A 71,221-nucleotide genomic window follows, 5' to 3' on the forward strand; every position below is an offset into this window, starting at 1 on the left:
TAAAATTACCCCAAAAATCGACTCTAAAGATTATCTCGCTATAACCTATCTAATAAATAATACGACTGTTTAGTAAGATATTCGGAGAGGTAAAATAAAAGGTATCGATTTACCAGTTATAATTAAATAGGTTATTCGTCGTATAAATCTGTACTAACATTGATAATCTAAAACGTTTTACAATCATTCTTTAAGTTGCTTCGATTATCGATGGATCAAAGTATTCTAAAAAAAGAACATCCTAAATAAGATAAGGTTTTCTTAACATTTATATAATTAATCTGTAATTTTTCCTTCGTTACTTAACAATTAAATTCTATTATAGCAATAGAAGTTAAGTTCAAGCGTTTAACATGTTTCTCCAACTAGTCTTTACGATTGTACCACTGATTATAATAAAAAAAGTTACGTTTAAACATATTTATGCTCAATGATTATTACGAGCTGTTACGTTTTATCTTATACCTTATCAGTCCACTTTAACGAACGTACCTGTAGATACACTCGATGAAACGCCGAATGGAGCAATTTCTGAAATTTCTTTTCTTTGGTGTCCATTTCTCGAGTATCGTTTCAAATCAATTTCGTGTAGAATCGCTCGCTATATGCATTATGTACATTGATATACACGTCCATCTGGTGGCAATGCACTGTACTACCGGCTGCTGGCTCGGAGCACCAGCGTAGAAAGAGAAAAAGAGAGAAAGAGAGACACAGGTACGAGACGAGCTTGTGGTGCGAGGTAGCCACCAGTCAACAGCGGAGACGGAGACGGAGAGTCCGAGGTAGCCCGTGACTGTAGCTGCCCGTGGCTCGTTGTAACGTGACGCGAAGGTGTGCCAAGCTCTTTCGCTTGCCTGTTACTTCGTCCGAAGACGCCCGATCGTACGTCTACCATAGTGTCGCGTATCGAAAGTGTCGGTAGTAGTGTTGTGATCTATTGGCCTGTCTGTCCTCGTGTGCTAGCCGAAAAAACTATACCAGCCGAGCCGTACATCATCGCGGAAAACTGTCAAGAGTGTTGTGTGATCTCAGACGCTGGCTTCAAACGCGAACGCTTACGGGCAATCTTCATCGCGATCGTAGGGTTGCACGAAACATAAGGTAAGTGTAGGATACGCGGAAGTGTATCGGAAGTGAAGGTAAAGTCGAAAATTACTTCGGTCGGTTACTCGAACGTTGCGCGTACAGAGATTATGTTTCCCGATGACCCCTCGACTCCCGCCTCCTTCTCCTCGTTATCCCCTTTCCCTTCGTCGGTCTCTTCTTCTCTCCTCTTTTACTCTACCCTTCTTCCACGTCTCGCCCTTCATTTCGCATTTCGCCTTATTTTTTCCCTGACAAACGTGTTCTTTCGCTTTAAGGGCATCACCGCAATTTTGGTAGGACGATATCCTAGCGACGCAGTGAATTTCGATCGCAGATCGATCGATTACCGATTTCGCGCATTCTCTCTCTCTCTCTTTCTCTCTCCCTATCTATCTATCTATCTATCTATCTATCTATCTATCTATCTATCTATCTATCTATCTATCTATCTATCATCCATCCATCCATCCATCCATCCATCTATCTATCTATGTATCTACCTACCTATCTATCTGTCTGCCTATCTCTAACTATCTATCTCTCTCCGTCTCTCCCTTTTGTCTCTTCACGTCCTTTTCCTCTTTCTCTTTCTCGACCGCGAATGCACTCGCGAATGCACTCGACACGCACGTTCTCACACACCGACGTGTTCCGTTTCTTTCCTGCGAGACTGTGTCGTAGCCTTTCTCGTGGTAACGAGTTTCGTAACTTCCCTCGATACAAAAGTCACGAACTATCAGCTGTCAGCCTCCGTGTTTGTACCACCTGTCCTAGAGTCGATTATCCGCCTCTCCTTCCCTTTTATACTTTATACATCACAATTCTATCCCTTTTTACTCCGCTCTGTATATTAATCCATGGGACGGAATTGTTGACACAAAATTTTCATGATTCCGCGACTTTCGTCCGCGACAGAAGAACGAGAACGTGATATAGCCGCGTGTCTACGAACGGGGCGAAGTAATCGGAGCAGCAAGAGAGGCTAACCGAGTTGAACAGTCATGATATTTCGGCGCGCAGGCTTTCTGGCATGACGGCGTGACCGGTCTTGAGCCCCTCTGCGCTCCCCTCTTGCACTCTGCACCTCTATCCCCACCTCCCCGGGGTAATACACGATGCACAGTGCGGATCAGTGCTCCTTAACGCGAGATTCTTGTGGCTGAAGGTTTTCTTCTATCGCGCGCGCGCGCGCACGCTGACTTCTTTCTCTCGCAATGCGCTGTATATGGACGTTTCGTGTTCTAAGTGAATCCGTCAAGCCAAGAAGACGAGTTATCGAGCTCCAGTTCGACCTCTAACTCGTCTACGAAACCACTATGTTGACTCGTCGACGCTCGACACCTTTATGTGTTTAAAGATCGACATGGAAATTGGAATTCACCATCTCATGATGCAATTTGGTGACTTCTGTATGTGAAACGGAGCTATCGAATTCCAGCCCATGCTTGTCTACGCATCCACTTTGTTATTATGTCGTTATAGATGTTTAACGTCTTTATGCGTTTAAACAACTACAGAAAAATTCGAATTTCGAACGTTGGAAAAATTCGAACGTTGGAGATTCTAGTATGTGGAAAGAAGGATCGTCGTGGAATAAGTAACGAATAAAAATGTGCAGAGATCATTTAATTGAAATCATTTTCATTTAAATTTTTGGTTGTAGTAATGCAGAGAAAAAAAGTAAATATTGTTTTAATATAGGGGGAAAGTATTTGTAGAGTGCTAGCAATATTTTTAGTAGTTTTAGTTTTATCTATTTGTGGAACGCTTTTATTAGTACTAGTATGTCGTGTTTCGTTTTTCTTTTAATAAGGATATCACTTTTCACGTGTATGAAATCTTATGTGAGTCGGTTTAATCGCTCCGCGTGAGGTGATAAATGCATTCTCATCGAAATGTTATCCTAACGTTATCAAATCGAAGGTCGAACGCGAAATCTAGCGCGTAGTCAAGTTATCTTCGATCAAGGAACTTGAAACGAAAGTCTGACATTCTATGATCGTATTGGATTTTAATTAATGTTCGCTAATGGAATTTCTGTATTTATTACCAAATCGTATTTTGATATACCAGAATTATGAAAACTATATAGAACGATGCAAGAATTACACTGTTATGTAGACTAAAAATTATGTAAGAATAATTAGCTGTCCTGTTTAGGTTATACGATTCTTTCATCTCAATATCGATCTTTTTTACTTTCCTCCGACCTAAACTATAGTACTTCTCATTCCCCCCTTTCACGATGAAGTTTTTATAATGGGAAGTTACTCGAATTAATAAAACACTCCATTTACAAGAATTATTTCGAAAATGTAAACTATCGTTGAATCGAATCGATTTAATATATAGTGTATAGCGTACAATAATCTTGTTATGCCAGAGTTTATAGTTTCTTGCTAGTTCATATATATATATTTATTTATTTATTTGAGTTCGTGACAAGAGAGTATAGGCAATTAGAGGGATCAGTAATAGCATATATAGATATTTAGTATAGGAGAGATAAAGAACAAAGGAGTAAAAATAGGGCTGTAGACTGATGAAGAAATTGGAAAAGAAGAAGAAGGACAGTGCGAAGATAAAGTGCGTAGCTAATTAACTAGGTAAATTAGATAAAAAGGTAAAGATTTGTGCAATAAATAATAGATAGACGTATACACATAATGGTTAGTAGTTGGATAACGTTCGAATACGTTAGATTGAATAGACAATAGCAAAATAATAAAATAGCAAAATAGCAAAATAGCAAAATAAATGTAATAGCAAGATAAGGGTAAAATAAGGTTGTGCATTAAGATAAGCAGTAAAGAAAATAATTAGAAAACGAGTTCATCTTACGACATATGGTGTACAATCAAAGTTATACAACTTTCTCAAACAATTTAATAATGCTTTCTGTTCTACAAAATGTATGTTACTAATAATTCTTTACTGAAATTGTATCGTATCGCATCGCATCGTATCGCATCGCATCGCATCGTATCGTATCGTATCGTATCGTATCGTATCGTATCGTATCGTATCGTATCGTATCGTATTGTATAGTATTTCCTTATTACATCGAGGCTTGCGCATATTACAATCAATCATTTTTGAGTATGTACACGAGCACGCTGGATGTATTTTGTTTCTGCTTTAATTTATTCCTTGAAGCTAAATCAATCTTCGTATAATAAATTAAGAAGAATTCGTACAGTAAATTCATTCTTCTTATATTCTTTATCGAAATAATGAACTAAATTGAGAAAGACAAAGGAAAACGGTTGAGAGAATAGGGAGAAGAAGTAGAAGAACACGAGAAAATCACTGACTCGAGGCTGGCTGTTACAGAAAAAAGGAAACGGGATCGAATGAATGGGGCGTTAGCCTATAGCAGTATACGTGAGAATAGCGAACACAATCAGTAATGACGTTATTGATACAAATTTTAGCACCGACATACTTTCTTCTATATCTATCATGTCGCTTGTCATTTTTCAAAAATAATACAAGGTCGTTAACCTGAGTAAAGCATTGCGAAGATTTCAATTAGATGTCGCCGTTTGTTAAAAAGTTATTGTCACATTGAAAAGTTTATATTACAATTATTTGATATTTCGATACAGTAGGATCAATATACATATATACATATATACATTGATTATTATAATTGAATATAATAATATTATACTTTATCATATATATGATAACAGTGATGCAAATCGAATTTTAAGTTAATCAAGAATCAGCTTGTATTTCAATGTAAATAATGTGCGAAAAATGATGTACTTTCGTTTAAACATTTTTTAAATAATAAGTTTTTAACGAACGGCGACACTCGAACAAAAGCTTTGTAACACTGCTCGGGTTGATGACCTTGACGACATGTCAAAGAATCATGGACATGTTTTGCGAACATTTACCAATAATAATGATAAAAATTCGCTGCATTTATTTATATATCTATTATATATTTATATCTACCTAAGGTAGATAATTGCTTTACTAAGATTACAGGAATTACGGTTGTTTACGTACTACTGCCCATTTCGGAATTAGCCACGTTCGAGCATAGAATCATTGACAAATTTTCAAAGCCGATTTTCTCGAGAACGAAGCGTCACATAAGAAAACTTGTATTCTATATGTCCTTCTTATTTCTGCATAAAGAATCGCCTCGTGTTATTATCAATTATTATTAATCACGTTATTCGGCCGAATCCTCTGTCGTATATACATATATGTATGTATTTACATGTGACATGTGAAAATAAGAAAAATGTTAAAAATTTAAAATAAGAAAAATAAATTAGTCGTGGAATTTGTAACATGTGAATAAATGTCTAGCGAAATGAACTAGTAAATTGAAAGCAATCGTATTAATCGTATCGTTTGCATTTTCAATTGTTCAGATTAAATGTAAAATCATATAGGAAATCCAATAATAACGTCTATAAGTTGTCAAATGTTGCTCATCCACGATGTTTCACGCTGCGTATCTGAAATTTCATGGAAACGCGTATTGCTATCAGACATTCCGATTTTGCAATCGCCTCTTCCAAAGCCTGCAAATCACTTTCGAGGTCATCTCGCGGATTTGCAATGAACGAACGGTACGTATTTCCTAACCTAGAAAAATATTCTGTAAACACTCGGTCGATTAAAATTTCTTCCTTCGAAACTTCAAATTCTGGATACTAGATAGATGGGAAAAAAATAAAAATGTAATGGCAACTATTACGCGATACATGCGATAGAGATAGCCTAGCCTCGTTGTATGTATCTCGTGTTAACGTAACCTTTAAGCACCGACTTGAGAATATGGCAATGCAAGATAAAAGTAGAGTTACCGTTGGAAACATTACGAAAGTCATTTTCATTAAGAAGTTTCATACGATTCTTGTATCTATCTCTATATCTTAAAGTTTTAAGGTAACGAGTAGTTTCTCCGTTAATAGAATAGAAAATACAAGATACAGGTAAAATCTATCGACAGTGGCGGCGACGGGTCTGTCCACGACAGTGGTAATCGCAACTCGAGATTGCGCAAGTTCCTTCTCGATCTTATCGCGACCGCAAACTATATACTGTACATGTGTATACATTACACGTGCAATACGTATACGAATACGCGTACGCATACACGGACTGTCATGACTATATGTACAAATACATATGATCTACATACGTATGCGCGTATGTATGCACGTACAAGTAAACGAACGAACTAAGTAAATGTTATAAAGACTATGTTAAAGAGAAATTGGCATTAACAGAGAATGTTTTTTAAAATTATAACGTAACGTAGGATTGGATAAAATTTGGTAGGTATTTTCGGCGAGTATCAAAAAGGAGTGAGCAAACATTTTGTTATAAAGAGATTAAATGTTAAAATGTAAAATTAAATGTTGAAATAATTATTAAGTGGTAAATGAATGGAATTTCGAAGAAAAATTAAATTGTCAAATATTTATTTTAGATTAAGTCAATGTTTATAAGCCATCTTGTACAATTAAGGTTATTAAGAATATGTTAAACTTTTAAAACAACTCGACTCTTATTGTGATACACAGCTTATCCATTATACATTCTAAACGCACCTATCAACGCACATTTAAATACAACTAATTCGTAAATAATGATTTCTGATATAACTTGTTTGGTTTTAAAAAGCAATAGAAATACAAAGAAAAATAAGAAACAAAGACATCTATATTCGTATTATCCAAATATAAAGAGTCAATATATTGAAATTATTATGGAAAAGTTGATATCTTTTGTTTGGCTGAAAAATAGTTGTTGACAATACCGATATTACATATTATCTAGTCTCTGCGCATGCATGCATACGTTTTAAAGTTAATTATTTGAATAATTTCCTTCTAGTTGGAAATCTAGTTGGAAGAAAAATTTGCAAATGCCGTTACCGTTTGGTCAACGTAATAAAACGTAATAAAACGTAATAAAAATGATTAAAGTTCGTTATTATAATATCGAAATGTACAGGTTGTTTTGCAAAATTTTCTTATTAAAACTGAATATTATTTACATATAGAATATATACATACTATATAATATCGAAACGAATATTTCTTAATTAATCTTGGTCCTGTTTGTTTAAACGGTATTCGATATTTTTGTGAAAACGACGTAATTCCAGATACAGCTAACTTGAACGATGAGAAAGCGTGAAATACTTTAGATTCAAATATATAGCACAGCTGATATTTCAGAGTATTTGTCTTTGTTTATTTTGCGATTTTATCAGAGGTAGAAGGAGTATTGAGGTAGAAGGAGACATCCAAATATATGTTTGCCCCGACGCACACAGGGATATGAAAACGGTAACGCGATATGACAATGTCGATATAGAATGCAGTTTATGCAGTGGGAATAGGTATGCGCGCATACGTGCAATGTGCGCATTACGAAGACAAATCCGTGTCGCGCGAATGGCTTTCGTCGGGTATACGTAGTCGCACACGACACGTACATGAAAAGAGAAAAAGAGAAAAATAGAGATAGGGAGAAGGAGCGTGTACTGGAAACTCCCTGGATCCTTGAGACGTGGATAGGCCTAGTGAGACTTATGAATATTGATGAACCTTTCCCGACGTACTTACTGGCCCGACCGCACCTCGATCATTTGTTGCTACTCGACGGCAATCTTCCTCTTTTCTTCCTCCTATTTGTTTTCACAAAGTAAGTTCTTCGAGCATGCCGCGTACTTATTGCTAGCTACACTTATTCCTCCGCTCATCTACTTTCTTATCCAATCGACTTACGACGATTGTAAACGTACCGCCCCGTGTATTATAAATATTGCCAACAGAGAAGCGTTAAATACGAACGTGCTTCGGTTGCACACGATGATCGTTAATACGAATCCCTTTTAAATCTGTTTGTTTCCCATTGCCAATTTGCTATTAGCATTTAAATGTTTTTGGTGAAAATAAATTAGCCTGAATGATTTTTTAAATTAATCAACCTAACCCCAAGGGGTTCTGGAGGACAATTCTTCGATCTCATCTATATGACGATGAACGATGCGTTTGGAAATATGCAGGATAATAAATCTGTATTTTTGATTCAGCAGATACGCGACTGTAAATGCAATTAGGCGGTGATGTGGACAAGTCGAGGGGAAAGTAACGCAGAAACGCAACATTCCTTTACGTTCCAGTAGAAACGTAAGATACGCGACGTTATAATTAGTTTTTATTTATTTTGGGGTTAGGTTGACAGGACTTGACAGGATTGGACAGGATTTGACAGCATTTGACAGCATTTGACAGCATTTGACAACATTTGACAGGATTTGCCAACATTTGACAGCATTTGACAACATTTGACAACATTTGACAGCATTTGACATCATTTCACAGCATTTGACAGCATTTGACAGCATTTGACAACATTTGACAGGATTTGCCAACATTTGACAACATTTGACAACATTTGACAGGATTTGCCAACATTTGACAGCATTTGACAACATTTGACAGCATTTAACAGCATTTGACAGCATTTGACAGCATTTGACAGCATTTGACAACATTTGACAGGATTTGCCAACATTTGACAGGATTTGCCAACATTTGACAGGATTTGCCAGCATTTGACAACATTTGACAACATTTGACAACATTTGACAGGATTTGCCAACATTTGACAGCATTTGACAACATTTGACAGCATTTGACAGCATTTGACAGCATTTGACAGCATTTGACAGCATTTTACAGCATCTGACTGCATTTGACAGCATTTGACAGCATTTGACAGCATTTGACAGCACCTGACAGTATTTGACAGCATTTGACAGGATTTTACAGGACGCGTGATATAACCTGGAAAAGAAAATTGCGAATCGAAATATTATGATTTACATTTACTTATTTCTATATGAAATAACTTTTTTGTCCAGTTGTAACTCGCGTCTTGCCACACCCTATATATATTTTATATATACATCGGATTTTCCTTTTAAATAAATCATACAACAATAGGGTAGAGGCTGCGAATGTTACGCTATCTGTATATAATGGGAATCATGGGAAGGCGATCTAACTAAGCTATTAGGCGCCGCTACCGATCGTTTTCTATCGGCATCGGCGGTGTGAATTTTGCCGAAGCGCGAAACCAATTGGACGCGATCTCGTTGAGCCAGGCGAAAACAAAATGCGGTACTGTACTTACACGAGACGACGGTAGCTGGCTATTGCAGCCGATGCCAAAGCGAACCGGTTTCCCGATGCTGCTGAAAAATGCTTCTCGACCGGCTATAATAATTTTAATTGACACTCAGACCAGACCGCTGAGTATCCTCGATCGGCATGCATGTACATATAACCTCGTATAGTGTCGTATCCAGCAAATGAAAAATGGGCATTGTTCGTATTTTTATGTAATCTTGGTCGTCTTATCTAGAACGTTTTTATGTTTTTCCACCGCTTTCGATCGCTCGCCGATCAACTATCGTAGAATATATCGTAATACAAGATCGATCGCGAAAGCAACGTATTTGAAATTCACGTTGATTATAATTTTTCTTAAAATGATCTTTAGCTGTGAAAGATAAATCCTATCGAATATGTTACATTTTGGCTCGATCGCGGATAACAGTTTTATCTTTAGCGCTGTACAACGCCGATAATATATTAATTATAAAAATCTTGATTGTAGCAAGTATTTTGAAATTTGTTTGGTATTTCGATTTCGATTTCGATTTCGATTAATCGTCGTCCGTAAGTAAAAGGAGAAATCGGAGAATGCTGAGAATGGGTAAAATAAGAGAAAAGAGGAAAAAGAAGAAACGAGAAAACGAGAAAACGAGAAAACGAGAAAAAGGTATATGCGATTAAGGTTAGAAGGCGCGTTCATAAGCGCGCAGCCATGGAAAATATTCCTGTGAAGTTGTTACGTAGGAACGTATGCGCGTTCAACGAGATATTAAGCGTGTACGTATGTATATGCAGTTAGGCCTACTCGAGCTGACTGGCCCGGGTGAAAGGAAAACCCGCGCCTACCTTGCAAGTGAAGCACAGAGAGGGGGCAGAGAGATTCCACGTCGAATCTAGTACTTTTTGTACTTACGTGGAACGCGATTGCAAGGAAAGCTTCTATGAAATACCTTAGTATGCTCATTGTGTAACGTACAGTCTTTGTAAACGTGCAATTATCGCACGTTATCGTTCGGTAGAAGCAGCAAGACAATCGATCGTATGAAATTTTTCGACTCGCTCGCATGTTTCTCCTTGCTCGCAGCTTTAGCGTGTACTTTCTAAGTTGAGTAAAAGTGTTTCTTCTATCGTATTTAATTCTTCTATCGTATTCATTATTAAATAATTCGATTGTTAAAACGTCTGCTATAATTTTAAATATAAATGTTAGTTTCTCACTAAACTATCGACTCAAATATCGACTAGGCTATAAATTTATAAAATGTTGTTTCCTAGCAACCGAGTCTAGCGATTCTCTCGTAGTAAGTCTCTCGGTAACTTTACCATACAATCTGATAAAGTAACTTTAATTTAGATACGCCGATATTTTGTTATTTTGACGTAACAGAAAAATACGTAGGTGAATTAGAAAAAGGATTACATAGGATTACAAAGGATTGCATTGTGCGATACCGTTTGTACCGACATTTGCTTAAAGAAGCGTACGTTTCGAATACGTCAATTCTTTTTACTTTGACATGGCAGAAAAAAATATGTGAAAAAAGTTATATGCGTTCTGTGTACGTAATTTTTGTATTAATTTTTTTATTCATTTTTGTATTCATTTTTGTTCACGGGACGAACGCATTCGTTCGTTTTATATAAATTTGAGTTTGACAGTTTGTCTGATTTATGCACTTCGTAACTCGTTGCGCACGTATATCCTTCTTTGATGTCCGTTTAGAGAGGGAGATATTACGTCGCCGATACGCATTTCCGCGAAACATGGCGTTTTTTTTGGTAATTAAAATTTGTCTCTTGGACCCAACCAATTAATCCGATAGTTTTTAACGATTATAAGAGAATCAATGTTAATAATAAGTTGCATTTGTTGCAAATGTTAATAATAAGTAACGTAGCATTTACGAAAGAAGACGCGTTTCAGTCGCTCGAACGTAAATTAACTTTTGTTCGCGCCAGCGTCGATTAAGAGAAGAGGTACGGGAGGAGGTTGTAACCCTTTTTTCTTTACCTTTTTTTTAAATTTACCCTTTAAAAAGATACATTTGAGGGAAAACTAAACTAAACATTTTTGTTTATATTTCAAAGACCATTTAAAGAATGTTTCTACGAAGGAGGCCTGCGGAAGCTTTAGTCCGACACTGTCTTTGCGTCATTCTGTAAGTTATGAAAATCATTCTGCAGCGTAACGTTAAAACGACGCGAAACGTTAACGATAATCTCTAACGAAAAGTCTGGACGTGGAACGAACGGTGGATGTGCTCAACGATAACGTCTTACTTGGCCCGCGTATTATCAGCATTGACAAGACTAATGTAATAGGAAAACAAACGTGGCTCGTCGTACTTGCTTCTTTCATGGTCATTCTGAATCTTAATCGGGGCCTACGGTATATACATATGTACGACCCGCTCGAAATAGAGCCGGCGTCGTGTACTCTTAAGGTCATCGATCCCTCTTCCGCGTCACCTGCCATCCTCGTATCTTTTATCTAGGCATGAACCTAACATCGATCGATAAGCAAATCGAAAATACCGTAATTATGCGATTTCCTAACTTTTCCCAATTTCCACTTTTTATATTTTCAAATTCGATTTTATGGCGAACGAAGCGTTGTATGAAAAGAAATTCTCTTTTGTATTATCGATTTATTCCCTTTTATTATCGTTTCTATTCGTTCATCGCGAATCATACAGACCCTTGTCGATCGTGCGACATACGATTACATAATCGTGCCGATTAGGGGCAAAATTTTGTTTGCCCTGTAATCGAAAATCGATTCTCGGATATAAAAACACCGATGAATTTTTCAAATTAGCGACAGAAAGTATAGCCAGAAGCTTACTTTTTTTCCAAAGCTTTATTCTATTACCAAATGGACAAGTGAATCGGCAGAGTTCGAGAAACTAACGTACTTTTTAATACACGTTTATAATTCGCATAAAGAGAACGGAGTAGGTACCTGTGGAATACTGATAATCGATACACTCGATCGATAACGAATCTTTGTATATTTACAACCGTAGATGAAATATGAACGTCGTAATTACGCTATAGGACGATTCAGCAACGTTATTCGTTCCACTTGAACGTATTAAAGTTACTTTTTTTTACTAAAGCTTTTACTATCGTTTACTTACTATCGTCCAGTTATAAATAACGTTAAATTCAAAATTCAAGGATTTTATGGTATATCGAAGTATATAGTTATATATAAAAATAATAATAACAAGTATACAAAAATAATTTTATTTCCTTTTGTTAATTATCATATAGGAAAATTTGCATCGTTTGTATGTCTATACACTGTACACTGTACACTGTACACATAAAATACATGTACATATACGGATGGTTTTTGAAGAATGCGTAACTATACGAAACATTTTTCAAGGATCATTTTTCCAGTAGAATGGTAAATTGTGCGATACTGTGCAACGTAACGATAACTTGTATCAAGGATTTATAAATAATTGCGTACGGAAAATCAATCTGCAAGTGAAATAGTAGTACTGTTAATAATATTATACCGCTTTTACCGTATAAAATATTCGATTAGAACGAGGCGGCTGGCTAAGGACGCGATCATGCCGCTCTCTGAGCGGCGGACGCTGAGCGGCGAACGCTAAGCGGCAAAATTGGCATGTGAAACGGTGGCGTTGACTGTATCGTCGCTCCTTCTGCTGCTTACCGTTTACCTCTCTGTATGATCACGGTGTTGGCGGTTCTGCAGTTGGCATCTTTTTCCGCCAAACGTTCGTAAGGCCGAATTTTCATAACCGTCCATTTCCGTGAACAGCGATCCTCGTTTACGGCTTTAGCGACCCAAAATACCCCCGAAAAGACACATCCGAATGAAAAATTGTCCATTCCGTGAGAGAATAATAATTCTTCGTCGCCAAATTAAAACATGTACGCAGATAATCGGACTAAGGTAAAAAAACGACGTGTTTTAACCACTTGACTAATTAACTGCCATTCTTATATCTTGATATATATATATCGATATTTACGAATCGAAACTATACGATATCCGATACCATATCGATAATATGCGTAATACGTATGATATATCTGATAAAATATATACCCGTTCTCGTTGGTTCGTTGCGTTTTATTATACAAAGTCTTCGCTATATTCTTCTATATCGCTATATTCGCTTCGCTAATAAAAGAAAAATTTATATTAGAAGAAAAATATATGAACATTGTATGTAGAGTGTTGGGACAAAGAACAAGTTTCGAAGTCTGCGGATAGAAGCGAAACGGAGAACTTGGAAAATAGGCTGGAAAATAGAGAGAGAGAGAGAGAGAGAGAGAGAGAGAGAGAGAGAGTGACAGGAACGAGAACGTTTTCTCAAGTTCTCGATAAAGGTAAAACGTTATGAGACTGCGTTCGTCCAAATATACGAAAAAAAGTGCAATCCTGGTGCATCGTGGTGGATGGCGTGGTTAAAGTAGGGAGAAAAGACCTTGAGTCGCGTCACGTGACCACGAAGCTGCATGGGAGTTGGGTAGGGCGGTTGCAGAGGGCCTTGACCTTACCGTCGGCGTCGCAGCCATAGTTGTAACTACCATCGTCGTGGCCTTTGCGAACATCCGAGAAGAGGCCGATATAGCCGCGTGACGCTTCATTTTCCTACGGTTTAATTCTTCCCGTTCTCCCGCTCGTTGGTTACACCAAAATTTCCACTCTTCCACGATATCCTACCGACTAGTAGTTACCGCTGTACGAAGCAATGTCGTCCGTTCGTCGAACAGATGTTTTTAAAAACTTTACGAGTCACAAGTTAGTAGTATGAAAAATATATACAAGATCGTATACTTGAGATTTCAAGTGTATAATCTAACTTTACGTAACGTAACGTAACGTAACGAAAATAGAATTAAATTTTATGCGAACAAAATTATGTATAAAATTGGTAATTTATATAGAAATAAAATGAAATTTTCCCCCGAGTCGCATAGCTTTATGCGAAATTCAACGCGCGAGCGAAAATTTATTAATTAATTAATAAAAAGCATAGAAAATTAGCTAGAAAATTAGCTAGAAAATTAAATAGAAAAATAGTCGGTCGTAGTATGTTTTACAATGTTTCTTGTCGCTTTCTCGCTTTCTCGCTTCATTTAGCGAATAGTTCTTACGGTATATGATGCATATTACGTTACGAAGGAAAGAAAAGACTTGTATCATGAGTATTTCTGGAATATGTTCAAGGACTGAACGGTAATTGCAAAAGAAATAAGGTAATACGAAATTTATCGGTAATATGAAATTTAGCATATACGCGTAGTTAGGAAAGTTATTTTCTTTTTATCGTACGATTCGGTCCGTCCTATCCGCCACAGTCCGAAAACTATATTTTCTGAAACTGTATTTAAAGATAATATCTTCCGTAGAAAATGACAAAACCGAAACAATGTTTTTTTCTCCTTTCGTATCTGATTAATAAATAATCTCGTATAAAGATATATTATACGTTTTTGTGTGTGTGTGTGCGTGTGTGTGTTTGAACGATATCGCAAATTTCTTCGCATCTTGGATAAATATTTGGTCACTGTGATTTACAATACTCGATTTACAAAGTAACCATGGTAGTTTTTAGTAGGTATTAAGATTAAGCGATTTGGAACGAATTAACGACGAATTGGAGGTAACGTTTAAGCGATAGCGTTTTTCACGAGAAATCAGCGTATTATAAATTTGCATCTGTTGAAAGACGTAGCAACGTGTTGCCTGGACATACGTAATTAACGGTATTGACGCATCCAGAGTATCACGCGCATCCACGTTCTGTAACGGACAAAGAACGGAATTTCGTATAATAATTTTTGTTTTCCCTTGCTCGGTGCATTATATCGTGTTGCATGATCGCCGAGTTACAAACAAAAGATACGAGTACGAAGCGCGTTTATGTTTCCGCGCGAAGGTCGATCGATGGTTCTGCGGGACCGGAAGTGAACGGGATGAATAATGTACGCGCTCACAAACTCTAAGTCGGACTCTTTGTTAATAAAACGCCTAATATTCACTGGCCGTAAGGCGTTACTCTTTTCGTCGATGAGATCGCAAGAAAGAATGAGTTTCCGTCCCGATGATGCCACAGAGGAAAACCATAATGGGGTGTGTCTAAGGACATGAGGATTCGTCGAGGATAACCTTCGTTTATCAAGTAAGGGAAATTGGCGTTGCTGATAATTGGTCAATCTCCATATCGGTGGTTAGAAAAAAATGCTAGCCGCTCTCGAAGGAAAGTTGCTAGTGGGAGACGCCGCTCGTTGAAAAATATGTCTCCCCTATCTTCCCGTAGTTGGGACAAAGACTGTTTGTCTGTTTGAAGGACTTTAGTTAACTATACCTTAAGATTTATAACGGGCCCTCGAGCTAGCCGAACATGTACTGCGGAGACGCATCGACATCTGGCAATCATCTTACTCGAAGAATAGGGTCTGCGTGTGACGAGCCACGGGACAGAAACCGTTGGAATGTTTACCGTCGCGTGTCGCCACGAATATTTCTTTTAAGGAGAGCTATAGAATTACTCCATACCTTTGTTAGGCAAAGCGTTCATCCCGTGACCGCGGCTACGTTCGGCAACTGACTGTCGCCTCGAGCCCAAGCTCACTATCACCAATCTCGAACAATTACAATCGGATTGAATAACTACAATTGTTCAGTTACAGCTATAGTAGACTCTAGGTTACAATGTTGCGGGATTATCCAAAATTCCAAAGGCTCCGGTGTTCTTTCATCTCCGACATATATAAATTTTCGTCAATATTGTACTTAAATTCTTGAATATTGATCGCATACGGTCGATAGTATTATCAATACCTGGTGTTATGTCGCGTAAAACATCTGCACTCCATCCCTCGCTGCTGAACAGCCAACGGTCCACGTACCGTCATTCAGGCCCTCAATAAATCTAAGGACCCACCACAATCCTTTAACTTCTAACTTCATTGTTTCAACACATGTTTTTCAGTTAATCTGTTTGTCCTGGAGGATTTTCAAATTCTAGAAGTTGTTCAGTTTATGGCTGGTATTTAGAAAAGTTCTTGGGTTTATTATGTGCTCTTAAAAATTACGGAGAAAGCGGGTAGTGACCTAACAAAAAATGCGGTTATTCGCCTGACAGAAAATCCGGGTTTTCGCTTAAACAATGTCACCAACTAGCAACATTGGTAGGGGGGTTCCTTTCCCTCTTATCTCTCATTAACATTGACTAGAACCAATGGACATCGCAGATCGTCGCCCTCACCTTACTAACGAAAAGTGTGAGCAACGAATCCGGTCTCTCCGTTCAAAAAACCACACCCACACCGAGCTTTCCTCCGTAATTGCATGAGAGCGGAAAGTCAGTCAGTTCAATTGCTATCAGTTCTGCCCGAGCAGTCGAGTTATGCAGACGTAAAAACTAGTGCCTCCGTAAGCGCGACAAGAGTGAAAGAAAAGGGACCGAACCAATCGATGATGGAAAACACCCAAAAGATGCCAACAATAAGAATACTAAACAAAGGAGAAACATACGCTATAAACAGGGCAGTAGACCAACAGAGCCCAAATAAACCAACAAGTTAAGTACAGAACTGCTCAAATACAAACGAAATAGAGATGGAAATAATACAAAAAGACGACGAAAAGAACAACATCAACAAGGATCTACCACAACATAACGAAAGCTGGAAGACTGTAACTCCCAGCAAAAAAAAAAAAAAATACAAACACAAACGATAGGAGGACTACAGAAACAGAAAAACAACAATGGCTACAATAAATTCCTACACAAAACTCCTTCAGCTCGCTGACAGAAGAAATGGACACAGGCCCTACAGAAAAACCAAGAACACACCCCCAAGCCACCACCAATCTACATAGACGCTAAAATAATAGACCCCCTCATTGACCTGCTAAACAGCACGGCAGGAAAAGAAAACTACACCATTAAACAGATCAAACTGGATCAAGTAAAAGTACAAACTAATACCCCAGAAACCTATAGGAAAGTGACAAAAGCGCTAAAGGAAAGAAACGCTGGGTATCATACTTACCAACCCAAATCTGACAAAAGCTACAAAGCAGTAATCAGAGGTTTACACCCTAAAACAAATACAAACAAAACATGCGAGGAAGTGGCCAAGAGCGGAGCCAATATATCGAATATATAAAATAGCGCGCGTTACTATACGACACGCGTTATAACTGCTATATCGTATCGCAAACTCGCATATCGCTCAGCCGTTTTCCGACACAACGATAATAGACCATGTTTAAAGAAACGTACGCATGATGGCTGGATCGTCGGTGAAGATGCGCGCAACGAGCAGCAGACGACAAGGTAGGCACGCAAACCGATCTCGACCTGTTCCTCTGGATCGTCCGAGAAGCAGGCAACGTCTCTTCGTCGCTGTCGCTTTCCGTCACCGAATTCCCATTTCCAGCGCAACTCTCCCTTCCCCCTTTGCTTCGCTTGCTCGAGAAATTCTTCTTCTCTATGCCGACGGTCGTCGACGAGGTCGAGCTCACCGACAACGAGACTGCCGACACGTTCGTCGACGAGCCGCTCGTCAACGAGACTCCTCGCAAACGAGACACCAGCTTTATGTCCAAGCACAACATCTTTCCACTCTCTCTTCTCTTTCCTCTTTAATTTCCCCCTTTAAATAGTTTTCCCGCCATCTTTACCGATGCACAGTTTCCGTTTCCGTTTCCACGATCTCGTAATTGCTCGAAACAGCACTTTTCTTCTACTCGAAATGTTCACCTTTAATCCGATCCGGTAAAAAACGTCCGTCTTATTATACGCGAGATATTAACGTGTACAGCGTCATTTTCCTACCAAAGCCACAGCAACGACAGAAAATCGTAGAAAGCACGTCGTACACTTTCGTCGTGTGCGAAAACTTTGCACACTGCAACCTTCCGATAATACGTCGATACCGTAGCTTCCCCCGTAGCTCTGTTACGTTCTTTGCCTCTTTCAAATCGATCGCTGTATTAGATACGTTACAAACGATTACTATGTTCAACGACGAACAATACCAACTTAACCACCGATTTACGCTAAGAAGATCGTAGATTTACCATTTGCAAAGGAAAAAGAACGTTTGTTAATTTCTGAATTCTAGTTTCTTCTTTGCTTCGTCTCGTTTACTAAAATCAGCCAGTCAAGATATTATCTTCGTATCGATGTCGTAGAATGTAAATACTTTTTGTAAGAGCGTACAAAATATCGAGCAGAGGGCAAACGGATAAACGAATACATTGTTCAGAGATGTCGAATCGATCCGATTCGAGGATCGTTTCCGAAATTTCATTATTTAATTAGAAAGAAAGAGAAGGTCGATCGATAACCAGATTCGAATTCCCTCGCCTCGAATCCGTATTTCCAGAAACAGAGTCGGAATTACACTGTCAACACCTTACCACGGCCAGTATTCCGTTCGCATAATTATAATAATTTCTCGGTTCATCCTCATTAAGAGCTACAACGAATTCCAATACTTGGCCAGCGTAACTGTAGCCACCAACTGTTGCAACGGCTACGAAAAGTATTTGTACGCCCTTCTAAGTATTACAGCATTTACTATTTTATTACTATTTAATTGCGCTCGAATATACAAAGTTTCGTATCTTTACTCGTTTAGTCGTATGTATTTTCATACGACAGCGAGAAATTTATTTTCCAAAAACGAATTCGAACGCTACAAAGCGAGCGTTAGCGAGTTTTACATTTCATTCCGATTTATACGTAGATGCTGAATTTTGTATATACGTAGCTAGAAAATCGCTCGAGGGCGAAAGATGCGACAATTCCGAACAAAAGTAGCAAAGTAGTAGCAAAAGTAGCAAATGTAACAAGAAATCTGGATAACAGTCTAAACTACAGCCTTAAACAGAGATCTCCGAGTATATAACGAACTTGATACCATCGCTAGTTATCCGTTGAAAGCTTCGAGGTTCGTAGCATTGGTGCCAAGTTGCGTGATTTATTACCATCGACAAACCACCTTTTTTAAACATGCTGGCTGCCGGACGCGCGCGGACATCGATATCATTGACCGAGTTTCCCTGTTCCGCAGGTCTCTAACCCTTTTGAAGATCGTGGCTACATAATGGAAAAGAGTACCGACGACACTGACCGAGTCCCTTTGCCTTTGCTCTCCTCTCACTTTTTGCTTAACCAGATCTTTCACGTTGAACGAAGCGGCAGTCGATAGGTTGATTTTAATAATCAGACTTCACTTCCTCTCTCTCTCTCTCTCTCCCTTTCACTCAGCTTTGGCACGTTGAAGCTCGGTTATCGCGCCTGGATTGTAAGCGCCCTCCTCCTCCTCCTCCTCCTCCACAAAAAAAATGCGTCCGATTATTCGATGTAGGAAAGTAAGAGAGATAAAAAAAAATGTACTTCTATTATCGATAATTGACAAGAGAGATCTTTTTCTCACAGTCTAAAAGATATTCGATGCTGAATCGGTTAATATAATTTCTGCCTTTCCACTTCTTCAACCCTACGATTTTTCTCAACGCGGGATCGAGCGTTCGCTTGACTGTAAAAAATTTCATTTTCAATTCGATTAATTTTATTTATCGATCGTTATCGACGATAGAGACGTGCGCGTGTTTTAAGAACGAACGAAGAAAGAACGTTTTAAGGAACGATATTACTTCGGTATTCACGATATCGATATCAATAATTTTCACTTTTCGTTATTAATTTCCCAACTATTTCAAATGACACCGTATAATTCGCAAAAATATCGATCGTCTTGCAACAACAAAGCGTCGATCCCTTCGTTTTTTCTCCCCTTTCTCGTAAAAAAAATCTTCAAAGTATCAAACGGGCATATACTCGTTGGTTAAATACACAAAAATTCAAATCTTTCGTTTACGAATTTCGTAACGTTCTATGCAGTTTCGTTCACACTGCGAAAAGTGCCAAGATCTTCGGGCAATCGTTTTCAATACCTATTTTACGATGCCCTTTTCGTCCCATTGCGACCACCGTCACCATTATTTGATCGTCGAACGACTCTAAAACGAATCGATCTCACATTATCTTCCAATGGAAAGGCTTTCTTACAGCCTCATACCCGTCACATAGCCACCAAACAGTTTCATTATCGATGATTCTCACGGTCGATCATCGACGATCAACGGTTCGTTCGAGCGTAATAGCTGCACATAGCCACTGTCGTCGAGTTCGTGTCCGGACGACCTTGATCTCGGCCGTCGTCGATTCAGCCTACGTATCGTATCGATGGGAAAAAGAAAAACGAAAAGGCGCGGATAGAAAACGCGAGTGAAACGATAACACACGGTAGCAGTGACGTTACCGCGTCGGTAAGCACGAAATCGATAAATTGTGACGAATCGATCGAGTATCGGATGGATGAAAAATCGAAGAATTTGTCACGGGTCTCCAACCCCTACTGACAGAGTCAGGACACGACCCTTTCCGAACGAGGATGCAGCGAGTCACGATCAGAGAGCAAGTACTCTTACTAACACGGCGACTCGACGACTGGCGCCACGTCGTCGAGCTCATTGGCTCTCTTTCGCGACCCTCCTCTGACGCCCTCCGCCCCTCTCCAAAGAGATCTATCTCGTACGCTTTCTGTCTTACCGCGGTGGCTTCGTTCCTTTTCTGTTCGCGACCTGTACGTGCGTGCTCTCTCTATGCATACGCCTGTCTCCTTCTACCCTACCAACCGACCTACGTGACGGCGCGGCGACGCGGCGACGCCGCACCGCAACGCGCTCTCTCCCTCGCGTTTTATATCGGCCAAACTTTTTATCCTCCTCGAATTCTGCGCTTTGCACATTTTTCCAGCATTACATATAGATTGAATTAAAAAAGTTGCTTAAAAATTATACCGCTATTACTATACTATGCTATGCTATGCTATGCTATGCTATGCTATGCTATGCTATGCTATGCTACGCTATGCTACGCTATGCTACGCTACGCTATGCTATGCTATGCTATGCTATGCTATGCTATGCTACGCTATGTGGAAATAACATTTTTAAAAACATCTATTTACTTTGTCAATAATATAATTCGCATAGTATAATTCTTAAGGCATTGTAGCGCGAGATTCTTCTGCACTTACGACAGATCTAAAAGCGAAGCGATCCATAGAACTTATATAATATGCAAAAATATCGAAATTATCCAAAGTATACAAATTATTAGATGAAATAATTTTCTATCTAGATTACATCTTTTTAATTATATTCGGCAAAATATACAATGTTATAAATATTCGATATTGCTTATTTTATTATTAATAAGCCCAATAAGCCGAACGAGCTTGAAACCAACATTTTAACTGTTTTATTATGTTTATTTTTAATATAACATAGAAACAAACTAACTTTAAGTTATAAGATCAAATAAATTATTTTCGAACAATTTTCCACTTTAGTCGACTGCTTCAAACGAGTTATGATAACGAATAATACGGATATTTTCTTCTGCCTATTTCTTTCATTTTTTCCCTTACTCTAGTTAATTGATACTGTACTTGTTACTGCAATAGCAGGTATTATGGTGTTGTTTTTGCGAATATAGTTCTATGTATTAATTAGCCAATTAATATCGGAGAATAATTGGAGATAAGATCGAAATAAGATTGCGCTTCAGGGTATAATTTGTTTAATCTGGAATATAAAAATATTAGATATATGTATGCATACTTGATTTGCAAGTTGCTATTTTTTTAAACATTTTCGTTGCCAATAACAATACGTATATATTAATAATCAGATACTATGTATATTATTATTACTTACTACTTTAGATGAATGATGAACGATAGTTTGGTTTATTCATTGAGTAAGCTCGGTGGTTTAGTTCATTATTCTTTACCTTCGGCGTACACAGTTATTGTTTGCACCGAAGGGTGGCGTTAAATACTCCGTCCTAATCAATCGATCCAAGCGTTCAATGACGGCCATTTGATAAAACAATTCTCTCTGCGGTTAAGATATTTTTGCAAAAGCATTCTAGTTTCTTTTATACCAATCGTAAGATATCGAAAATCATTTATCTCTCCTAATTAATTCCTTACCTACAGTTAAACTAATAATTTATGATAATTACTCTATTCATTTATATCAATTTATTCATAGAATGTATTCATGGAATCAAGGGAGCAAGTGCAATTTAGATCAAAGCCAACCAGTTTTCATCATCCATTGATGCGTGCTACCATTGGTAAGTCGCATGGTTTCGTTTCTTCGACGATAAGTTCAATGTTCATGTATAATTATTTGGAACCACATGCTGTACCTATTCTAATTGATAAATTTCAATACATACGCCGTGAGACACCGTGGAATGCGTGCGTTTTAGCCTTAATTATTCGTAAGATAGATTAGTCTATGTTAAGAGCATTGTGAGCTCATCGTGTACAATGATACTTATCCATCTTGCAAGGAAAATTAAAATTCTATTCTCTTTTTCTGCCGAAACACGCGTCCATTGATTTTTCCGAAAGATCGCAAACTCGTTCGTTCGTGCCGTGATTTTTATTTGATTTTCCGATTGATTGCAGATTCTCTTTGGCTTCTGCCTACTTTTAGGGGCACATACAGCGTCAGTAGCTTCATTTTCTTTCTCTCGTCCCAGGTTAGACAAATGTGTCTTTGATGCCGAATGCAAACCAGTGGGGCTACGAATTATCGTACGATGTTTATAAAGATCGATGTAATCATTGTGTGAGATATAGATATTGCGCGATGTATCCTTTGTTTGAAATTTGGAAAGATTCGTGTAAGATCGTTTTGTGTAGATCGTTTGACTTTCCGTATCTGCTTGTATCTCCGTCATCCTTCCCACCACGCCACTTTGGAAGCTGCTCAGCGAAACTAAGGTGCGACGAGTCCATTCAGTCGTCTTCTTTTCTATCGATAACATGGATCACGTTGCGTCAGGTTTGTAACCTATTCTAACCTATTAGCGGCGTCACTTCTTCATTACTGTCATTACTATATTTTTTACTATCGTTTATATCTCGTTATTAATATCGTTTAATCAATCCACGTTTATTTAACGATTTGTCGAACATTCAGATAATGAAATTAGGTGGTTTTCTGAAATTTTTTGTTTGTATCTCTCTTTAATCGTCTATTTACAAAATGATACTGTTACTGGTAGCTTGTATCGTAAGCTTTCGTAATAAAATCGTTATTGATCGTTTGATCGTATTTTCATGTAATTATTTTATACATTTCTAGTTTGTTTTTGTGCAGGTTATCGATCGATGGCAGGGATAATATAGAAGTAACAGGAATATTAATATATGGACGCAACGACGATCAACGATCAGTCTGATGAATTTTCATGGAAATCTGGTAACGTTTAATTTATTTTAACTAAGACAGCTGTGTATGAACGGTTCTATTGCCTTTTTATTCGAGCATGGGTAACATTTGATATACAATTTATGTCTACTTTAAAATATACTTGATACATATTTCATAATAGATCGTTTCGTAATTATTTGGAATATTAAAATGAAAGTAAATACGATTAAACAAATCACTTTTTTTCATTCAAATATATGAAATCATTCTCTTATTTCAAACGAACTTGTAACAAATTATTTTATTGTTTCAATGTAATTCATAATGTAGAATCCTTGATAATTTAACGATAGCTTCGTGTAGACAGTTTGAAACATAGAAATCTTAACAATAATAGCTTTAACTATATCGATAGGTATTGTAACACACTAGGTATTGGTATATCGAATTCAAATTATTTTTCTATATTACGTGAATTTGCTATAGTTTCCGTCATATATTGCAACTTTGTAACTTGTGTCTTTTTCATAGAGGTGGCGCGCAAATAGACTGAAATACTTCAAAGCAAGACTTCGCGCGCGTTTCTCTAGCATTCTTTAAGCATTCTTTTAGTTGTGAACTTTTGAATTCTTGGAAATATTTTCGGATATTTATAACACGCGACCGTTGTGTGTTAACTATGTTTCGTGTTCTAATAACGAACATTCGTGGTATGATTCTCGCAAATGAAATGATCGATTCCCTATTTCGGTTAGGACAATAGAGGTGGTTATATGAAGTATTACACTGAGATAACGGTTTACAATTCGCACTTTATTCCAACAATTTTGTAGAGAAGATAGTTGAGCTGGTGCGTATAGATAAGTGAAGTAGGTGACTGATCTAAGGGTGGAAACCCGGTCAAGAGATGTCGACTGTTCTAAAGATGGAAAATCAGTAAAGTTCGGTGACGATGCTATTGTCACGTAAAATAACAAAATAAAAAAGGAATTTGAGGTAAAAAATAAAAAAAAGAAAACTTTATTTTTTTTCTAACATCAATACACTTTACAATCTACTTCCGAACTCTAGGCGTGACTTTCTAAGACTGACCCTTACGATTTTACTTTCAATCGGATTCGATTACTTTCTTTTGTCATCCCTCAACATCCCTACCGTCCATGCATTTGCTAGGCGTCCGCGATCGTTGCCACGTGCTCTTTCTTCTAGAACCTTCGGTGGAAGGACCGTTGGGATGTTGATGGTTCATTAGGCACTTCAGCGATATACATTGTTGCCGAGTGCCGCCACATCTTTATCTCTATCTCTATCGTCAGTCCGTCGGATTTGAAGTATGCCGGTCGTGACACTATGGCGGAGGAAGGCTAGCGATGGGTGTGTCTAGCGCACGGGACCATCGGATTTGTAGATGACAGTTTTGACTAGGAAAGTGAGGGCAATAGTCATTGCTTCTGATTGGATGAGAAAAAGGTTGGTGGGCAAGGAAATGTTCTAACCGCCCCGGAGAGAAAGTTGCTAGCCGGAGACACCGAACGTGAGAAAAACCAACTTTCCCGTATCATTCCGTAGTAGACAATAAATTTAAGGAACACTTGAAATAAAAGAACTATGAAAATGCCAAGATTTATGGTGGGTCCTGAAGACTATTGAGGGTACGCAGTAACGATGCGTAGACAACTGGCTGTCATGTTGCCCGCGGATTGGGGCCTGGTTTGTGTACAGAGTCACCGGACGTAACATTATGTATTAACGATATAAACGATATCTTATGTTTTGTTGTAGACATATCACAGCTTCAACTTTTCCGTCTTCTTTGGGAATGTTCTAACAGTGGCTCAGAAGCCAAGAACGTAAGTATCTTTACATATCGTACTTTAATTATGTCTATTCTGTATATTTTGTATATTTTGTATATTTTGTATATTTTGTATATTTTGTATATTTTGTATACTTTGTATATTTTGCTTTGAACGCTATTAATTAAGGAATACAATTTGATTAAAAACTTGGGAGGTTAGGATCTTCTCGGGTTATTCTTCTATTAAAATAAAAATAGTGTTAGTTAAAGCCTTAATATCGAAGTGTAAAACAAATAACTAACATATTTCAGAAATTATTCTAGATTTTAAACTTTCATATCAGAGTTTCAGTTTTTGTACCTATCGAAGTTTATTAGCATTTCAATCTTTATTATTAGCAAAGTTACAAATTCAATAAACTTGCATTTTTCATTATCTCCAGCTTTCCAAATAATCAGCAGTCATTCATCGTGTTTTGTTCTGCTGGGATAGCACGGCAGTTCGATGGCGTAACGCTTCTGTTCCTCTGTTCCTCCTAACGGTGAGTCGCATGCATTTCTGTTCCTCCGGTCACTCAATCGTGTGATAGGATGGAAAGATGCGAATCGGCGTGGGGTTGTATTACGTAGAACTTTTTGCGAGCATAATGACCGCGGATATTTTTTAAACTCGTGAGTAGTAACATTTTTCTCAAATCTTTATTTATTAGTTCAGGATAGGTCTTCTCGCACATCGCGATTATAATAATTAGTTTTTTAATAGTTAGTTGAAACATGTACATTTGAGAATATACTCGTGGTACTTATAAATATGTATATTAATATTCGGTAGAAATAGACAAGTATCGACACGAATATACCTGTGTCACATAAATATGTCGGAGATGAAAGAACACCGGAGCCTTTGGAATTTTGGATAATCCCGCAACATTGTAACCTAGAGTCTACTATAGCTGTAACTGAACAATTGTAGTTATTCAATCCGATTGTAATTGTTCGAGATTGGTGATAGTGAGCTTGGGCTCGAGGCGACAGTCAGTTGCCGAACGTAGCCGCGGTCACGGGATGAACGCTTTGCCTAACAAAGGTATGGAGTAATTCTATAGCTCTCCTTAAAAGAAATATTCGTGGCGACACGCGACGGTAAACATTCCAACGGTTTCTGTCCCGTGGCTCGTCACACGCAGACCCTATTCTTCGAGTAAGATGATTGCCAGATGTCGATGCGTCTCCGCAGTACATGTTCGGCTAGCTCGAGGGCCCGTTATAAATCTTAAGGTATAGTTAACTAAAGTCCTTCAAACAGACAAACAGTCTTTGTCCCAACTACGGGAAGATAGGGGAGACATATTTTTCAACGAGCGGCGTCTCCCACTAGCAACTTTCCTTCGAGAGCGGCTAGCATTTTTTTCTAACCACCGATATGGAGATTGACCAATTATCAGCAACGCCAATTTCCCTTACTTGATAAACGAAGGTTATCCTCGACGAATCCTCATGTCCTTAGACACACCCCATTATGGTTTTCCTCTGTGGCATCATCGGGACGGAAACTCATTCTTTCTTGCGATCTCATCGACGAAAAGAGTAACGCCTTACGGCCAGTGAATATTAGGCGTTTTATTAACAAAGAGTCCGACTTAGAGTTTGTGAGCGCGTACATTATTCATCCCGTTCACTTCCGGTCCCGCAGAACCATCGATCGACCTTCGCGCGGAAACATAAACGCGCTTCGTACTCGTATCTTTTGTTTGTAACTCGGCGATCATGCAACACGATATAATGCACCGAGCAAGGGAAAACAAAAATTATTATACGAAATTCCGTTCTTTGTCCGTTACAGAACGTGGATGCGCGTGATACTCTGGATGCGTCAATACCGTTAATTACGTATGTCCAGGCAACACGTTGCTACGTCTTTCAACAGATGCAAATTTATAATACGCTGATTTCTCGTGAAAAACGCTATCGCTTAAACGTTACCTCCAATTCGTCGTTAATTCGTTCCAAATCGCTTAATCTTAATACCTACTAAAAACTACCATGGTTACTTTGTAAATCGAGTATTGTAAATCACAGTGACCAAATATTTATCCAAGATGCGAAGAAATTTGCGATATCGTTCAAACACACACACGCACACACACACACAAAAACGTATAATATATCTTTATACGAGATTATTTATTAATCAGATACGAAAGGAGAAAAAAACATTGTTTCGGTTTTGTCATTTTCTACGGAAGATATTATCTTTAAATACAGTTTCAGAAAATATAGTTTTCGGACTGTGGCGGATAGGACGGACCGAATCGTACGATAAAAAGAAAATAACTTTCCTAACTACGCGTATATGCTAAATTTCATATTACCGATAAATTTCGTATTACCTTATTTCTTTTGCAATTACCGTTCAGTCCTTGAACATATTCCAGAAATACTCATGATACAAGTCTTTTCTTTCCTTCGTAACGTAATATGCATCATATACCGTAAGAACTATTCGCTAAATGAAGCGAGAAAGCGAGAAAGCGACAAGAAACATTGTAAAACATACTACGACCGACTATTTTTCTATTTAATTTTCTAGCTAATTTTCTAGCTAATTTTCTATGCTTTTTATTAATTAATTAATAAATTTTCGCTCGCGCGTTGAATTTCGCATAAAGCTATGCGACTCGGGGGAAAATTTCATTTTATTTCTATATAAATTACCAATTTTATACATAATTTTGTTCGCATAAAATTTAATTCTATTTTCGTTACGTTACGTTACGTTACGTAAAGTTAGATTATACACTTGAAATCTCAAGTATACGATCTTGTATATATTTTTCATACTACTAACTTGTGACTCGTAAAGTTTTTAAAAACATCTGTTCGACGAACGGACGACATTGCTTCGTACAGCGGTAACTACTAGTCGGTAGGATATCGTGGAAGAGTGGAAATTTTGGTGTAACCAACGAGCGGGAGAACGGGAAGAATTAAACCGTAGGAAAATGAAGCGTCACGCGGCTATATCGGCCTCTTCTCGGATGTTCGCAAAGGCCACGACGATGGTAGTTACAACTATGGCTGCGACGCCGACGGTAAGGTCAAGGCCCTCTGCAACCGCCCTACCCAACTCCCATGCAGCTTCGTGGTCACGTGACGCGACTCAAGGTCTTTTCTCCCTACTTTAACCACGCCATCCACCACGATGCACCAGGATTGCACTTTTTTTCGTATATTTGGACGAACGCAGTCTCATAACGTTTTACCTTTATCGAGAACTTGAGAAAACGTTCTCGTTCCTGTCACTCTCTCTCTCTCTCTCTCTCTCTCTCTCTCTCTCTCTCTATTTTCCAGCCTATTTTCCAAGTTCTCCGTTTCGCTTCTATCCGCAGACTTCGAAACTTGTTCTTTGTCCCAACACTCTACATACAATGTTCATATATTTTTCTTCTAATATAAATTTTTCTTTTATTAGCGAAGCGAATATAGCGATATAGAAGAATATAGCGAAGACTTTGTATAATAAAACGCAACGAACCAACGAGAACGGGTATATATTTTATCAGATATATCATACGTATTACGCATATTATCGATATGGTATCGGATATCGTATAGTTTCGATTCGTAAATATCGATATATATATATCAAGATATAAGAATGGCAGTTAATTAGTCAAGTGGTTAAAACACGTCGTTTTTTTACCTTAGTCCGATTATCTGCGTACATGTTTTAATTTGGCGACGAAGAATTATTATTCTCTCACGGAATGGACAATTTTTCATTCGGATGTGTCTTTTCGGGGGTATTTTGGGTCGCTAAAGCCGTAAACGAGGATCGCTGTTCACGGAAATGGACGGTTATGAAAATTCGGCCTTACGAACGTTTGGCGGAAAAAGATGCCAACTGCAGAACCGCCAACACCGTGATCATACAGAGAGGTAAACGGTAAGCAGCAGAAGGAGCGACGATACAGTCAACGCCACCGTTTCACATGCCAATTTTGCCGCTTAGCGTTCGCCGCTCAGCGTCCGCCGCTCAGAGAGCGGCATGATCGCGTCCTTAGCCAGCCGCCTCGTTCTAATCGAATATTTTATACGGTAAAAGCGGTATAATATTATTAACAGTACTACTATTTCACTTGCAGATTGATTTTCCGTACGCAATTATTTATAAATCCTTGATACAAGTTATCGTTACGTTGCACAGTATCGCACAATTTACCATTCTACTGGAAAAATGATCCTTGAAAAATGTTTCGTATAGTTACGCATTCTTCAAAAACCATCCGTATATGTACATGTATTTTATGTGTACAGTGTACAGTGTACAGTGTATAGACATACAAACGATGCAAATTTTCCTATATGATAATTAACAAAAGGAAATAAAATTATTTTTGTATACTTGTTATTATTATTTTTATATATAACTATATACTTCGATATACCATAAAATCCTTGAATTTTGAATTTAACGTTATTTATAACTGGACGATAGTAAGTAAACGATAGTAAAAGCTTTAGTAAAAAAAAGTAACTTTAATACGTTCAAGTGGAACGAATAACGTTGCTGAATCGTCCTATAGCGTAATTACGACGTTCATATTTCATCTACGGTTGTAAATATACAAAGATTCGTTATCGATCGAGTGTATCGATTATCAGTATTCCACAGGTACCTACTCCGTTCTCTTTATGCGAATTATAAACGTGTATTAAAAAGTACGTTAGTTTCTCGAACTCTGCCGATTCACTTGTCCATTTGGTAATAGAATAAAGCTTTGGAAAAAAAGTAAGCTTCTGGCTATACTTTCTGTCGCTAATTTGAAAAATTCATCGGTGTTTTTATATCCGAGAATCGATTTTCGATTACAGGGCAAACAAAATTTTGCCCCTAATCGGCACGATTATGTAATCGTATGTCGCACGATCGACAAGGGTCTGTATGATTCGCGATGAACGAATAGAAACGATAATAAAAGGGAATAAATCGATAATACAAAAGAGAATTTCTTTTCATACAACGCTTCGTTCGCCATAAAATCGAATTTGAAAATATAAAAAGTGGAAATTGGGAAAAGTTAGGAAATCGCATAATTACGGTATTTTCGATTTGCTTATCGATCGATGTTAGGTTCATGCCTAGATAAAAGATACGAGGATGGCAGGTGACGCGGAAGAGGGATCGATGACCTTAAGAGTACACGACGCCGGCTCTATTTCGAGCGGGTCGTACATATGTATATACCGTAGGCCCCGATTAAGATTCAGAATGACCATGAAAGAAGCAAGTACGACGAGCCACGTTTGTTTTCCTATTACATTAGTCTTGTCAATGCTGATAATACGCGGGCCAAGTAAGACGTTATCGTTGAGCACATCCACCGTTCGTTCCACGTCCAGACTTTTCGTTAGAGATTATCGTTAACGTTTCGCGTCGTTTTAACGTTACGCTGCAGAATGATTTTCATAACTTACAGAATGACGCAAAGACAGTGTCGGACTAAAGCTTCCGCAGGCCTCCTTCGTAGAAACATTCTTTAAATGGTCTTTGAAATATAAACAAAAATGTTTAGTTTAGTTTTCCCTCAAATGTATCTTTTTAAAGGGTAAATTTAAAAAAAAGGTAAAGAAAAAAGGGTTACAACCTCCTCCCGTACCTCTTCTCTTAATCGACGCTGGCGCGAACAAAAGTTAATTTACGTTCGAGCGACTGAAACGCGTCTTCTTTCGTAAATGCTACGTTACTTATTATTAACATTTGCAACAAATGCAACTTATTATTAACATTGATTCTCTTATAATCGTTAAAAACTATCGGATTAATTGGTTGGGTCCAAGAGACAAATTTTAATTACCAAAAAAAACGCCATGTTTCGCGGAAATGCGTATCGGCGACGTAATATCTCCCTCTCTAAACGGACATCAAAGAAGGATATACGTGCGCAACGAGTTACGAAGTGCATAAATCAGACAAACTGTCAAACTCAAATTTATATAAAACGAACGAATGCGTTCGTCCCGTGAACAAAAATGAATACAAAAATGAATAAAAAAATTAATACAAAAATTACGTACACAGAACGCATATAACTTTTTTCACATATTTTTTTCTGCCATGTCAAAGTAAAAAGAATTGACGTATTCGAAACGTACGCTTCTTTAAGCAAATGTCGGTACAAACGGTATCGCACAATGCAATCCTTTGTAATCCTATGTAATCCTTTTTCTAATTCACCTACGTATTTTTCTGTTACGTCAAAATAACAAAATATCGGCGTATCTAAATTAAAGTTACTTTATCAGATTGTATGGTAAAGTTACCGAGAGACTTACTACGAGAGAATCGCTAGACTCGGTTGCTAGGAAACAACATTTTATAAATTTATAGCCTAGTCGATATTTGAGTCGATAGTTTAGTGAGAAACTAACATTTATATTTAAAATTATAGCAGACGTTTTAACAATCGAATTATTTAATAATGAATACGATAGAAGAATTAAATACGATAGAAGAAACACTTTTACTCAACTTAGAAAGTACACGCTAAAGCTGCGAGCAAGGAGAAACATGCGAGCGAGTCGAAAAATTTCATACGATCGATTGTCTTGCTGCTTCTACCGAACGATAACGTGCGATAATTGCACGTTTACAAAGACTGTACGTTACACAATGAGCATACTAAGGTATTTCATAGAAGCTTTCCTTGCAATCGCGTTCCACGTAAGTACAAAAAGTACTAGATTCGACGTGGAATCTCTCTGCCCCCTCTCTGTGCTTCACTTGCAAGGTAGGCGCGGGTTTTCCTTTCACCCGGGCCAGTCAGCTCGAGTAGGCCTAACTGCATATACATACGTACACGCTTAATATCTCGTTGAACGCGCATACGTTCCTACGTAACAACTTCACAGGAATATTTTCCATGGCTGCGCGCTTATGAACGCGCCTTCTAACCTTAATCGCATATACCTTTTTCTCGTTTTCTCGTTTTCTCGTTTTCTCGTTTCTTCTTTTTCCTCTTTTCTCTTATTTTACCCATTCTCAGCATTCTCCGATTTCTCCTTTTACTTACGGACGACGATTAATCGAAATCGAAATCGAAATCGAAATACCAAACAAATTTCAAAATACTTGCTACAATCAAGATTTTTATAATTAATATATTATCGGCGTTGTACAGCGCTAAAGATAAAACTGTTATCCGCGATCGAGCCAAAATGTAACATATTCGATAGGATTTATCTTTCACAGCTAAAGATCATTTTAAGAAAAATTATAATCAACGTGAATTTCAAATACGTTGCTTTCGCGATCGATCTTGTATTACGATATATTCTACGATAGTTGATCGGCGAGCGATCGAAAGCGGTGGAAAAACATAAAAACGTTCTAGATAAGACGACCAAGATTACATAAAAATACGAACAATGCCCATTTTTCATTTGCTGGATACGACACTTATACGAGGTTATATGTACATGCATGCCGATCGAGGATACTCAGCGGTCTGGTCTGAGTGTCAATTAAAATTATTATAGCCGGTCGAGAAGCATTTTTCAGCAGCATCGGGAAACCGGTTCGCTTTGGCATCGGCTGCAATAGCCAGCTACCGTCGTCTCGTGTAAGTACAGTACCGCATTTTGTTTTCGCCTGGCTCAACGAGATCGCGTCCAATTGGTTTCGCGCTTCGGCAAAATTCACACCGCCGATGCCGATAGAAAACGATCGGTAGCGGCGCCTAATAGCTTAGTTAGATCGCCTTCCCATGATTCCCATTATATACAGATAGCGTAACATTCGCAGCCTCTACCCTATTGTTGTATGATTTATTTAAAAGGAAAATCCGATGTATATATAAAATATATATAGGGTGTGGCAAGACGCGAGTTACAACTGGACAAAAAAGTTATTTCATATAGAAATAAGTAAATGTAAATCATAATATTTCGATTCGCAATTTTCTTTTCCAGGTTATATCACGCGTCCTGTAAAATCCTGTCAAATGCTGTCAAATACTGTCAGGTGCTGTCAAATGCTGTCAAATGCTGTCAAATGCTGTCAAATGCAGTCAGATGCTGTAAAATGCTGTCAAATGCTGTCAAATGCTGTCAAATGCTGTCAAATGCTGTCAAATGTTGGCAAATCCTGTCAAATGTTGTCAAATGTTGTCAAATGTTGGCAAATCCTGTCAAATGTTGTCAAATGCTGTCAAATGCTGTCAAATGCTGTGAAATGATGTCAAATGCTGTCAAATGTTGTCAAATGTTGTCAAATGCTGTCAAATGTTGGCAAATCCTGTCAAATGTTGTCAAATGCTGTCAAATGCTGTCAAATGCTGTCAAATCCTGTCCAATCCTGTCAAGTCCTGTCAACCTAACCCCAAAATAAATAAAAACTAATTATAACGTCGCGTATCTTACGTTTCTACTGGAACGTAAAGGAATGTTGCGTTTCTGCGTTACTTTCCCCTCGACTTGTCCACATCACCGCCTAATTGCATTTACAGTCGCGTATCTGCTGAATCAAAAATACAGATTTATTATCCTGCATATTTCCAAACGCATCGTTCATCGTCATATAGATGAGATCGAAGAATTGTCCTCCAGAACCCCTTGGGGTTAGGTTGATTAATTTAAAAAATCATTCAGGCTAATTTATTTTCACCAAAAACATTTAAATGCTAATAGCAAATTGGCAATGGGAAACAAACAGATTTAAAAGGGATTCGTATTAACGATCATCGTGTGCAACCGAAGCACGTTCGTATTTAACGCTTCTCTGTTGGCAATATTTATAATACACGGGGCGGTACGTTTACAATCGTCGTAAGTCGATTGGATAAGAAAGTAGATGAGCGGAGGAATAAGTGTAGCTAGCAATAAGTACGCGGCATGCTCGAAGAACTTACTTTGTGAAAACAAATAGGAGGAAGAAAAGAGGAAGATTGCCGTCGAGTAGCAACAAATGATCGAGGTGCGGTCGGGCCAGTAAGTACGTCGGGAAAGGTTCATCAATATTCATAAGTCTCACTAGGCCTATCCACGTCTCAAGGATCCAGGGAGTTTCCAGTACACGCTCCTTCTCCCTATCTCTATTTTTCTCTTTTTCTCTTTTCATGTACGTGTCGTGTGCGACTACGTATACCCGACGAAAGCCATTCGCGCGACACGGATTTGTCTTCGTAATGCGCACATTGCACGTATGCGCGCATACCTATTCCCACTGCATAAACTGCATTCTATATCGACATTGTCATATCGCGTTACCGTTTTCATATCCCTGTGTGCGTCGGGGCAAACATATATTTGGATGTCTCCTTCTACCTCAATACTCCTTCTACCTCTGATAAAATCGCAAAATAAACAAAGACAAATACTCTGAAATATCAGCTGTGCTATATATTTGAATCTAAAGTATTTCACGCTTTCTCATCGTTCAAGTTAGCTGTATCTGGAATTACGTCGTTTTCACAAAAATATCGAATACCGTTTAAACAAACAGGACCAAGATTAATTAAGAAATATTCGTTTCGATATTATATAGTATGTATATATTCTATATGTAAATAATATTCAGTTTTAATAAGAAAATTTTGCAAAACAACCTGTACATTTCGATATTATAATAACGAACTTTAATCATTTTTATTACGTTTTATTACGTTTTATTACGTTGACCAAACGGTAACGGCATTTGCAAATTTTTCTTCCAACTAGATTTCCAACTAGAAGGAAATTATTCAAATAATTAACTTTAAAACGTATGCATGCATGCGCAGAGACTAGATAATATGTAATATCGGTATTGTCAACAACTATTTTTCAGCCAAACAAAAGATATCAACTTTTCCATAATAATTTCAATATATTGACTCTTTATATTTGGATAATACGAATATAGATGTCTTTGTTTCTTATTTTTCTTTGTATTTCTATTGCTTTTTAAAACCAAACAAGTTATATCAGAAATCATTATTTACGAATTAGTTGTATTTAAATGTGCGTTGATAGGTGCGTTTAGAATGTATAATGGATAAGCTGTGTATCACAATAAGAGTCGAGTTGTTTTAAAAGTTTAACATATTCTTAATAACCTTAATTGTACAAGATGGCTTATAAACATTGACTTAATCTAAAATAAATATTTGACAATTTAATTTTTCTTCGAAATTCCATTCATTTACCACTTAATAATTATTTCAACATTTAATTTTACATTTTAACATTTAATCTCTTTATAACAAAATGTTTGCTCACTCCTTTTTGATACTCGCCGAAAATACCTACCAAATTTTATCCAATCCTACGTTACGTTATAATTTTAAAAAACATTCTCTGTTAATGCCAATTTCTCTTTAACATAGTCTTTATAACATTTACTTAGTTCGTTCGTTTACTTGTACGTGCATACATACGCGCATACGTATGTAGATCATATGTATTTGTACATATAGTCATGACAGTCCGTGTATGCGTACGCGTATTCGTATACGTATTGCACGTGTAATGTATACACATGTACAGTATATAGTTTGCGGTCGCGATAAGATCGAGAAGGAACTTGCGCAATCTCGAGTTGCGATTACCACTGTCGTGGACAGACCCGTCGCCGCCACTGTCGATAGATTTTACCTGTATCTTGTATTTTCTATTCTATTAACGGAGAAACTACTCGTTACCTTAAAACTTTAAGATATAGAGATAGATACAAGAATCGTATGAAACTTCTTAATGAAAATGACTTTCGTAATGTTTCCAACGGTAACTCTACTTTTATCTTGCATTGCCATATTCTCAAGTCGGTGCTTAAAGGTTACGTTAACACGAGATACATACAACGAGGCTAGGCTATCTCTATCGCATGTATCGCGTAATAGTTGCCATTACATTTTTATTTTTTTCCCATCTATCTAGTATCCAGAATTTGAAGTTTCGAAGGAAGAAATTTTAATCGACCGAGTGTTTACAGAATATTTTTCTAGGTTAGGAAATACGTACCGTTCGTTCATTGCAAATCCGCGAGATGACCTCGAAAGTGATTTGCAGGCTTTGGAAGAGGCGATTGCAAAATCGGAATGTCTGATAGCAATACGCGTTTCCATGAAATTTCAGATACGCAGCGTGAAACATCGTGGATGAGCAACATTTGACAACTTATAGACGTTATTATTGGATTTCCTATATGATTTTACATTTAATCTGAACAATTGAAAATGCAAACGATACGATTAATACGATTGCTTTCAATTTACTAGTTCATTTCGCTAGACATTTATTCACATGTTACAAATTCCACGACTAATTTATTTTTCTTATTTTAAATTTTTAACATTTTTCTTATTTTCACATGTCACATGTAAATACATACATATATGTATATACGACAGAGGATTCGGCCGAATAACGTGATTAATAATAATTGATAATAACACGAGGCGATTCTTTATGCAGAAATAAGAAGGACATATAGAATACAAGTTTTCTTATGTGACGCTTCGTTCTCGAGAAAATCGGCTTTGAAAATTTGTCAATGATTCTATGCTCGAACGTGGCTAATTCCGAAATGGGCAGTAGTACGTAAACAACCGTAATTCCTGTAATCTTAGTAAAGCAATTATCTACCTTAGGTAGATATAAATATATAATAGATATATAAATAAATGCAGCGAATTTTTATCATTATTATTGGTAAATGTTCGCAAAACATGTCCATGATTCTTTGACATGTCGTCAAGGTCATCAACCCGAGCAGTGTTACAAAGCTTTTGTTCGAGTGTCGCCGTTCGTTAAAAACTTATTATTTAAAAAATGTTTAAACGAAAGTACATCATTTTTCGCACATTATTTACATTGAAATACAAGCTGATTCTTGATTAACTTAAAATTCGATTTGCATCACTGTTATCATATATATGATAAAGTATAATATTATTATATTCAATTATAATAATCAATGTATATATGTATATATGTATATTGATCCTACTGTATCGAAATATCAAATAATTGTAATATAAACTTTTCAATGTGACAATAACTTTTTAACAAACGGCGACATCTAATTGAAATCTTCGCAATGCTTTACTCAGGTTAACGACCTTGTATTATTTTTGAAAAATGACAAGCGACATGATAGATATAGAAGAAAGTATGTCGGTGCTAAAATTTGTATCAATAACGTCATTACTGATTGTGTTCGCTATTCTCACGTATACTGCTATAGGCTAACGCCCCATTCATTCGATCCCGTTTCCTTTTTTCTGTAACAGCCAGCCTCGAGTCAGTGATTTTCTCGTGTTCTTCTACTTCTTCTCCCTATTCTCTCAACCGTTTTCCTTTGTCTTTCTCAATTTAGTTCATTATTTCGATAAAGAATATAAGAAGAATGAATTTACTGTACGAATTCTTCTTAATTTATTATACGAAGATTGATTTAGCTTCAAGGAATAAATTAAAGCAGAAACAAAATACATCCAGCGTGCTCGTGTACATACTCAAAAATGATTGATTGTAATATGCGCAAGCCTCGATGTAATAAGGAAATACTATACAATACGATACGATACGATACGATACGATACGATACGATACGATACGATGCGATGCGATGCGATACGATGCGATGCGATACGATACAATTTCAGTAAAGAATTATTAGTAACATACATTTTGTAGAACAGAAAGCATTATTAAATTGTTTGAGAAAGTTGTATAACTTTGATTGTACACCATATGTCGTAAGATGAACTCGTTTTCTAATTATTTTCTTTACTGCTTATCTTAATGCACAACCTTATTTTACCCTTATCTTGCTATTACATTTATTTTGCTATTTTGCTATTTTGCTATTTTATTATTTTGCTATTGTCTATTCAATCTAACGTATTCGAACGTTATCCAACTACTAACCATTATGTGTATACGTCTATCTATTATTTATTGCACAAATCTTTACCTTTTTATCTAATTTACCTAGTTAATTAGCTACGCACTTTATCTTCGCACTGTCCTTCTTCTTCTTTTCCAATTTCTTCATCAGTCTACAGCCCTATTTTTACTCCTTTGTTCTTTATCTCTCCTATACTAAATATCTATATATGCTATTACTGATCCCTCTAATTGCCTATACTCTCTTGTCACGAACTCAAATAAATAAATAAATATATATATATGAACTAGCAAGAAACTATAAACTCTGGCATAACAAGATTATTGTACGCTATACACTATATATTAAATCGATTCGATTCAACGATAGTTTACATTTTCGAAATAATTCTTGTAAATGGAGTGTTTTATTAATTCGAGTAACTTCCCATTATAAAAACTTCATCGTGAAAGGGGGGAATGAGAAGTACTATAGTTTAGGTCGGAGGAAAGTAAAAAAGATCGATATTGAGATGAAAGAATCGTATAACCTAAACAGGACAGCTAATTATTCTTACATAATTTTTAGTCTACATAACAGTGTAATTCTTGCATCGTTCTATATAGTTTTCATAATTCTGGTATATCAAAATACGATTTGGTAATAAATACAGAAATTCCATTAGCGAACATTAATTAAAATCCAATACGATCATAGAATGTCAGACTTTCGTTTCAAGTTCCTTGATCGAAGATAACTTGACTACGCGCTAGATTTCGCGTTCGACCTTCGATTTGATAACGTTAGGATAACATTTCGATGAGAATGCATTTATCACCTCACGCGGAGCGATTAAACCGACTCACATAAGATTTCATACACGTGAAAAGTGATATCCTTATTAAAAGAAAAACGAAACACGACATACTAGTACTAATAAAAGCGTTCCACAAATAGATAAAACTAAAACTACTAAAAATATTGCTAGCACTCTACAAATACTTTCCCCCTATATTAAAACAATATTTACTTTTTTTCTCTGCATTACTACAACCAAAAATTTAAATGAAAATGATTTCAATTAAATGATTTCTGCACATTTTTATTCGTTACTTATTCCACGACGATCCTTCTTTCCACATACTAGAATCTCCAACGTTCGAATTTTTCCAACGTTCGTAATTCGAATTTTTCTGTAGTTGTTTAAACGCATAAAGACGTTAAACATCTATAACGACATAATAACAAAGTGGATGCGTAGACAAGCACGGGCTGGAATTCGATAGCTCCGTTTCACATACAGAAGTCACCAAATTGCATCATGAGATGGTGAATTCCAATTTCCATATCGATCTTTAAACACATAAAGGTGTCGAGCGTCGACGAGTCAACATAGTAGTTTCGTAGACGAGTTAGAGGTCGAACTGGAGCTCGATAACTCGTCTTCTTGGCTTGACGGATTCACTTAGAACACGAAACGTCCATATACAGCGCGTTGCGAGAGAAAGAAGTCAGCGTGCGCGCGCGCTGCACGTGCACCGGGAGTCGGCCTTCCCAGAGAGTTAGGATGAGTTCGTCCGATGTTGCAGGGGTGGCGAGGCTTTTCTGGTCCCGATAAAATTGAGAAGGCGTCCTGTCGCCTAGTAGTTCGTTCTCTATTATTTTGCGTAGGCGTCGGGCGTCTGACTCGCCCAGCTCTTAATGAGTTCCTTTTTGAGGAATTCGTACTGCTCGCTCTCCGGTGGATTGACTAAGATGTCGCGGATGAGTCGGACATGAGGTTTATCGATATTCGAGATGGCAGCATTATATTTGGCCTCCTCGCTCGTAATCTGGGCGTCTTTGAACTGTGCCTCCAACACATTAAACCATAGCTCTACATCGTCCGCCCAGGACGGTGGTATGCGGAGCTGAGCGTTTACCGCGTCCACGTTAGCGAGCTCGTTCTTGTCGGTAGTCGTCATCTCGAACACTCTAATACTCGCGTAGTTCGAAGTCTTGTCGGCACTCTCCCGATTATTTCTATCACTCAGATCACCTCGGGGTCACCAATGTGGAGGATAGATCTGTTTTGATGTAGCGAAATAACGTAGACGAATTATTGCCGTCGCAATCCGTTAAATATATCTTCAATCAAATAGTTAATTACAGACAAATTACGAGTCCGCTGGTATAATTTTGTGTCACGGAATAAATACCCGTGAAACACTCAGAGAAACTTCGTAGATCTGTGCGATGCCTGTTTAAGCGTCAAAATGCTTCGACTCTGTTCGATGAACTCTCACGCTCGTGATTGCGTCTGCTTATTTATACTGGTCAGGGGACAGCCGGAAAATTTGAACTCGACTGCGTTTGACGGTTGTAAGTAGCGGAGTTCATTACTCCTTACAATACTTGTGACCTAACGGTCTTGATACTCCGAAGCAAAACAACAACAGGATTTGACTTGTCCTGCTCACGTGCCGCTACAGTGCTTTCCGGAATGGTTTGGTAGAGCAGGTCTTGCGATCGTCTGGACAGTTCCAAGTTGGTCTGAAGAATGCGCATTTTCTCAATCACCTAAAGTTTCCATGGCTTCCTCCGTGCCAGCCTCCTTCCTCGCGGGCTTTGAGTGGGGCATTCCCTGCAGCGGCGAGCCCTTTTCGTTGTCACGTGCCACCGCAGATCACGCTTGCTTCCGCGTGTCGCAAGGGTGACGCCACGAGGACCTTGCTCGGATCCAGGGTCTGCGACAGAAGGCGACCGGCCTTCTCCCACTTCTGGTCCTCGGAGACCTCCAGAACGACGTCTTCGGTCATAGTTTTACGTATCCTTGCCACTCTGATGCCGACCTCGGCCACAGGGACCTTGTCCTGGGCCGCGGTCGACACTTCCGCGTAAGATTGGCCTGATTGTCCTTCAGCGTGCTCGTTACCGCCGATGATCGCGGTGTGTTTGGGGGAGGCAGCTTGTCTCCCGCTCCTTGTACGTTCTCCAATTCTCTCTCCGGGGCTTTCCTCGTGCTCTTCGCCCCTGTCCCCGGAGTTCTCTTTGTCGGTTGTTTCCCTGCCAGCTCCTTCTTTTTGTCTCTTCCTCTTTCAACGGTCTGCCATTCCATAGCAACCGCTTGTCCTTCCTTGGACGCCGGAGTGTGCGGAACGCCAGGCTCCACCCTTCTCGTGGTCTCCTCGGAGACGACCTCCATTTCCCTTCTTCTTTCCATGTTTTGGAGGCGTTCCTCCATCAGCTGGATCAGCAATGGGCCTAGCTCCTCCATTTTGCGTTCGATCGCGGCGAGACGCGCTGTCCCGCCGTTCTGCTCTTCCGTGGAGCGCGAGGCCAGCACTTTTCGGAGCGCCTCGTTCTCCGCCTCTAATGCCGCTATGCGCCCTTCCATGATCGGGAAGGCGCCAGGTGCGGTGTCCATCTTTTTCACAATCTCTGTTGCGCCAGCGGCGATTGACCTCGCCGCTTCTCTCAGCATCTCCACGTGTGTGTCGTTGAGGTTGCGAGATGTTTCGACAACCTTGGTTACCTCGGAAGCGGGACGGAGCAGTTCCGCTCGTAGTAAATGTCCTCATCTCGACGGCCAGTTCCGTGGAAAGATATGGAGATCCGTTGGCCTTTCTCTTCTTCGCGCGGGGCGCTCCGACAGAGCAGGTCTCTTCTTCCTCCGAAATTTGCTCGGTCCGTAGGCTCCCCGTGTTCAGTGAGGAGCGGAAGGACCCCTCCTCAAACCCCACCGTCTTCCTCGTACGTCTGGAGCTAACGTGTATAGGCTCAGCAGCCAACTTCGCTTCGTCCCCTCTTCTCATGGTTTCATCCGCCTCTTTCTCCTCCTCTAAAATTGTGTCCTTTGTTCCCACTAGGCGCGCAAAATGAACACTCATACCCGCGCCTGCCACTGCCACCAGTCACTATCACTTTCATATGGCCGGCAGGACGCATTTTCGGCGCGCATACCAGTATGGTTGTGTCCGTGTAGTTCCCCTGGTAGCTCGTGCTGAGGCACTGTTGTCACGTGTTCCAATATGGCTTTCACACCATCACAAACTCACACGTGATTTTATTTCACTTGTCACGTCCTTTCAGGACCGAATTCCGCTACTTTTACACCCACTATCTTTTACAGGCACTATCTCTTCATTGGCTAACTTCCTTGACCGAATTCTCCGGTTTTCCCGGAGATTTCGACCACGCTGACAGCTTCGTCCTCTCTACGACTGCTCCACACAGGTGCTCATCACAGACACTACCTATATTTCAAATATCCCAGAGCGGTCGATGCCCGTATGGAATCGATAAAGATTGGACCCACATAAAAATAAGTATAAAGCTCAGGAGTACGTCGTTTGGGTATTCAATTGTGTGTTCACTATCGTTACTATTCACACTCCGCACATCGTAGTACAAATCGACAAATTTTTACAATTTATTAATTTATCAACCACAGTTGATCATTTTACAATCCACAGAAAAATGCTCGATATTCTACTTTGTGTTTGAAGATACATAAAAAATATATATTTGACGGAGATGAAAGAACACCAGAGCCTTTGGAATTTTGGATAATCCCGCAACATTGTAATCTAGACAATTGTAGTTATTCAATCCGATTGTAATTGTTCGAGAGTTGTGATAATGAGCTTGGGCTCGAGGCGACAGTCAGTCGCCGAACGTAGCCGCGGTCACGGGATGAACAAACGGGGTCTAACAAAGGTATGGAGTAATTCTATAGCTCTCCTTAAAGGAAATATTCGTGGCGACACGCGACAGTAAACATTCCAACGGTTTCTGTCCCGTGGCTCGCCACACGCAGACCCTATTCTTCGAGTAAGATGACTGCCAGATGTCGATGCGTCTCCGCAGTACATGTTCGGCTAGCTCGAGGGCCCGTTATAAATCCTAAGATTTAGTCAACTAAAGTCCTTCAAACAGACAAACAGTCTTTGTCCCAACTACGAGAAGATACAGGATACCTATTTTTCAACGAACGACGTCTCCCACTAGAAACTTTCTCTCGAGGGCAGCTAGCATCTCTTTCTAACCACCGATATAGAAATTGACCAATTAGCAGCAACGCCAATTTCCCTTACTTTCTAAACGAAGGTTGCCCTCTACGAATCCGATGATCTCGCGTCCTTAGACACACCCCATCATAGTTTTCCTCGGTGGCATCATCGGGACGGAGATGCATTCTTTTTGCGATCTCATCGACGGGGAGTAACGCCTTACGGTTCGTGAGTGTTACACGCTTGAGTTAGTGTATCGCGCAAGTAGATCTATCATCCCGTCACATATATTCTCCAGATATTAGTTCCTATCTGTATACCCACGTCGTTATTAACAAGATGTTTATGTATTTCCGTTATCCTTATTTTAAAATTCACTGTTATTTTGGGAATTTGTTAAAAAATCTCTTAATCCTTTTAGGAGATGTATGGCTAAACTCAGATCACAGGTTTTTTTTATTTTATTGATTACATTCACAATTTTTCCAGTTTGGACATTTGGTAGAACTTTTTAGCTGTTAGATTATCATGTGGGTGGCTACCCCCAGTGGGATACCATCTTCGTGTTTGTTAGGTTGTGTCCTTTATGAGGTCTGCTGGGTGTTTCCTTTTCAATCTTCTATCCATGTGTTGATCATTTCCACAGCTAGTCGGTTTGGTTTCCTATTCTTTCTTTATATTTTCCTGCGTGTCTGTTAATTTCCTCTTTGTCCGTTGGTATTCCCAGGTCCTTCCGTATATCCTCGTTTCTAACGTACCACGGGGCGTTTTATACTATTGTTCTAAGAATTTTAGCTTGTACTGTCTCTATTTTGTTTATATGGCTCATTGCTGCTGTCCCCCATAGTGGTATTCCTTACGTCCAGATTGGTTTTATGATCGTTTTGTATATTTTTAATTTATTTTTTATGCTTAATTTGGATTTTCGACTTGTTAGCCAATGCATTTGTCTCCTTGTTGTCTGTATTTTGTCTATTATTGATTTTGTATGCTGTTTCCATGTGAGTTGTGTTTCTAGGTGGAGTCCTAGGTATTTGACTTGCCTTGTTTGCGGTATGTGCGTGCCCTTCAGTAGGATGTTTGGTGGTGCCTGTTTTCGCAGTGTGAATGTAATATGGTTGCATTTATCGGGGTTTGCTGTTATTTGTTTATCTTGCAGCCACTTTTCTATTTTTGTGACATGTTCTTGTAGTAATTTGTTATTGGCAGTATTTTGCTATTGGTAGTTGTTGGTATGTTGGCCGTGTATAGTGTGTATAGTATTGGTCCTAAGACGCTTCCGTCCGGAATCCCTGCCTTGATGTCTTTAACTTCCGAGTATGTGTCCTTGATTTTTATTACGAAGGTCCTGCTGCTTAAGTAAGATTTTCTTAACTGGTATATTTGCTCCGGGAATTGTTTCCTGATTGTTTGTAATAGGCTTTCGTGGTTTATTTTGTCAAATGCTTTCTCTATGTCCATATAAGAGGGCTGTACAGTATTGTTTGTTTTCTAATGCTAGTATTATTTCGTTAATGAGCCTGTGCATTTGCTGTATAGTGGAGTGTTGCTGTTGTTGATATTATGTGGTGTAAATGTGTTGTACAGGTAGTTGGAAAATTCTTCAGCTTGCTCTTCGTTGCTTCTTGCCCATGTGTTGTCTGCTCTTCTGATTGCTGGTACCATTTTTGTTGTCTTCTTTATTCTTTTTGTGGCTTTCCATAGCTAGTAGTTGTAGTTCTCGTGAGCAGATAGTGACTCGATGAACTTTGTGAACTCGTTGTTGTTGTGCTCTTTTATTTTGTTTTTTGTTTCTTTTGTGAGTTTGTTTAGGTGTTTTTTTTCTTTTGTTCTGTGTTTTTGCCATTTTGCTTTCGCTTTTCTTTTTTCTCTAATTTTTTCAAGTATGTCTGCTGGAATTATTTTTGTTTGTCTGTTGGTTGCTTCAGGTATAGTGGTTGCCCATGCTGCTTCTTGGATAGTTTCTGTCAATGTTGTCACTGCCTGTTCGATGCGTTCGGGTGTTTCCAATGGGATGTTGCAGTTGGTTTTGCTCTCGATTATTTCTTTAAAAGTTTGCCATTTGGTGGTTTTGTTGCGTGGTGTCTCTGGATTGCTATAAAGTATTGGTTTGTATCTGTATGCAATTATTATGCGTGTATGATCGGAGCTAAGCTCGAGACTGGGTGTTATTTTTAGTTTATTTGCGTTTAGTCTCCTTGTAACTGCAAAACTGAGTAGGTCAGGGATTTTGCTCAGGTCTGTCGGCCAATATGTCGGTCTTCCTGTGGATAATATATTGAGGTTGTTGTTTCTAATGTATTTTTCCAGAGTTCTACCTCGAGTGTGGCAATTCTTGACCCTGATCTTGATGTTATTGCCACTATTGTCGATATACGCTTTTGGCAGGACGATAATCGCCGATTGCGTGTCCATGGCGCCCTTCGTATCATCTGCACTTCCACCTCTCCACCATCTTTAATTTTGAGCTCTTTTATCAGGGCCTCAACAAGTTCCTCCCTACTCACCAGGGGATTCACCTCCTTGATCTCGGTCGACACCTTATCCTGTAAAGGCGTCGCTCGCACCTTATCGCCTATGAGCTCATTTAGCTTATTGGCAGCAATTTCTACATCGCTGTCAGTCCTCATCTCTATCAAAATATCATCAACTCTTGTTTTTCGTATACCAGATCTTTCCTTTAGGATGTCCTTCGCTACCATTAACTCTTTGTAAACTTGCAGCCATTCCTTACCCTCTCCTACTTTGATAAGAATGGCCTCAGGCCTTTTACGGGCTCTCGGCATCCTCGGCCCTCGATCTTCGATAGGCAGAGGGAGATGAGCCGGTTGCGATGAACATAATCGCGGTAACGTCGGGTGGAAACAACACGGATGGTTGCGATGAAGTTTTCGTAGAATGTACAGAGTATCGTGCAAACTATAGAGTCGAACAGACAAGGCCTAGTTCTAAGACGCGAAGGAAAAGCGAGAATAAGGCGGCTACGAGCAAATTTGAGGTAGTGCGAATACGAGATATCAATCTGGCCTCTTGTTGGCGAAGGACGTTTAACAAGAGGCGCAAGAAGGCGACAACATACAAGACAGGGGATCTAGTGAAGGTCGAGAGGACGTAGGGTGGTCCTGGGCTGAAGTTGCAGTCAAAGTTCCTTGAGCCGTACCGCGTAGTGAAAGTCTTGCGGAATGGTACAACGAGAAAGCGAATATGAAGGGCCGCCAACGACCTCCACGGCGGTTGATCACATAAAATGGGGGGGGGGGGGGCGTTGTTGAAGTGATGCGGCAAATAATAACAATTGTTTGAGGGACGGTTGTGCGTAATCTTCGTCATGTGATCCAAGTCTGCATACTCTTGGATCACCATACTATACACGGCTTCGAATTGCTTGTCGCGTTGGAATCGGCGATAAAGAGAGGCGAGTCTACTCATTGCAACGGACCTTAACGTCCCAAGCGTGGGAAGCTTCTCGTTGAATGGCAGGGCGACGATGTATCGCCCTTCCTTGTTGCGTTGGACATGGTTGCGGAAATGCTCTTCACATTGCAATTTCGATTCCGATAAATGTATGGTGGATGGTCCTTCATCGATTTCCCAAAATCGTGCGAGATCCGCTTATATGTCGGTTGTGGTAGCGTGAAACGAGTGTGTATATCGATTGAGCGGGTGGGCTCCCCCCGATAACCCAACCGAATCGAACCTTTTGCAAACACAACTCAGTATCCATGGAGTGGGATATTTTGCTCTGCCCGACACATAATGATGCTAAAGTTGGTCTCGAACTTAATAATATTTCGATTGGGCTTGGTATGTAGAATGCTGGGTCGGCTAATCTTAGATTTTTGGGTATCTGGATGGCGGACCGATCGATTGGTCTGGGACTAACGACGATATTGTTGGGATTATTAAGAACGTTGCTGTACATTCATATTTGCCATCCATAGAAACAATGGTTGCCGTTATCTGGCTCCTAGCGACTGTAGTCAAGTCGTCGAGGGCGCCGATTGGGACCGAACTGTTAAGGTAAAGAAAGGATTCGGAAATACAAATAGTTTACTTTATTTCACACACAGCAGCTATGCACATATCTTACACTCTGAAGACCTCGACAACCTTGTTGCACGCACGCTTGTTCTCAACCGACTCTTCCAGATTCTTCTAACATCTGGCAACAGTCTTTTGTCTCTATTAAGACCTGGACACCCTCTAATGCTTACACACACATTCACATGTACAGTATAAATGTATCATCTACCCAACACGAACATCTCCTTCGTTTCATGCCGAGGGAGTTTGCGAATTTCTCAGTCATGAAATTCATACTATATCCAATGTCTAGCTCGGCTCGGATTGGTAATGCTCTTTTGTCTAGCACATCGATCTGTGCTGTGACCAGCAGATCATGATGCAGTGTGACGTTTGGAGATGTGTTTGTCAACTCGGCCCCCCTTTTTGTGGTCTGTTTCTTTAGTCAGTTTTGCTCCGGTTGGGATTTAGACGAGGAGTTTGAGACGGTGCCCTTGGTCCGTGATGGGCGTGACTCATACGAAGCATGAACTTTCGTATCTCTTGGAGCCGAAGGTGTATGTTTCTGTGAAGATTCGGATGTCCGTCACGCATGGTGGAACGAACTCGGCTTCGATGATCCAGATGGCGATTGTCCATTAGAGGATCGTTTGTGCGATGAACGACTGCCCGACGACCGACCGCTCGATGAACGGCTGCCCGACGACTAACCGCTCGACGACCGTGAAACTGCCTGTGTTTGTTGTCGGTTTAGGTCAGTATGGTGTCGCTGCCAGCAGATATGACACGAACTCGCTGTACACTGTGTCCTCGAGTGTCCTCTGCCTAGACAGTTTGTACATAGCGATGCCTTTTTTATGAATTGAAAACGTTTTGTAGCCGATTTGGCTTTGAAGACCTTATAATATCTGAGTTCGTGGAGTCCGTTGCAGGTCGGACACACCAGCGTCCTGCTGGTTGTGGTAAAGGTTCGCCCATGCGGTGTGTTTTGTCGGTGACGATGATGTTTGTGGGTTGACCCTTTTGTTTCCTTTGCTTTAGAGAGGAGTTGATTTCCGTTTTGAGAAAATCCATCAGATGTTGATAGGATGGCACTTGTTGGTTTTGAAACGTGCGTTGCCATTTATGCATGCTGGCCGAAGGTAATTTCGACGCGAGCAACTCGATAAACACTACATCTGATGTTACAGGTTGTCTTAATTTTTCGAGCGCTTTGAGATTAACGTTGACGGTTTCTAGCAAATTCTCTATGGCTTCTGGAGTTTCCTTTTTGATTTCGGGATAACTGCGCATCAATTCCCAATGACGCATACAGATCCTGAGGGAACAATTAAATTTCTCCTTCAAGGTGTTAAGCGCGATGGAGTAATTGGCCTCTGTGAGTTCCCATGATTGGATACTTCGTGCGGTCCGTCCAGTTATAGATGAGCGTAGATGTTGGGACTTTTGGACCTTTGTTAAATTTTCATTGCGGTCCACTGTGGATGAGAACGTGTCGTAGAAATAGGCACCGTCAAATTGGGGCAAGCGGACCTCTGGTAAAGTGATTGGTGTCGGCTCCGGTTTTCCGCATGTATCGCGTGTTTTTGTTGGCGAAGCGGTTATTGCTGGTATTTGGTCAAAGAGATTTAGGATCCGTATTTCAATCTCCAGACGATCTTGCGATAAAGAATCTGCACGAGCAATTTCCCCCTCATCTAACGCTTCTAATTCATCTTTAACCGCGCTGATCTTCCTCCCATTCTCGTCGAACGATTTACGGCAAGCTATTAAAAAGTTCTTGTCTACCCGTCCAGACGCTTCATATTCGTCGAGTTGACGCTTCGTGGTTGCAAATCGGCTGACTAAGGCGCTTCGTCTCCGCCGCGATGTGCTGATCGGTTCAGCTTGGACCATATTTGATTTTAATAATAGGAACGAGTTTACCTTAGTCGAATGGACGTTGTCCGGTCGCGAGGGCTGGAGTGCAAATGTTTTAGGCGACGTAACAGTTAGTATACCATTGTATAAATATCTCAATACCTGATCGTTATTTTTACAACCGCGGACGCTAACAGAAAATTATTTTACGTGAAGATACAATTATGGAAATTGATAATTGTTCGACTAATCAAATTACATCGGATGCAATTTAAATTCTAGAGAAAAATGACGCGCCCGGGAGAATAGATGGCGTTAAATGCAATGATCCAAATTGAACTGAAAAGTCGTTATGTATTTAGAGGACTTGTGTGTAGAGGATGGTTGATCGTGAGATTTATTAGACGAGATTGCCCGTTGTAGAAACCGTCAAGTATATTTTAAAATGATTAAATAAATAAGAACAGATAATGTTCGCAAAGACACTCGCACTAACGGATTCGCTCAGACAGTGTATAATCGCTCGCTGATAACTTGTGAGTAACTGATCAATACTCGGTAGATAGTCGGTAGAGTCATAGGACGAGGCGGATCGAGAGCGACTCATGTTGTTGTTGTGCCTTGCAACACGGACTCCGCCTTGATGAACGAAACATATCGATAGGTAAACTCCGAACAAAAGAAAGTCGCAATAATAACCGATCCACCAGCGCAAAATGAAGCATCGAAGCAAGCATGGCTCGCCGTTTTCAACACGTTAAGCGATCAGATGAACCAACTGATGGCTCAGATGTGTGCGACGAGTATCAACCATTATTCGCGTCGGCGATCGAGATTGAAAAGTCGGAGTAGATCGAGGTCGCGAGAAAGAACGTACGATTCCGGCCTGTGCTATTATAACCAGACATTACGAGAACGCGCGCGAAAATGTCGATCCCCGTGCAATTGGAAATAGGGAAATGCGACCAGCCGTCCGTAAACGCGGCATACGACGACGGCTTGGAAATCCGCCGCATCTGCGTCAAGGAAAAGCTGACAAACATTTCGGTTTTAGTGGGCACTGGTGCCGACATATGTGTTTATCCGCGCAATAAGGTACGTGCGAAATCCTGCGACCATACGTACCGGAATCGTTACGACGCACTGTATTTCAGTCGCTGCATGGGCTTTCCCATCCGGGGATACGAGCTACGAAAAAATTGGTGACGACGCGTTTCGTCTGGCCGTCCATCAATAATGATTGTCGAACGTGGACGCGACAATGTATACCGTGTCAAAGGTGCAAAGTCACCAGGCATGTATCCTCACACGTCGGAACGTTAAGAACGTTAGCAGACCGGTTCGAACACATATACTTAGACATTATCGTCATGCAATATTCGCGAGGTTGTCGATATTGTCTAACGAGTATCGATCGTTTTTCGTGTTGGCCCGAAGCCGTTTCCATTGCTGATATGGAAGCGCCACCCATTGCCTCGGCCCTCCTTTCGACTTGCATAGCTCGTTTCGGCGTCCCCTTAAAAATAACGACCGACCAAAGACCACAATTTGAATCGCGACTGTTTGAGGAGTTATGCCGGTTGCTCGGTGTCAAGCACTTAGGCACGACGGCCTATCATCCCGCGCCTACACAGACAACTGAAAGCGGCAATCGAGTGACACGATACGAACAACTGGGTCGAAATTCTGCCGATAGTACTATTAGGCATTCAAACCGAGATAAAGGAGGGCCTAAATGCAACGGCAGCCGACATGACTTACGGCACCGGCATACGATTGTCGGCGGAATGTTTCTTAGCAACCAAGCAGCGGGCCAACTCGGAATACGCGAACCGGCTAAAAGAACGGATGGAGAAGGTCAGGCCATACCCAGTGACGCGTCATGGCGAAAAGAATATTTTCATTTTTAAAGAACTAGAATCATCGCTGTATGTTTTCTTGCGCTATAACGCAAGGCTCTTTACAGCCGCGGCACAACGGGCCGTTTAAAGTTGTAAAAAGGGATGAAAAAAATTATATTATTAAAATAAGTAATCGCGACGTGTCCATAGACCGATTAAAACCCGCGTTTGTAGTACCGGACGATTTAGAGGAAAAAACCGCCGAATCTCGTAACGTACTGATTCCGGTAGGTTAAGCGAACGCCCGCGACGAAAGCGATGCAAACAAGAACAATCGAATAGCGGAAGAAAACACCAGGAATGAGTACGTTACGCGGTCTGCGCGAAGAGTACGTTTTCGCGATTGGTTTCAGGCAGGTTTCGTGTAAGAACCGTAAATTGTCGGACACAGAATATATTGTATATGTTCAACTTTTAAAATTGCGACGACTTGCGAGAATAGTGTAAATAATTTTTTTACGAATATGACCTAATAATCACGTTATCACTGGTAGGGGGTGATGCAGCGGCACATGAGTCATAGGACGTGGCGAAAAATATCGATAGGTAAACTCCGAACTAAGCAAAGTCACCGTTATGGGCAACCGTCGATCTAAGATGAATTCAAATTTTCTGACTCCCCCCCCCCTCCCCCAATATAAATAAACGGACGCGATCAGGAGAGAGTTAGTATATACAGAGTATATACGAATTATCGATCAATATCTACGAGTTATTATCCGAGACATTATCCGAGTTATAGTTATCGAGTTTTTCGCGAGTGATCATACCCTAGCTTCGCGAATATATTTATACGCGCGCCTCTCGACGGTATTTATGTTTATTCTTATTTATTTTATTTATTCTAAATATATTTGAATCCGTTTAAACTGGTGTAGTTAAACTGTAGTTAAACTGGTCGGGGGAGAGTCGGAAAATTCAAATTCGTCTTCATTCGACAGTAGCACGTAACGGCGACATTGTTTTGCCTGGAGTTTATTTACTATTACATTATGTATGTCCTAACGATATTGATACTCCAAGGCAAAAAAACAACAACATGATTTGAATTGTCCTCTAGCTCATGTGCCGCTACATGTACTTTCAAGGACCAAAACTGGCACAATTCCGCTTGTGACGCGAAACGGAGATTATCATTTCACTTCCTTGAACGCATTTTGCCATTGAAAGACGCTAATTTCTGTGACTTGCTTTATCTCTGTCATAAATGTTTATATTTAAAATTTCATAGTTTTTGTGCAAACGTAAAAGGTAAGTAAATATTAATAAATATTATAATAATATAATATAGTACTGTATAATAATATTAATAAATGCTTCGCTATTTACTAGTTTTATGTCCATTAAAGTATATTGTATTTTTCATTAGACTACTTTCATTTTTATTTGGTGTAATAATAAACATATACGTTAATATTCATTGACATCAGTGTAATTGTAAGCTTCACTGTAAATTTAATAAAATTGATAAGAACGGAATTGTTAAAAGGGTATATATGTATAATTAAACTAGATTTTATTCTCAACGTTACTCCATTATTTTACTATTGTTCCATATAAATATTTTTTTTTATATAATTTACATATGTTTCTAAGTTAAGTGTTTGTATTAATTTTATATATGTCATAATTTCAACCACAATATTAAATTATGGTATGTATTATTAAAAAGTGTAGTTTAATGTATATGTCGGAGATGAAAAGAACACCGGAGCCTTTGGAATTTTGGATAATCCCGCAACATTGTAATCTAGAGTTCACTATAGCTGTGATTAAACAATTGTAGTTACTCAATCCGATTGTAGTTGTTCGCGAGTTGTGATAGTGAGCTTGGGCTCGAGGCGACAGCCAGTCGCCGAGCGTAGCCGCGCTCAGGGGATGAATCCTTTGTCTAACAAAGATATGGAGTAAATCCATAGCTCTCCTTAAAAGAAATATTTGTGGCGGCACGCGACAGTAAACGGTTTCTGTCCCGTAGCTCGCCACACGCAGACCCTATTCTTCGAGTAAGATGATTGCCAGATGTAGATGCGTTTCCGCAGTACATGTTCAGCTAGGCTGAGGGCCCGTCATAAATCTTAGAATTTAGTTGACTAAAGTCCTTCAAACAAACAGTCTTTGTCCCAGCTACGGGAAGATAGGAGAGCCCTATTTTTCAACAAACGGCGTCTCCCACTAGCAACTTTCCCTCGAGGGCGGCTAGCATCTTTTTCTAACCACCGATATGGAAATTGACCAATTAGTAGCAACGCCAAATTCCCTCACCTTCTGAACGAAGGCTATCCTCGACGAATCCGATGATCTTGTGTCCTCGGACACGCCCCATCATAGCTTTCCTCTGCAGCATCATCGCGACGGAGAGTCATTCTCTCGTGAGGTCGTATTAGCGAGTTACTTAGAGTCTGTACGCTCGGTGGATATTCCACGTTTTCGCAAAGAGTCCAACTTAGATTTTTGTGAGCACGTACATCTATCATCCCGTTGACCGCGGATTCGTTATTGAACCAAAGACCAACATCACTAGTATCGCGAGTGTCCAACCGCCACGGTTGATTGTCAAGTCGGTAGTATCCATACTCGTATTAACAGACCGTACCTTCGTTATAACCCAACGATGGCCAATTCCAATGAAGATTTATCAAACGTCCACAACCCTACTCCTGACGCTTCTCCGACATATATATTAAATACTTATAAAGAATTTATTTGTAGATTTTAAATATGAGTACTAGATCAAAGAATGAGATTAAAGCAATGATTACCAAAGATATATCGAATATACATGTCGGAGATGAAAGGACACCAGAGCCTTCCCTTTGGAACTTCGGGAAAATCCGTAAAACTGTAATTGAAGTTTACAGTCGTAATTAAACAATTTGCCGTCATCCTGCCCAATTGTACTTGTTTGCGATTTGTGATAATAAACTTGGGCTCAAGGCGACCATCCGTCGCCGAACGTAGCCGCGGTCAACGGGACGGGCGCTTCGCCTAACAGAGGTGTGGAATTATAGTATGACCCTCATTAAAAGAAATACCAACAGAGGTACTTGACAGTAAAACATTCCAACGGTTCCTTCGGAGAATGAATACCTGATGTTGAGGCACGTACACAGCACAGGTCCAGTTAGCCCGAGGGCCCGCTATAAAACCTGGGTTTTGCCGGCAATTAAGATTTTCCAAACGGACAGACAGTCTTTGTCCCAAACTGACCAATTGACAGCGACGCCAATTTCCCTTACTTTCGGAACGAGGGCTATACCCGACGGATCCGATGATCTCGTGTCCTTAGACACACCCCGTGATAGTTTTCCTCTGCGGCATCATCGGAACGGGAAAGGCATTCTCGCTCGCGATCTCATCGATTAAAGAGTAACATCTTCGCGATCAGTGGTTATTTCACGTTTTACTAACAAAGAACCAGACTTAGACTTTGTGAGTACGTTCTTTTGTCATCCCGTTGGCCGCGGATTCGTTATTGTGCCTGAGACCATCGTCACTAGTGTCGCGAGTGCCGAACCGCCGTGATCAATTGTCAAGACTGTAATTATACTATCATTGCAATAAACTACACCTGTGTGTACTGTACCAATGGCTAATTCTCGAGAAGATTCATTTGACGCCCACAACCCTACTCCCAGTGCAAATCCGACATATAGATACTATTATAACGTTGTTAAATACATTCTAAATTTTTAGAGGAAATGTGGAAACCGATCTAAAAAAAAATGAAAGGGGTAGAAGTAGTTCAGATGAAAAAAACACACAAGGTCCTACAAAACATAGTAAAACAGAAAAGAATGTTTTAAGCGAAACAATTTCAAGGAGGATCGCTGGTACTTCACAGATACATTCACAGGATCATCTTTTTATAGTGGAAGATGCAATACAGCCAGAAAAGATGGAACCATTAAAGTCTTCAATGACAACAAGAAATAGTAATATAAAGAGAATTTTTTCACAGAGTGAAAACACGGAGAGTAAAAATTCTAATACTATTGATGATACAGTAATCGCACCAACAGGAAATGATATTGAAGAACTTTCAATGTGCGAGAATGCACTTGAGATATTTACTTCTCTTATGAATTCCACGATGGACATCAATTCTACTTGTACGCAGAAGATTAGATTAGAATCTTTATCACCAATAAAATTAAACGAAACTGTAGTAATTAATAAAAACTTGACTAGTAGTATAGGAAAAAATAATGAACCTAAATTTACATCATCGTCGTCAATAACATTGCAGGATAAGATGCAGCAGATAAAAGAAACGATGACAAACAAAGAGTTTGATGAATTACTCACAGAAGATGAGTCATCCCCTGAAGCGAAAAAGTCTAAAGCAAATATTAAGAAACAAGGAATTAAAAAACGACAAAAACGGCAGAACAGATCTATGACATCGAGCGAAGATTCGATACTTAATACTCCAACAAAACCATCTCCGAGGGAAAAGAATACAATTACAGGATTCCAGGAAATAAGAAACACGTATAAATCGAATTCTCTATTGGATCAATATATCAAGGTATCTGTAAAAAAAAGAATTGAGGCATTTGAACAGGCAGGCATGAACAGTCCAAAACTTGCTGTTAATATTGATGCACCAACTAGAATAACTCGAACAAAAACATGAGAACAAAACACTAGAGCTGCTGCACAAACAGAAGCTTCGGAAAATGCAAACATTGCGGAGAAAGCGATTGCTCATAAATTAGCACGATAGTCGCTTGCAAAAACCAAAAAAATTCTATTAGCAAAACAGAATAAGGACGTCGATTGTTGACGACTTGGCGAGTCTTGTTGGTTTATGAGGAGATATATTTGGAAGGTTTACTGTGAGATATTATGACGACCGGCTACGAAAAAGGGCATTCTTAAGTTAAAAATAAGGATAAAGTTAATAAAGGAAAGAAAATTACGACACAGGGGTTTCGGAGCCCCCAGGCCCCGTCGGCGACTGGAGTAGCGTCCCAGGCTCGACCCGACGGTCATTATACGACTGGACGAACGACGAGAGATTTAACGAAGATTATCGTTGTAGCTGTTATACATGCGTGTAAAATTAACAAATACGAGTAGTTTTACTGTAACGTTATTACATACTTCCTGATAATTTCTCGTTATTTATACCATGAGAAAGAATCAACGAGGAACTCTTATCTCGAACGTGGATCTATTTGTCGATAATGCATGCTTGTAATGCTCGTTCATACAGTGTAAATATACGTGTAGATACGTAAACCTTTTATGACTTTTGTATCAAAGGCAGACATGCTATAATACTCGCAAGTGAAATATAATTCCACGAAAGAAAATGGAGAAAAAGAGTTTCTTTGGCAGTATGTTCTTCCTTGTTCATTACAAGTTTCCACTTTGTTGTGCTCCTGTTACATTATAATCCTGCTAGATTCACGCGCGTAAAATTTCACTTTGTTGTACTATATCGCATCATCACCATCTGTCGAACATCTGTGAGAAACGCGGTTTACTTTGTCTAAAAGCGAGAAAACGTCTAATTTAACAAATAGGATTTTCATCAACAGCGAGAAGGACATATACGATGTAATGGAGGCTGTAATGGCGTCCTAGGTCTTACGGTGGTTATCACGATGCCGGAAGTAGCGTTGAGCAGACACGTCAAGGGGGAATCAGAATCGCTATTGGGAAAACCATCACGAACATTTGTTGTTTGCGTCATCAAAATTCTATCTTCTGAGATATTTTTCGCGTTTCCGAGGTCATCGCCACTGTCCTCATCTTTGCTTTACGACGTATAATATCTCGATTTTACGGTAGTTAGAAATTTGTATTAATTGGGAGAACCTTGCAAAAGTACGCAGATCTGCTACGATAGTTAGATAGAGAGTATCGGCAGAGATCTGTTCCTTTATCGTGAAACTCTCTCGGACAACTTAAATGTTATAGATATCGGTTCTCGCAGCCAACCATTCCGTAATAAACGTAGATCGTCCAAGAAATTTGTCCATTGTCATCCGTTAATTTCGCGCACTTTTGCTTTATTTTAGCTACGTGGGAACCTATGGGAACCTATCTTAATCCGTCTCCTCTGTGCTAAATATCGTTCACGCATAGAATCAAAGTTACATAAAACCGCGTACAATTGCATCAGGGAATAATTTTCTCGTCTCGCAGGGCGAAAACAGGCTCACGAATAATCCCTCTGTCCTGGCTATCGAATGTACCGCAAGCACGTAGTTTCAAGCGTCCGTTCTCTAGAAAATGCGAAACAATTTAAGGCCGACGGTCGAGTCAACGGTGCGACAGTCGAGTCGGAAAGATCAGAAAGACAAATCGTCATAGTCCGAACACACCGGGGAGTAGAAACGCACTTCCATGATCATTTGTATCGTTGTTCGTAAGCTGTTGATTTTTCTTTTTCTGCGACGCTGCTATACCCTACGCTCTATGCTCTATACCGTTCTTTTGCACGCTATTTGCGTTGTACGCGAACTTTTTATCACTAGTAGATTGCGAAAAGGTCGAACCCGCGGTTGCGATCGCCCGCAATAAATATTTTACGTTCTCGCTCGAGTTTTACTTTATTTCAAGGACAGTCAAGTTAAGCTATTGCTCAGCTTCTCCTTTTATATCACGAATTTTACGTAACAATGCGTAAGTCAAGGCGGATGTAGGTCGTAAGACAAAGGAAAGTGTAAATAAATAAGACAAGGTGTATTTAAAAATAATAAGTTATTTATTATAATTTATTTAATATGTATACAGGCCATTCGTATTATAGTGGCGATAGCTAGCGTTAAATTAACAATGATAATTGAATGATCGAATGAAAATGATCGAAGAAGAGACGAAGCGAATTAAAAACTATAGTTGCAAATCAAATCGCGCTCATACGCAAAATTATAAAATACGACAGTATTAAATTAACCGATGAAGTAAGAGTAGAACTTGACGAATATATGATGAATACCACTAAAGAGAGACTACTAACAGATTCCATTCGATGAAATATTCAACGCTATAAATATGTACTGTTTATCGAAAATTATAAGAAAGCATTATGACATCACCTGTATAACACAGCAATAGAAACGAAATACAAAAATTATTAATTCATTCTAGATATATCAAGGCTAACTGTATTCGCTGTCACAAGTAATGTTTTCTTTAAAATAATTGTACCTTTGCTAACAGATTCGGCATGGGATATAGTGCGAGTATACCTCATACCAACCAAAAGAAGCCATGCATTTCTGGCACCAGTAGTTGAACATCCAATATTTTTTACACAACAATATACATACATGAGCGTTGATAATGAATACCTCGATCAAAAGTCTAATATAAAAATAGGAATTACAATGTGCAAACAAACACAAGCCATACACGATAAGAAATCCATTCACCATTGTGCGTCAGAAATCATCAACTTTTGCAGAAAGATAGATATTTGTAAATTTGCTGTTTACAAAATCGAAGACATGACTTTTTGTCGTTATTTCTATACTCAGAGGTAAGATGACAATAGTTATTATTTTATTGAATGGATAAATCTATCACACTGTTCTGAGCCAAAAAACCGTTATTGCACGCGCTTACAAAAACTAGGGATAAAAACTAAAAGGCATCTTAAGCATATCGATTAAATCAATCGAATGTAACTAGGATCACCCTTTAGTTACTATTTCTTATAATTAACGCATCTGCATATGGATGGCGAGCACGAACTCACGTTGTAATTTTCAACACCCCCTCTCATCGGAATTCGAATGCTCGTCAAACCAATGGTCATTATATGAGCACTTGGCTTGCCCAAGCTTTTCGTTAGTAAATTAACATATAGTGAATTCCAATGATTCCTTTTTGGAAAATCTTACGAATATATTGATGGCGGATGTCTATATGTTTCGTGCGACCATGGAATACTGGATTTTGGACTAATTTGGCTGTACTCAGGTTGTCACAATATATTTCGGTTGCTCTTTCTTCAGCCATCATATCAAACTTGCATAGAAATCGTCGCAAGTATACGGCTTCTCTAGTGGCTTCTGTTAGCGCCATGTATTCTGCTTTGGTGCTGGAAATTGCTACACTTTTTTGCTTTCTAGATTCCCATGATATAGCACCATTCGATAGTTTGAATATGAAGCCAGTTCTGGATTTTCTATCATCAACATCACACCCCCCCCCCCGCCAGTCGGAGTCGACATATCCTGTTATATCATCACCAATATCCCTGAAACACAGACCAATGTTAGACGTTCCCTTAAGGTAACTGTTTCGACCGTTCGCGGAGAGACGCGATCGCGAGATAGCACGTCAACGAGAGTTGTAAGTTCCCGTTACGATTAAATAATCGACGCCACGAACTGATCGATCCCCTTATTTCGATTATGATAATAAGGGTAGTTCAATGAAATTCCACGGAATTAACACAAATAATGTTTATTTCAACAACTTATTAACTAGAAAGATATAAATGGAACAAAAAAAAATGTAACTGCGTTTGGTTGATAAATAATGCGCGACATATGAGATGTGTTGACGGTTCGACTTCTCGAAAAGTTCTGAACGCCTTTCGATTTTTTTTCGTTTTTTCTGGAAGGCGACCCCCACTACGTTCGGATCACGCCACATTCTTTTACGCGAGGTAAAATAACGGCCACGAGTCGACGTTTCTGGAAGTCGCCCTGCTTAATGAACCATGCGCTTGCCACTACAATGTTTGTTTGCCGGGCAGACGCGACGATCCGTCTGCGACATTATAGTGCTGCGATCGACAGTTAAGAATATAACCTATGGTAAGCCGCATGGCGTAACAGTAACGTCAGCCCCTTTTGGCGAATAACCAATGACTTTCCTTTGGGTTGTTATCAAAACAACTTTGCTTTCAATGGGGTAGTTGCAATTTCCGCATCCTCAAGACCGAATTTCCTCACCATATCTGTAATATATTACTCTTGACATACTTTTATCTCTTTGGTCTCTTTATCTTGATAAAATTGCAGACCCAAACGAAAATTTTATGCAATATTCTTCGAATGTCATACTTTAATGTACTATTGCTTTTAAAAAAGAAATTTTAACTGTATCGTCAGAAAAAATTCACAAAACACGCCTTTTTTTGTACGAATAAACTTTAACCCCCCCCCCCCTCTTAATAATGGATATACAGATTTAGCTTCATATTGGCTTCTTGAAAATCTTGAATGCTGCAAGCGATGCTCTGTTCTTACCGCCGAGTTACTTGACTCGTCTAGGGGACCGTCGCCCTATTATTTAGTGAAGTGAGAGGAGCCGGTTCACTATTGAGCTATGTTGCTGCGGTATAAACGTGAAGATTTCCCCTATAAGTTTAGAGTTTGAGCTTTGTATTGTAGTATTTAGCCGTTTCTCCAAGGACAGTATTAGGGTTGTGGTTCATATTTAGCCATCAAATATATCGCGATGAAATAAGGGAATACAGAGGTTAGGACAATTATCTAGTTATTATTCGATGGAATTTGACTGCAAGTAATTTTTGAATCACTTGTTTCACGAACGAATCGTATTTATTTGTTTCGGTCTTCGTTAATATTCCAAATTCTCTTTTGCTATCGGCATTTTAACACTAATAATAAGCGTTGAGAGCAATCTTGATGTGAACAGGATGATCAAAATTTTTACACCACACGCAACAAGGTTGATTTGTATTATCCTCTGGAATCTGGATTAATACGTTCCTCTGGATCATAATTAATTTATCGTTGAATTTAACGCTGCGGCAGTCTGTTGCAGTTAGAAGCCACATGGCCTAAACGTTGGCAAGTCTTACATTGCATTTTGTTTGTCAAATCTAATTGCTGGTGAAAGGTCGGTGGCAAAATACTGAAAATCAGCCGAAGATCAGAAATTGAATAAAATTTCAGGCTGGCTTTTGACACTAATGTCATCAGGCCCGGTCACATAACTGGTTTTAAAAGTTGAGAAATCAATTAATCGGAGAATATAAGAATTCATCTAAACTTAGATGAACAAAAGAAATAACGATAAATGTACAATTTTAAATTAGATCTTTAAACCAGTCATTTGACTAGCCCTGTAAGGTTAGTGCTTATTAAATAGTTTAGTAGTCGTTGCGCGACATTTTGAATATTCATTCGTATAATAATTAGCGAAATAACTTTCCTTCGTTGATTCCTCCGCCATAATTTATTTTCATTATTTACATCCTTCACTGTACATTTCTTAATTCTCCGTATTCAAGATATTTCTAAGAATAAAAATCATTGGATTGGTCAAAATTTCAGATACTATGTCGTGATAATAAAAATGTTATAGAGAAAATATGAATGGACTTCAAATTTTTAATCGTGAGAAAATTATTCTCTTGCCACATTTTTCGCTTAGGAATAAATAACTTTCCTCTTTTATTATTTTTATATTAGTATTAACAGCGAATACGCACTTAAAAAGCGCTTAACCCTTCTTCTGCGGGTCATTTCCGACCGGTAATTTTAAGTAATTTTTCATTTTCTGCATGCTGTTGTTTCAATCTTGCTTTCTTTAACGAAATTAAGATTATAAAGTAACTAAGGTAATAAGTTAGACAAATGTGTCTGTGATGTTGCCAGTAGGGCTACGAATTATTGTACGATGTTTGTAAATATCGGTGTAGAGAAAGAGTCGTGCTGCGCAATTCGAAAGATTCCTGCTGCGCAATTCGAAAGATTCCTGCTGCGTAATTCGAAAGGAAGTTCTCCGTAGAATAGGAATGTTTTTGTTGATGTATACATTTCTTTGTCTAGTAACGTGTAATCGTTAACTGCTTAGCTGCTTGTGTCACCGGCTCGTGTGTCCCCCCTTCCATCGCCACTTTGGAAGTTGCTATGCGAAACTAAGGTACAAGAAGTCATTTAGTCGTCTCATTTCGTACCGATAACGTGGATAACGTTGCGTCAGGTTTGTAACGTATTAAAACCTATTGGTGGCATCGGTTCTTTATTACTTTCATTAGTGTATTTTTCGCATTATTCATTACTATATTTTTTACCATCGTTTAACTTCGTAACATATGTTCCTTTGATAGAGGTGACGCGCAACTAAACTCAAGTACTTTAAAACAAGATTTCTCATGCGTTTCTGTAGTATTATTTAAGTATATTTGGTTGTGAACTTTCGAATTCTTGCAAATATTTTCAACTGTTTATAACGCGGGATTATAGTGTATTAGTGTATATCTCATATTCTAGTAACGAACATTCATAGTATAATTCTTGCAAATGCTTACATTGCATTCATGGTACTCGTAAAAACATTTGTTCGATGTCGAGGAATATCTTATAATTTTAAATTAATATTTTTCATACGTAAAAGAAAAGTAGCAGTATTTTCTAAATAAACGTTCGATAGAGAAAAGAAGAAAAACATCGAAACAATATTTCGCTTCTTTTCTACTCCCCATTCCACCCCACCCCACCCATAAACAACTTTATTTTTAGGGAATATTTGTGACCACGTGCAATGCGGTTTGTAGAGTCAGTGTTTGCTGCGCAAAAGTATTTTTCAATATTTTCAAATCACGGTCGTTTTGATTAAATTCAATTAAATAATCACACGCGAAAGTAGTAAAATTTTATCAAACAATTTTCCACGCGACATTAGAGCTCTTGTTCGCCGGTTATAATTTTTGCGGTCGTGGTAATGTGGTCTTATTTTATATTCTTTTGAACATTCTTTTTCGATACTAGAGTCAGTGCATCAAGAAAACAAAGCCTCTGCAGGAGCTCGAGAATGTAAGTAGTTTTACATATTGTATTTCAATTTGTTCTATTTATTATATTTTTTTTGAAATATTGTTAATTATACAATAAAACGATTGATAATTTAGAAAGCTGTAAATGTCCTTTTTAATTGAAATAAAGTCTTAAAATCTTAACATTAAGGTACAATAAAACTGTCTGATACGTATCAAAAATCAGTGAATGTTTTATTCTCAAACTTTTATATTAGAGTTTCAATTTATATACTTATTAGAGTTTAGTCTTTATTGTTGTTAAATTTCCATGCTTATTATTGTGTATTAACAATATTAATGATATTTTCTGTTTTGTTATAGACATATCACAGCTTGAATTTCTTTGTCTTTTTAGGAATACTCCAACGGTGGCTCAAAAGCCAAGAATGTAAGTAACTTCACATATCTTACTTGAATTATGTGTATTCTGTATATTTTGCTTTGAATACTATTGATTAAGAAATACAATTTGATTCAAAATTTCATAGGTTAGGGTTTTCTAAGATTATTCTTCTATTAAAATAAAAAAAGTGTTAAAGTCTTAATACCAAATTATAAAACAAATGACTAATATATTTAAAAAATCGTTAGACTTCTGATTTCTAGATTTTAAACTTTTATATTAGAGTTTAAGTTTTTACATTTATGGATGTTTATTAGAATTTCAATCTTTATTATTACTAATGTTACGAGTGTAATAAATTTCCATTTTTCACAATCTCCAACATTCCAAATAATCAGCGATCACTTATCGTGTTTTGTTTTGTAACAGATTTTTCATAACCTCCATTTCCACCATTGGATTTTCGACAGTTCCTGCCTGATGTTAGTCCTTGAAATGATATTTGCTGAGATAATGCAGTGTCGATGGGAACGTTTTCCGCTTCTCCGCTTCTAATGGTGAGTCGCATGCGTTTTTGTTCCTCCGGTCACTCAATCATGTCGTAGGATGAAAGGTCCGAATCGGCACGGGTGACTGGTTGTATTATGTGGAATTTTTTGCGAGCATAGTGACCGCGGGTATTTTTTACACCCGTGAGTAGTAACATTTTTTTTCATAGCTTTATTTATTAGTTCAGGATAGGTCTTCTTACACATCGCGATTATAATCATTAATTTTTTAATAATTAGTTTAAACATATAAATTTGAGAATATATTCGTGGTACTGACAAATATGTATAATAGTATTCAGTATAAATATTTGCAAAAGGCAAATATCTAGACGAATATACTTGTATGACATAAATACACTTAATCTTAAGCAATGAATTTTAGTATAAATAAGAGGTACCGAAGGAAAAATCGGATGCCCTCCGATTTCGTTGGAATGAAAGATGCTATTTTTACTCAATGATAATGACGATACATGCAATAAACGATACATTCATTTTGTGACAATATTAATTGTAATATATCACATTCTTTTGTTTGACTTCAGATACTATAAACGTAAGTAGAATTTAAAATATGAATTAAAATTTATTTCTTTTCCGTACAAGAATCTGTGAAATTTTATGTGCAAGAAGAAACTTCGCGACAGGCAGATTTTTGAAACAAAGCAATAATTTTGAACACTGTTTGTTACGTCGCGTAACACTCTACCTAGCCCAGGCCACACACCGCGGGCAATATGGCAACCAGATGTCTTCGGATACTCGCAGCGTATCCTCCATAGTTTCAAGTACCTTCCATAAATCTCATAGATTTCCTAGAAAAGGTCCTTCAAACGAAACAAACATCTGGTTCCGAGGAATTTCTAGAGACTATTGTCTACCACGGCTGAAAATGGAAAGTTAGTTTTTCTCACGTACGCTGCAACTTTCCTCCCACTAACCACTTTCTCTCGAGGGCGGTTAAGACCCTTCGTTTAACCAATTAACGACGAAGCCTACTCCCTCACTCTCCTAACTAAAATCGTCACGAACAAATCCGATGGTCCCGTGCGCTAGACACACCCATCCTTAGCTTTCCTCCGACACAGCATCGTCTCTCAAGACAGTGCTGATTTTACATCCTTCGAACGGTCAACGTCCTTCCACCGGGTATACACACCCGCAGATCAGTCACTCACTCATCTCGTACATACGCATCAGCGTAACTGTCTTCGTTATAAGTTGTTGGAATAAACGGTGAAATATAACTTACTACTGTGTCATATTCATTTAACCACCTCTGTTATCTTAACCGAAACAGGGGAACGACTACTTCGCGGCGTCGATTCACCGAATCGTAGCGAGAATTTACGCCTCTCGCTGACGCGTTTTTCTCGCGACCGCGTCTCTCCGCGAACGGTCGTAACACTGTTTCTGCATTTTTGGAAATGTGCTTTGACGAAGAGATTGCCGAAGATTATTTCTATCTTGGTAATGCATTTAGAGACAATTATTCTATTTCATCGAGTCTTAGTCTTTTTTCAATTAATGTTACTTTTTTGATAATATTAAAATTTCAGTAATTTATTAAATTAATAAAGCAGAGTTATTATAATCCAAAACGAAGTAATAAAATGTAAAATCAAAGGACGTTAGTCCGTTAAATACAAATGAGACAAACTAATCATGCTTTTAGATTAGGATTTTCAGATTTAACAATTGCCGTGCCCATTGTCAGGATGTCATTCACGTGCTCAGGTGTTACTTGAATGGGAAAAAGACATTGGGCACGATGACTATAATTAATGCAAAAATTTCTCAGCTGCTGACCATGTGTTAGGGTATCGTGCACGACGTATTTTCCATATTGTGTATGTGTGTGGTTAGGCTGTGGAATTGCGTCGTTTTTCTCATTCGCTACAACTTAAGATACGAAAAATGTGGAGACGTATCAATACAATCACAATTCGTGGTAATATTAGCTACACGATTAAGCGTAACCACGCTGTGGAGGTGAACCTCTGATCGGTTAGACGCGTTTTCGAGTGACCAACCTGTTTCAGGGAATTTCATTCGAATAATCGACGGTATAGCTGGCACCAATGAAACATGTCATCGTCTCTGGCTTTGCCCGTCGATTTTTTTAATTTCGCGGTCGTGATCGCGAGTAGTTTTCGAAACGAACTTTAATATTGCTCGAGCATGCAAATGCAAACGGACAACGATCGCTATATGATCGTTGTTCATCCATGTGCACTCGGATCAGCTTCCGCGATTTATGTTTTTATTTCACCTTTATACTTTATTTTTTGGTTTGCGATTTTGAAAGTCTCGAGCTTACATGAAACTTCAGCGGGCATTGCGCCCGAAGAAAGAAGAGGTTACGAGCCGAAGAGGACCGGCAAACTGCCATAGAAGAGGGCAAGTACCAATGACTCCCCATCCTCTGGACTATCCAGAGCCCGGGAAGCCATTCTTGTTACTACTTTGTCACTACGCTCGCTTTTAGTATTTGTAGTAGTAGTAGTACTTCTTTTCTTTGGCCGATGTATATAACAGATAGTAAAAGTTAAAAGACAAGTGTTTGTATGTATCGTCGGAGAAAGGGATGAACGTATCGGGTTAAAACAAAAACTAGCCGGACAAGAAGGCGTGGAGACTGTACCGCGGCTTGGTAGATAAGCTAGATTTATGCGACGAATACAGAAGTTCGTAGTCAGATTACGATCGATCTGTCTGTACTCACGATCGCTTCGTAATCTCCAAGTTCGCATTCGACGAAAACGAACAGCATTGTACTGCCGAAGATTAAAATAGTTTAACTTTCGATTGATTATATTGGTAAAATGCAATTACGTTTCAGAAGTTCCGAGTTGACCTGTACGTTCTATCGTTTCGGTTTTTTAAAAAAAGGGAATTCAATTGTTTCAACTATAATTTATATTACATAGTTAGTATTCGATACAATATTCATCGTTATTAATTGCACGCGTATATACGAACTTTTACGAAATTGTTAAGGTATAGAGAGGATTCGGAAATACAAATAGTTCACTTTATTTCGCACACAACAGCTATACTTATATATTACACTCCGAAGACCTCGATAACCTTCTTGCACGCACGCTTGTTGTCAACCGACTCTTCTAGATTCTTCTAACAGGCTCCAATCGTCTTTTGTCTCAACTGAGACCTGGACGCCCTCTGACGCTTACGCACACATTCACATGTACAGTATAACTGTATCATCTAACTGTAACGATTTGACGATTCCATGAATTTTCATTGTTCGAATCGCTCGATTAATGTGATATTACATCGTTGAATCGCGTCAGCAGTGTTTAAATGTGATTGTTAAATCTGTCAATAAGTTAATTAATTTGGACGATTTAATAATCTATTCTAATAATATTATTTGTAGTAATTAGAGCACGTTACATGTGTAGGATTCTCAGAATTAATTTAACCGGACCGTAACTGATACTGCTTCCTTTTGTATCTGTTACAACAAATCAATCAAATACATAGTAGTTCGTATCGATTAGAGCGCTAGAAATTTCAATCACCGAGTAGTAACGATAAAGACGAACAATGAAATAGCGATATAAATAGAATAAACGACAATAAGAAATACGTGCGATTAAAAGTCATATCTCAATGGTAATTAAAATCGTATGCTGCAACAACGTCATTCTTTTAATCAACCATATCCTTTTCTCAAATTTTTCAACTTTAAAACGAATAGATTAAATTGTGTTCGTAATTCTAATTCTACTTTTACCGCGCAAATTTTGTATTGCATTATACGATGTACTGACCGATCCGAGACGAATGTAAAATATCAAAAAAAAAAAGCGAACGTTATCCATTCAAGTTCTTTAATTAACGTTATAACTATAACTAGATCGTATGCTAATTTATCTTTTATTTACATGGAAACGACAGAAAGCAGTATTCATCCCTGGCGCGAGTCTCCTTCAATTTCCCTTCCTTTGATTATATTTCGCGCGATGCTAAAGAAAGTTCTTTGGTTAATGCTGTCTCAATATTTATATCTGCCGGAAGCTAATTGTTCAAAAGAGATCCTTTTATTTCACGGGCCGGCCGGAGCGTCGCTTCTTCAGCTCCGTGTTTTACCTTCTCTCTTTCCCTTTTCGAATCATAATTCGAGTTTCAAAGGAAAAGCTAAGTAGAATCCGAAACAAAACCACGTGGTCAGCCAGCTGGTAATTATTAACGCGACGGCAAGAAGGTTGCCGCGATTAATAAGGGGAAAGCAAAAATTCCGACGGAAGGAAATAAGAGGGAAGAAGAGAGAGGGATAGCGAAGAGATTGGTTGAATAGCCCGACAACGTGTTTCACCTACATGCACACACCTGCGTTGTAATGTTTTGCAATATGATATTATGCGGCACTCACAATATGACAGGGTATTATCCTCACGCAGCGCGGATTTCCATATTGCGGCTAACGTGGCATTACGCGAAATCAACTGTACAACTACGAGTTTGCCGTTAAACGTCGTTAGCTACCGCGCCGTGAGTCTAAATGCACGTCGTGTCTCAATATCACGAGGACTTTTCTCGATTACCGACCTGTTAATCCACAATCGCCATTTTCTAGCGGAACAACTCGCGCCTAAAATATTTATATCTTACGTTGGATGCTCGACTTCGATTCCACCAGAACTGCCGTTTCATTTTTGCCAAATCGGATAAATAGCAATTACCATTTTCAACGTATAACGTAGAATCGAAGTGTATGGAATAATGAGGGAACATCGTTCGTTTGCTATTACCAATTAAAGTATGAATTTTGAATGAAACGTTCACTGTGAGCTAAGAACTTTCACGTACGAAGAGTAGAAAAACGAAAATCACAAGTCACGTTTCTCGGTTTTTATAGAAAAACAATTTTCAATAACAAAATAGTAGTAGAACAGCTGAAGGTAATTGTAGAAAATATATAGAAAAAAGATAGCAAAATAGTAGCTTTTATACTTAACGATTATTAACTAGTAATCCGTTCGTAACGCGACTTGTTAATTATTATACGTAAATACATACAGCACGCAATCGCACGTATGTATGTTGGTCGAATATACGTTTTCCTTCTAGAAAGTAATAAAATCTTGTTCCAAGCTTTCAAACTTTTTGATACTAAATCCTTACTATATAAATACGCTACACTCGTAATTAGCCTCCGTAAGGAAAGACCTGTTTCAGTTAGTTACCTAAAAAAATATGGAAAATATTTCAGTTTTTAAGCTCGTTATACCGGCTTCCTAATTATACCTATTTTTGTACTGGCTAACTAACGTTCAATTTCCTTTATTATCCTTACACGATAAACACGTACAGAATGTCCTCCTCCTACGTCTCTTTGAATATTTCGCATATAATTAAAAATTACGTGAAAACACACGAAAACGTTATTAAAGTGTACCATTAATGTATAATGTTGCATTTGAACGAAATAAGTTTTACGTCGTTACTTTTATTCCATACAACTATATTTACGATAAAGACTTACAGTCTACGTAAGATCTAAAAAAAATATCCAAAATTTTAAGGTTTAGAGAATGGAACAAATCTCTGCTCACGTACCGTTTCCTTGATTGCGTTCATAAAAGTGTGAATTTGCGTGAACATCCGCATTGCTAAAGATTTGGAATGGTCGATTATAATTTCGACGATAACGTCGATAATAGCCTCAAATATGATTTAGACTAAAATTATATCTGCGAAGAATGGCGAAGAAGAAACGAAGAAAAGCGGATAGGAAATATTATCAGGAAGCATAGGAAGCGATTAGATACATTAAAAGTAGCGTTAAGTAAGACCAATATAAGTATGTCGGAGATGAAATGAAAACCGGAGCCTTCCCTATGCAATTTTGAGGAGGCCTTTTAATGCTTTAGCCCAGATTTTATCATAACTGTAATTAAATAATTGTCATCTGTAATTGTTTGACATTTGTGAAAAGCGAAAGTGGGTTCGAGGTGACAACTGGTCGCTGAACGTAGCCACGGTCACGGGATAAACGTTTTGCCTGACGAAGGTGTGGATTGGTTGTATTATTCTCCCTAGAAATCACATAGAATTGTACTTTAGAGATGTCGATATAATGGGACACACGTTGTATGAGGAATCAATCTCCAGACAGATATTGCCTAGCAACAACGATTGGAACCTTCTCGATGTTTCCAGCGAGAATACAACAAACAAATGCAGTCGTATTACGAAAAAGATTTTAATCAGGGAGGGATTCGTGTGATCGCCTTGGAAAGTGATACATCGAGTAATTTTTTCCGAGTGATTCAGCAAACGTATTTTTTTTGTGTTATAAAAATTGTTTAAAGTTTTCCCGTTGACCGTGGATTCGTTTGAACCCCGGATCATTGTTTATAGCGTAAATTAAATTCAATATTTGTAAATTTATCAATCGTTAATTTTCATTATTCGTTAAAATTAGTAAATCGTAAGATATATTATTCGTTTCTTTTATTGTTCGATAAAACTTATTATTCTTTAATCTAATTAATAATTTAATTTATCATTTGTTAATCAATCATATCATTTACAAAATTCATTATTCATAATATTTGTAAAACCTTGTTTATTCGTGTAAATATATTCTCTGTTTTGTAAAACAATGGCTAATTCAAACGAAGAATCGTTACGCGCCTTAAATCCTAATGTTAACCCGACATCAGAAGTGGGATCAAGCCCAAGTGTCACTTTGGAACAACTCATGAAAATCATGAACCAGATGACTCAGCCTAGGGAGCAAAAGTCGAGTATGGAACCTAAGGATGTAACGTTGTCACGTTTTGATCCTGAAGGCACGGGCGCTGATCCATTCGCGTGGTGCTCATACACAGATGTGATTTTGAAAGACTATCCGATGCAAGATAGTGTGTTACTTTCTGCTTTAAATCGTGCCCTAAAGGGATCTGCTGCACATTGACTTTCACAAATAGTGCGGGGTGGAAAACTTTCCTGGCCAACGTTTAAGGAACAATTCCTTTCGCGTTTTGGTGGCACAGAGACAGCCGCTACGGCATTAATAAGGATGTCCAGAGAACGACCGACGGAGACCGAAACTCTAGAAGCTTACGGTAGTCGCCTCCGTTCCATGTTGCAGATAAAGATGCAAGATCTAACGATGCCCGAAGTACTCAATGCCTTAACTCTTTATATGCTAAACTTACAAGATCAACGCTTTCATCGATTAACGCTCGCAAATAATATCAAGACGGAAGAACAATTTTATGATGAAATGAGAGCTTATCCTTACAACGATCTGCCGGCAACTTTGTTAGGAAATACATCGGAGGAACCTGAAGTTAAACGACGCAAGTTATCGCATTACCGGGTGAAGTGTCATTATTGTGGTACTCTTGGACACAAAATAACGGAGTGTCGCAAGAGGATGCGTAGTGAACAGCGGAAGGATACAAAGGATACAAAGGATACACAACACCAGGAAAGAAACCGTCCAGCTTCATCGTCCAAGGTGGTTTGCTTCAAGTGTCGTGCGGAGGGTCATATCGCACCTGATTGTCCACAACTGCA

The 71,221-nt window shown here is 38.7% G+C and overlaps 3 protein-coding genes, 1 long non-coding RNA gene and 1 pseudogene across 9 annotated transcripts; 3 read left to right on the plus strand and 2 right to left on the minus strand.

Annotated features, from left to right (window-relative positions):
• Positions 1 to 767: 767 nt before the first annotated feature.
• Positions 768 to 33,448, plus strand: LOC117166492 (uncharacterized). Of its 6 annotated transcripts, none has more exons than XR_013059307.1 (8): positions 768 to 1,104; positions 22,393 to 22,477; positions 22,818 to 22,969; positions 23,055 to 23,196; positions 23,515 to 23,616; positions 24,885 to 25,418; positions 25,810 to 25,908; positions 33,338 to 33,446. XR_013059307.1 is itself a non-coding variant. In XM_076621989.1 (8 exons), exons 5-7 carry the CDS (start codon positions 25,234 to 25,236, stop codon positions 25,904 to 25,906), a joined length of 210 nt encoding a protein of 69 aa, XP_076478104.1. In that variant the 5' UTR covers positions 768 to 1,104; positions 22,393 to 22,477; positions 22,818 to 22,969; positions 23,055 to 23,196; positions 23,515 to 25,233; the 3' UTR covers positions 25,907 to 25,908; positions 33,338 to 33,446. The 6 variants fall into 6 exon arrangements, 3 of the variants coding, with proteins under 3 accessions (XP_076478104.1, XP_076478105.1, XP_076478103.1); XM_076621989.1 differs by having other exon boundaries at positions 23,515 to 25,278; positions 25,351 to 25,418; XM_076621990.1 differs by having other exon boundaries at positions 25,351 to 25,418.
• Positions 8,060 to 18,634, minus strand: LOC143303237 (uncharacterized). Its single transcript, XM_076622123.1, has 3 exons — positions 17,540 to 18,634; positions 8,734 to 8,921; positions 8,060 to 8,100 (listed from the first exon to the last, which is right to left on the minus strand). Exons 1-3 carry the CDS (start codon positions 17,872 to 17,874, stop codon positions 8,060 to 8,062), a joined length of 564 nt encoding a protein of 187 aa, XP_076478238.1. The 5' UTR covers positions 17,875 to 18,634.
• LOC143303223 (uncharacterized) lies at positions 10,858 to 14,948 on the minus strand. The gene is made up of 2 exons (XR_013059309.1): positions 12,946 to 14,948; positions 10,858 to 12,746 (listed from the first exon to the last, which is right to left on the minus strand). It is a non-coding gene; the product is annotated as an uncharacterized LOC143303223 (long non-coding RNA).
• Positions 33,449 to 50,860: 17,412 nt separating the features above from the next.
• On the plus strand, positions 50,861 to 55,823 carry LOC143303266 (uncharacterized; annotated as a pseudogene).
• Positions 55,824 to 70,298: 14,475 nt separating this feature from the next.
• On the plus strand, positions 70,299 to 70,613 carry LOC143303264 (uncharacterized). Its single transcript, XM_076622257.1, has one exon. The coding sequence runs from the start codon at positions 70,299 to 70,301 to the stop codon at positions 70,611 to 70,613; it is 315 nt and encodes a 104-aa protein (XP_076478372.1).
• Positions 70,614 to 71,221: the final 608 nt, after the last annotated feature.

Source organism: Bombus vancouverensis, chromosome 10 (assembly GCF_051014615.1).
Source record: "Bombus vancouverensis nearcticus chromosome 10, iyBomVanc1_principal, whole genome shotgun sequence".
NCBI lineage: Eukaryota > Metazoa > Arthropoda > Insecta > Hymenoptera > Apidae > Bombus > Bombus vancouverensis.

What these genes read in the sequence shown, in the direction of transcription:
- LOC143303264 (XM_076622257.1), top strand. Translation starts at nt 70,299, where the DNA reads ATGGCTAATTCAAACGAAGAATCGTTACGCGCCTTAAATCCTAATGTT.
- LOC117166492 (XM_076621988.1), top strand. Translation starts at nt 22,912, where the DNA reads ATGCCGAATGCAAACCAGTGGGGCTACGAATTATC. An exon ending in CAGTGGGGCTACGAATTATC is followed by an intron (nt 22,947 to 23,054) that starts GTACGATGTTTA and finishes CGTTTTGTGTAG; the next exon opens with ATCGTTTGACTTTCCGTATC. An exon ending in CATGGATCACGTTGCGTCAG is followed by an intron (nt 23,197 to 25,350) that starts GTTTGTAACCTA and finishes GTTTTGTTGTAG; the next exon opens with ACATATCACAGCTTCAACTT.
- LOC143303237 (XM_076622123.1), bottom strand. Translation starts at nt 17,874, where the DNA reads ATGTTGTGCTTGGACATAAAGCTGGTGTCTCGTTTGCGAGGAGTCTCG. An exon ending in CGACGATCCAGCCATCATGC is followed by an intron (nt 8,922 to 17,539) that starts GTACGTTTCTTT and finishes TTTCTTTTCCAG; the next exon opens with GTTATATCACGCGTCCTGTA. An exon ending in TCAAATGCTGTCAAATGTTG is followed by an intron (nt 8,101 to 8,733) that starts GCAAATCCTGTC and finishes ATCGTCATATAG; the next exon opens with ATGAGATCGAAGAATTGTCC.